The sequence below is a fragment of the Blastomyces dermatitidis genome, assembly GCF_000003525.1.
Source record: "Blastomyces dermatitidis ER-3 genomic scaffold supercont1.2, whole genome shotgun sequence".
NCBI classification, from domain to species: Eukaryota; Fungi; Ascomycota; class Eurotiomycetes; order Onygenales; family Ajellomycetaceae; genus Blastomyces; species Blastomyces dermatitidis.
Genome location: NW_025544775.1, coordinates 1,011,635 through 1,083,723, shown reverse-complemented (window position 1 = coordinate 1,083,723; position 72,089 = coordinate 1,011,635). Strand labels below are relative to the sequence as shown.

The window sequence follows — 72,089 nt, the reverse complement described above, 5'->3', positions numbered from 1 at the left end:
AGAGTGACTGATGAGCAAGCTTCTATCTGAGAACTCAGTATTCACTTAACTGTTTAACTGTTTCTCTATTTCTTACACATCATTATGTGTTCAAATATCTCTTGATAAATAATTATTTTTAATGAGAAAACAATAAATATTTTTATAGTGTAAGAGATCTACACTAAATAGATTGATATAATATTGATAGGTCTTATATAACAAAGATAAAAATGTTAGAGAAGAAAAGAAAGAGAAAGTGTGAGAATCAGTGATCAAGATGAATATTTATATGTGTATGTGATGGTGTACGCGGTGGAGCTTCAGAGTGGAAGAATATACGCGTGTTTGTAGTGACTGAGGATCAGTGATCAAGAATGGCTGAGAATCAGAGCATACATGTTTGTAGCGGCTGAAGATTAGTGATTGAGAATGGCCGCGAATCAGGGCATACATGGTCAAGAATGAAGCAGTTGAAATCTGTGAAGTGTAATAGAATAGTCTATATAATTAATCAGACACAGTCTGTTATATTAGTCTCTCTCTTTCAGAAGCAGTTCTTATCAGTCAAGAGCTGCTGTTTCAGATAACACAGAACTTAAAGTTCAGATCAGTTAATCATAGCTGACTCATTTCATGAGATATTACTGACTGCAGCTGTGAGATCTCTTATTGAGAATATTCTCAATCTCTCACTCAAGCTCATTATCTTCTTCTATGATGTCTGATAACTGTCAGTCAGAAGTCAGTTGAGAAGGAAATGAATTAATAGCAGCATAGCAGAGTAAGCTTATGTAGAATACATTATAAATCTCTAATAATATGTCAAGATAGTAGTTATAACTATCTAGAACTTCTATTACTTTATATCTGATATCACAGTAATCTAGCATATGAGATGAATGTGTGATTTGTATATTCTTAAGATTCAATTATATCAGATCTTCAATTTTATATTGTTCAGTGAGATCTCAGTGAATATTAATTTAATTCTCTTAATCTTATTTTACAGTTGTCATGAAGATCTCTGCTCAATCACAGACATCTCAGAGCTTTATTACTATATTATCAGTGATCTGAATCAGACTGCAGAGGTTCAGTGTGAACTGTGTGATCTCTAGAAGATTCAACATCTTCATGTGATAATCATGTGTAAGAAAGAACAGACTTACATCTATTAAAACAGTATCTTATTCATTGATAGCACTCTCTGTGTGTAGAAGCAGATCATGTCAATCATCTTATAAGTGATTGCAGAACTTATAAAGATAGTTCTTTTCAGTCTGAATTATTCATTCTGATATACTATCAGTCTCAGAGTGATAGACAGTTGACAGATAGAATGTAATCTTGAGAACTTGACAGATTCTTATTCAGAGAGTGCTCATAAATTAACAGCTCTGATTTAATACTATTAATCTCAGTAACTCATATATCTGATAGAATGTACTTTATAAGAAGACTTCAGTAACTTGTTTAATATTCATCTTATTATAAGATTTCAATATTATATCTTTACTTAGTTAGTCAATGATGATCAGAATGTTTCTATAATTCTTACTCTCAGATAAATTAACAGTGAAGTCAATTACTACATCTTATCAGATTCTATCAGAAATATCATGTAATTTCAGTAGATCTTTTCTACAGTTTTTTCATAAGATAATAGAAGAATAGTGATTATAGTTTCAGATGAAGTATCTGATACTATTTAATATCTCAGATTAATAGAACTCTCAGAAGATTATTTCATACAGTTATTCACAGTCTGAATAATTAGTTATATATGAATCATGCATCTCTTGTATTATCTGAGTGTGTAAGAATTCAGAGTGAGAGACTCAGTATCATTTGTGAAATTATAGAGTATTATTATCATTGATTAAATATTCTGAAATATCAGTTCTTACACATAATTCTGAAGAAAATCAGAGTACTTCTTATCATACTGCTTCAGTGAGTGTTTAAAGAAGTTCATTGATTTGAGCTACTGTATGTTATAGCTCATCTAATGTAAGTTCAGAAGAAGTTAAAATATCAGTAATAGTTCTAATTGAAGAAGTATGTATGATGCTGTGAGCTGTTTCATTCTGATCAACTAGTATCTTCAGATTCAAGAGCTGATGCTCTCAGTTCATTCAGTGAGTATCTGTTATATCAGATGATATATCTTACTCTTATTATAAGAGAATATCTGTCATTGAGTTCTGACTGTCAGAATGATAGTGTATTATAAAATGAAAGCAGCTTAAGAACTCAGATCATTATATCTGTTATTCAGTGAGTTTATAGATAGTTGTAAAGTATTTGAGATTCTTATAATCTGTAACTATCTCAAATTTGAAGACACTTCAGAGTTAAGAGTCTCATTCTTCTAAACAGTATATAATTATGAGAAGTTTCTTATCATAGATCTTATAATTGTATTCAGTGAGACTTAGTTTCTTAAACATGAAGATATATAATTGTAGAATATCTTCATTATTATATTATAATATTAGTTCTTCTATTACATAGTCAAAGGAATCAGCTTTAATAACTATCTTACAATCAGAATCAAATATTATTAGCAGAGAGATATTAATAAATATCTTCTTTATCTGTGTAAATGCAGCTTCAGTATTCACTGATCATTAAAATACTGAGTTCTTCTTAGTGAGTTCTGTAAGTGATCTCATAATATCTGAGAAGTTTTGTATAAATTACTGATAGAAGTTAATGAATTCAATGAAGCTTTATATATCTTTCACAGTATATAAAGCTTCTCATTCAAGAATGACAGAGATCTTCTCAGAATTCATTTAAATTCTCTTATCAGCTTCTATGATGAAATCTAAGTATTTAGTACTCTTAACTTTGAAATTATACTTATCAATATTAATTAATAGTTGTGCTTCTTATAGTTGTTATAATACTCTTTATATATGCTCTTGATACTCTTTTCTGAATTCATCACTGAAGATGAGAATGTCATCTAAATAAGCAGATACAAACTTATTAAGAAAATCTCAGAGTGCTCAGTTGATATTATTATTATTCTTCTTCAATTATATATGTATGCAGTCAGAGACTATGACATGTACCTGAGAACTTTTAGTTCTCAGGGTTTTTCCTATATCTGTAAAGTTAACTATTATACATTCATCAATTTCAGATATGCAAAATCAGAAAATTTCAGCTCAGAATACAAAAACTGTTTATAAATTGCAGTGTTTTAACATCTTCTAATACTTTGAAATCATTTGACAATATCATGACAAAGGAAAAGAGAACACAGTCTTAAAGATAGACATATTAAATAGATAGATAGAAAGGAATTGAAAGAAAAAGACAAAGTAAAGAGAGACTGTAACAAAACAAATTATTAAAAGATAGTATATAACTGTTTTAACAGACTATATCTGATTGATTTCCTCCTCTTCATATTCAGATAATTCTGAATTTAGCCATTTTCTTGTAGCTGCTTGAGTGTCTGATAGAAAGTCTATTAAGTATTTAATTCCTGTCTCAGTTGAGAATAAGAATCTCATATTTAATTGATTTAGATCATACTTCTCTTTCAATCTGACTTTGAGACTATTATATAATGCACAGTGCATTACAATATGCTCAGAATTCTTATTTACATTGCAGAATAAGCATTCTATTAAGTCAAATCTATCATCAAATCTTTGTATATAAGATTTGAAATAGTCATGTCCTAGTTTCAGCTGTATTATAGATGAGAATATTTTCTTTTTACATTTAATTGAACAAGATTTTCACTTGGGTGTTGTTTCAAATCTTGAATAATATATACTCTTCTTTTATTTCTGTCAGCTTTCATTTCACTTGTCTAAACAAGATTCTTTTATTTTTCTCTTTATAAAAGATCAGAATATAATTTTTTGAATAGATCTGCTTAATTCTGCACTATTTTTTACAGCTGAATCAGTTAATTCATTATCATAAATATTCATATGAGCAGAAACTCAGTGCAGATGAATTATCAGCTTTGATATTCTTCTCTTTTAAATTTTCAAAACAGAGTTTAAGATCAGTTCAAGATTCATTTGATTATTATAAATCTGACTATTTCTAAGTCTTTTTAAAGCAGCTTGACTATCAGAGAATATTTATATCTCTTTCAAACAATTTCCTCTTTTATAAGATTTTATTTCAATGAGTTTGAAAGCTTTACTATTATAAATAGTTCAGCATCAAAGACTTCAGATTCACAGTCTAGATTTCAGAAATCTGAGATAAAATTGATATTATCTTCAGTATAAGCAATGTCTGTATCTAATCTATTCAAATTCTCATTTTTTGAGCTATCTGAATAAATCAGAATAGAGTCTTTTATATTAATTATAGAAATTCTCTTCAAATACTGTTCATATTCTTTCTCTTTTAATAGTTCACTTATTTATAAGTCTATAAGAGATTCAAGCTTTTCTCTTCAGAGAGATAACTTCTCATGATGACAGAAACAAAAGAAGAGTATACATTATTCAAGATTTGAAACAGAACTCAAGTGGAAATCTTGTTCAATTAAATGTAAAAAGAAAATATTCTCATCTATAATTAGACTGACCGTGTGACCGTGTCTGGGACCAGGACCAGATTTTTTGATAGTCTCATTATCAATTCGACTGATCCCATTACACGGTTTTAACATTAGATAGTAGTTTCATACTGTCTCAGTGGGACTTACTGTCTACTCTTGTCACATTTTCCAAATGAGATCATGATTTCCACTTCTCAATTTAAATTATTTTTATTGCTTTAAATGACTTTAAATCTCATTTGAGCATTACCAAAAAGCGTTACTTTTTAAAAAATTAAAAATAGTCTAAAAAAAACCTTAAAATGTCTAAAAATAGTAACTTTATGCCAAGAATGGGACTAAATGAGACCAAATGAGACCACTTTCTCATTGTTTTCAAGTCATGGTTTCATTTTAAGATCTGATAGATAGTCACTTTACCTGTTTTTTTGATAGCCAGTCCCAGCGGGATTCACGCCAAGAAATGTATGAGACCAGACCAAATGGGACCAAACATGAAATTCATGGTCCCGGCGGCCAGTCTATCTATAATACAGCTGAAACTAGAACATGGCTATTTCAAATCTTATATACAAAGATTTGATGATAGATTTGACTCAATAGAATGCTCATTCTGCAATACAAATGAGAATTCTGAGCATATTGTAATACACTGTGCATTATACAATAGTCTCAGAGTCAGATTGAAAGAGAAGTATGATCTAAATCAATTAAATATGAGATTCTTATTCTCAACTGAGACAGGAATTAAATACTTAATAGACTTTCTATCAGAAACTCAAGCAGTTATAAGAAAATGACTAAATTCAGAATTATCTGAATATGAAGAGGAGGAAATCAATCAGATATAGTCTGTTGAAACAGCTATACACTCTCTTTTAATAATTTGTTTTATTATAGTCTCTCTTTACTTTATCTTTTTCTTTATCTTTTCCTTTCAATTTCTTTCTATCTATCTATTTAATGTGTCTATCTTTGAGACTGTGTTCTTTTTCTCTTTTCCTTTGTCATGATATTGTCAAATGGTTTCAAAGTATCAAAAGATGTTAAAACACTGTAATTTGTAAACAGTTTTTGTATTCTGAGCTGGAATTTTCTGATTTTGCATATCTGAAATTGATGAATGTATAATAGTTAACTTTACAGACATAGAAAAAACCCTGAGAACTAAAAGTTCTCAGGTAGATGTCATAGTCTCTGACTGCATACATCTATAATTGAAGAATAATAATAATAATAATAATAATAACTTCTCATGATCAACTTTTTCAATATTTAAAGAAGAAAATTTATTTTTAATCAGACAGTATAGTCTATACAGTTGAGAAGACATTTTCTTTAAAGAATTATTTTCATTTCAATTAAGAAATCTATTTCAATTCAGTTCATTTTCAGAGTTAATTAATGAAAATGAAGAAGAGACTCTTTCTCTGATTATATAATTTAAGCTTATCTTTATAACTCTCAGAATATAGTTCATACAGGTCTTTTCAAATCTAATAGTAGAAGAAGAAATTGAAGCTTTAATTTTCATTGCTTTAATAGAAGATGATTTGAATACTCTCAGAATTTTTCTCAAGACTCTGTTTTGCAGACTTTGAAAGAGTTCAGTGAAATTCTCTTGATTATTTTATTAAACTTGAACTTCATAATCAGCTACTAATGTAATACAGGCTATATATAACTGTCTCATAGCCTGAAAGAATAGACCTCTCTCTGTATTTGATAGTCTGATTATATTGTTTAATAGTCTTTCTGCCTTGACAGTTCTTTGTTGAATGTGATATTTAAAAATCAACTTGAAGTTTAATCATACTTCTAATCATTTGACATTTATACTGAGTTTAATCTCTCTATTTAAAAGAGTTAGAGATAGTTCTTTCTCATTGAATCTAGAAAAGAAATGAATCAACTCAGTTTTATTCATATTAAATTAAATTTAATTAATATCTACTCTAATAAAGATTTTCTTTGCAGCTTCTTCAATCACTTTTAAATTCTCTTTAATAGTTTTTAAGCTGTAGACTAGATCAATATTATTCATATAACTCAAAGATCACACTATTCTCATATTTCTATTTTTGAATAGATATACAGTGTATATTACAAATAAAATGTGTGAGATTGAAGATTCTTATGATACTTCTATTTTTATCTCAGTCTTGTCTTATTTCATTTTATCAAAGAAAAGTTGTATAATTCTTTTAGATATAAAACAGTTAACTCATTTTATTAGTGAAAGTAACAGTTTTAATATCTTCAATGTCTGAATTAACTTTGACTTTGAAATATAATCAAATGCTTCTTTTATATCAATAAAAACTGCAGTTGAGACCAGATTCTCATGCTTTGCTATTTGAATATCATGAATAACTGAGAGAACAGTATCAATTACAGAACACTGTTTTCTATCTCTTATTTATTGACTGAATAAAAGAGAATCACTGATAGAGCTTATAAAAGATAGTTGAGTAGCTATTATCTTTTCTAAAACTCTTTCTAGATAGTTCAATAGAGATATTACTCTATATGACTTAAGAATTGAAGTTTTTCTATTAGATTTTATAAGAATCACTTCAATGACTTCTCTTCAGCATTCAGAATAATATTCATTTTTCAAGAGATTGAAAAAGAGTTTAAAATATTCATTCTTTAAGTAGAAGTATATATTTTGAATAATTAAGTAATTAATTGAATCAGGCCCTGCAGCAGTCTTAACTGAACTTGAGAAGATAGCTGACTCTAATTCATCTTGAGTAAGATTAGGCCATTCTCAGTTATTTTCATTAATATAGTTAAGAAGTGATATATTCTCTTTCTCTGAATCTGAATCTGATGAGTTTTGAAAGAGAGTTCTTATAAAAGCTTGATATTTTTTCTTAAAAGAGTTTGCTGTATATGATTCATTCTGAAACTCATATTCTAAGATTGAAAGTTTTGCTACACTTCTTGTTTTAGTATAGTTAAAAGCTTTAAAAACTTCTTTTTCTTATACTTCTTCAAGAAATTTATTTCAGTAGTCTGTTTTAGCTTTTTTAATATCTGAAAAATATTCATTTCTGACAGCTTTGAACTCTTTATCAGAAATTATATCATTCTTTCAATCTCTTCTAGCAGTAGTCAATTGTTTTCTTTTAGATATAATATTCTCATTTTATTAAGATTTTGAATACTCAGAAGACTTTCTCTTTGAAATATTATCTTTAACACTTACTAGAATAATAAATGTAATGAGCTTCACTCTATTCTCAAGCATTTCATTTGAGATATCTTGATCAGGATTTTAAAACAGCTTACTCTGTCTTTCAGATTTTAACAGTTTTATACTTTCTTTAACTGTCTTTCAGTCAGCTTTTTCAAAGTTAAACTGATTAGAGAGAAGAGGATTTTCACTTATTTATTTCTCAATCAGTTTAATATTAAATTGAATAATCTCATGATCTGATTCTGATATCTCATTTGAATCAATAAATCAGTTTACAAGTCTTTTTTCTATTAGATTTTATAATATGAAGATTAGATCTATAATAGATTTCTGTTTCATATCTTTTCTAAAGAATGTTTGTTGATCAGACTTATTAACTAAATCTATTAAATATTCAAAGATTTATTCAATCAGGTTATCAGCTCTTACTGCTCTTTTATATTCTGAATTTCATCAGAGATGATGTGCATAGACTGGCCGCTGGGACCATGAATTTCACATTTGATCTCATTTGGTCTGGTTTCATACATTTCTTGGCGTGAGTCCCACCAGAACCAAGCCTCAAAAAAATCTGAAAATGAACCATTTCTGAGAGAAATAGTGTGAAAAATGACCAGATTTAATTCAAGAACAGTGAAATGAGAGTAATTTTTCAGAATAAACTGTGAAAGATGATCATTCTTTCAAAATCAGAATGAGACTGAGACTGAAGATTAAAATCAGTCTCATTCAGTTCATTCAGTGATTACTTATATAATCAGAATTTGGTAACAATTATTAATAACACTCATGAAACAACTAAATACATTCTTGTGCAAGTTTATTCTTCACTTTCTCATGAAAACTACACTTCTCTGATATACTGTGATCAGAGGTATTAAACTGTCTGATAATTTCATGTTTTACAATCATGAGTTTCTTGATTGTTTCTTCTTGTAATTGTCTTCAGTGATAGTGATAAATATCTCAACTTGAGTTAAACTTTCACTTCATTCTCACCTCTGTCAATGAAATTGTCAGAATATCATATATCATCAGTGTAATAGTTGAATATGTACTCTCAACAATTTTTTATAACTCTAGAATTGATTTGATGTGTAAATTTATCAGATTATCTTGAAGATAGTGATCAAATTCAGTTTTATAAGCATGTAGTTTTACCTGATTTTCAGTTGCAATCAATGTATACAAGTTCTGTTTCAAAGTTAGTATTATAGTTTTATATGATATGAAGTGTTATCAAAGATTGTTACTTATTAGAGAATTGTATTTCACTGTCTTCACATCTCAAACATCTGCTCATTCAAATCTCTGATAGTTGGCATTGTAGTAGTCTCAGACTAATTTGACATATGAGTCTCATTTCTTCTCTGTTCAATCTTGAGAAGTGTAGATGTTAACTTAACAGAAGAAATCTAGTAGAGCTGCTACAGCATAGTACTCTGCAAAAGATTGTTTCATTTTGCTGTAGTAATATGCCAGTTTATTCCTTACAGTAACAATAGCCTGCACTATAGTATTATCTCAGACTGAATTTCTTTTTGAGTGATTCAACTGCTTCTCAAGATAAGTAAATAAACTGTTATACACTCATCAGACTGACTGCAGCATTGGTGTACAAGTGATTGAGACTGTCTTTATTATCTTATAAAACTGAAACAGTAAATCAATCACATATTTCAACTAAGTTCACTTTATATCAGAAAGTTTCAATATCTGAATCTTTTTCTGATTAGAGTGTTGCACTCAATGATTAATTATCTGATGCAATTGAAGAGTCTGAACAGTTATCTTATATATTGAACTTCATCATATTCTAACATTCTGTATCATATTCAGTGATATAACTGATTTGTTTATTTATTGAATATCATGAAATCATTATTGTTATTTAGAAGAGATACAAATCACATTAGCAATGTTTCAAATCTATGATATTTAAATTATTAGTCAATCTATTCAAAATTAACAGTAGTATTATCAAAAAGTGTTATCAAAAAGCAATATTAAAAAGTGTTATCAAAAAACATTATCTTTTATAAAGTGAATACAAAAGTTACTTGAGTAATCACTTTCATCTCATTCTCATTTCAAGAATCAGTCATCTCATTATTCTTCATCTCAATGTTAAGATTCTTTATCAGTGTTTACATCACAAGTTGAATCACATGAGCAATGCAGAGAATATGACCTTGTTTATCATTTCAGAAATGCAAAGTCAATTTTTACTTCAAGCTCTTCATCATAGTGTAGTTATTCACAGTATTATCAGTTGTAATTGTAAGAAGACTGAGACTAATATCTCAATAGTCATTTTTAATCACAGTTATTAATATCTCTGTCATATAATTCTCAGTATGACTACTGATCAATGATTCAAATTCAATTAATGTCTCTTAATAAGTTCAGTTCTCATCAATGTAATAACATATAACTCTAATAAATGCAAGATTGTTTGTAGTAGTTCATGTATTCACTGTGAGAGACACTCTTCAATGATTCTTCAACTATGATTCTAGATATTGCATATTAACTTTGTAGTATATCTCAAGGTTAAATTGAAGACAGAATCAATGTGAAATATGAAGATTTGAATTAAGTATTTAAAGAAGTGTTCAGAATTCAGAGTTTTCAATTGATTGATGAGAAAGATTCAGAGATATACATATACAAAGTAATTATTCACAGAAGTTATCAGATAAGAGTTGTGAAATCAGAGTACTGATATAAGATTATTTTCACATGATTTTCTTCAAATTAGAAAGTTAATGTTATTAAAAATCATTATCTGATAGAGTAACTTATCAGCTCAGTAGTAATTTTCTGATTATTTTTCTTTTATTATCTGCATTCTGATAACTTCAGATGTCAGAAAATTTCTTCAGAATTATAATCAGTTTATGATGAATGTTTCTGAATAAAGTTACAGTGATTATAGCAGAGAGATGACTCTTCAGTAATCTGCAATGCAATCTGTTGATAATTATTCCATAGTTCATCTCAATATTTGTGTTGAGTTTTTCATAAATTTCATGACCTGAAATCAGATGTGAAGAATGAAGTGATTATTCATTATAATTGAAAGAGAGCATTCTGTATTGAATTGTAAATAATATAGACTTTGTAATTCACAGTGATTTCTTAAAGAGTTTATAAATCTTCAATAGAAGTAAAAGAAGTGAAAGAAGTGAATTCAGAAGATATAATAATAATTTAAGAAAGATGATAATTTATTTTCAATAACTGATCACTGATGTGTGTAAGAAGAATTAATATAAGAGAAAATAATCTTATTTCTTAGCTTAGTTATAATTTTAGTACTAACTCAGATTGAATATTATCAATGTATAAAAGTAAATAAACAATCTTGATTAATCTCTGTTATATTTCTTGAAATATATTAATATTGTAAAAGAGAGTGTTACTAAATTACATTATCAGATAATATTATTAAAAATATATTAATATTATGAATATCAATGTTGAAAAAATGTTGATACTTATATATTATAGTGATTTGTGAATCATGATAGTTAAATATATATATATATATATATATTGTTTCTGACTTGATTACAACTTGTACAATAATTTTTAAAAACTCAAAATTAATTTCAATTATTAATAATTATGAACTTACAATTAACTAATATAAAAAGAAAAAAACTTTTTCTACTCATCATCTTTCTTCTCTTTCTCATTCTTCTTATCATTCTTCATAATTCACTTCTCATTCTTCTTCTTCTTCTTCTTCTTCTCATCTGAGATGATAATCATTTCAAAATCTCTCTCTGCTGTCTTCTCAGAGAAGAGTTTTCACTGCTTCCTCTCAGTCAGGTTAATCTGTGCCTTAAAATCCCGCATTTTCTAGTCTGCTGTCTCGGGTTTCATCTCAGTGACAAGCAGATTGACATGCTCAGAGAGCAGAGCTGTCTTCTTAATATTCTGAATCATAAAGCACATTCAAGATCTGAACAAGGCCTCAATTCCCTTCTTCTCTATCAGCTTCTGCTAATCAATTAGAGAACAGAAGTGTTATCAAAAATTATTATCTCTCAATAAATAAAAAACTTATCAGTTTTAACTTCTTTATCTTCTATTTTAATATCTTCTTAATCTTCTTCTATCACTGCTTATTTACAGTAACACTCTTCTTCTCTCTCTCTCTCTTCATCTTAGTCTTAAATTATTCTCAGAACTTCTTCTGATCTCACTGCTGCTGCATGAGACTCTTCACTGTCTTCTTCTTCAATCTCTCACAGGCAGTGTCATCTGCATTATTCCTATACTTAGTTCAGTCTAAATCTATCAGAAGTGTTACTTAAAATTGTTATCATTCTACTCTCTTACAGAGTCTCTTCAAGGCATTATAATATGTCTTATAATCTGTCTCTTCTTACTTGAATATCTTCTTCTTCTCTTTCTTCAATCTGTGACAGCACTCATGTGTCTTAGTAGTCCGCAGGACTGCAGAATATTTGAAGAAGAATGACATGATTAATTTCAGTGAGTGTTAAAGAGAGGTGAAGGCAGAAGAGACAGTCAGAAATGATATGATAATAATGATAATGATAATGATGATGATGATGATGATGATAATGATAATAGTAGTGATGATAGTGACAATAGTGATAATAATAATAATGATAATGATAATGATGATGATGATGATGATGAAAGAAAGAGTGCATTGAAATATATTACTGACTTATCAAATATAAAGAGACTTAAAGAAAATATTAACAGCTTTCAGCAATGTACAGAAACAGCTACAGTGTTGTATAGCAATATTATCTTCATTCAATGCATGCACTGTTGATATTCTTTGTATACAGTTATCATATAATCTGTATCAGAGATACATGCAGAAAACAGATCTTTGTTACTAGAATAAATGATTGCAACAATTCTCTGTTTTTATATTATAAAGATAAGTTATCCTCATTTCTTTCTTCTCTCTTTTCTCTTATTCAATCAATCACTAATTTCAAGCTGATATGAAAACTATTAAAACACTCTCAGAAATCCTCAAATTGAAGAGTATAGACTAATCAAATTTCAAATGCAGAAGAAATCAAATTATCTCCTATCTTCTACAGATTCAATTACTCACTCTCTCTCAAATAAAACAGCAGTCACATCCCTCTTCCCCCCCCTCAATCAAACAAAACATGGCCCGTGAAAAGCAAGTATCACATCAGGCCATAATGATCAACACAGCTTCAGCATGCAGGGCTGTATATACACAGCACATGCTGAACTGAGAGACTGCATGAGTTGCAAACCAGCAGCAGCATCTCAGAGAGAGCTGTGCAGTGTGAAAAAGCTGCAACTCTCAGCTATGTGTGCAGAGAGTGAATCACTGTAGTAAGTGTATATGTATTGAAGTAACACTTTTTAATAATACTCAGTCTCTGATATGATGAAAATAGAGTCTCTCTATGAGATTCATTTCTATCAGAAGTCTGAAAATCTTATATTTCTCAAGGCCATCTTCACATGTCTTGTTCATGAAATCAATGAGAGAAATCATCAATTTCAGCATTCTGTTCTTAATGTCATTCAAGTAACAGCAGAGTTCACCCTGATCACACTTTTTAAGTGTATATTTTCTAATTATTCACATTTATATAGATATATACTGATTATTTGTTAGATGATGTTAAGACAATGACTTATCACAGCTGTGTTACTCTCACTGTGAGAGATACACAGTTAATAATGAATATTGTAAAGACTCTGAGAAGTGAGTATTTTGAGAATGCTGCAGCTCTGTAATCTTGATTTTTTTTTATTTTTATTTTTTGTTTTTTTCTTTTTCTTTTCTTTTTTTTTTATTTTTCTTTCTCTTTCTATCTCTTTTTTTCTTTCTCTTCTTTTTTTCTTTCTCTTTTTTTGTTTTTTTTTTTTTTTGTTTTGATTTTTTCTTGTTATTTTATTTTTTATTTTTTTGTTATTTTTTGTATAGTACATTTTTTTTTTAATTAAAATGATATTGATTATGATCTGTGTTCAGAAAAGTAATAATATTTAATAACACTCTCTGTTGAATTTTCAACAAATGAGCACTATATTATAATATTATGTAAGTGAGAAATGATTTCATAGTCTCATTTAATGCCATTTTCAATAATGAGATCAGAATGAAAATGTGACTAAGAATTCAAACATATTCTTTATCTGAAACTAGATTTTTATTTGAAAAGTGAATCTGAGATCTTTAATATTTGAAATAACAGGATTTGAGATCAATGTAATGAATACAAATCATGATCAGAAGTAATGCTTTTAGGCAATGTGACAACTGTAAAGTTTGATTCTGGTCTCAGACACGGTCACACGGTCAGTCTAGATGTGCATTAAAATCTTCTATAATTATACAGTTTCTTGATAAAGTTATGTTCAGAAATTCTCTATTAATTATTCAGATATTATTATTTTTCTTCAATGACTTTTTATTATAGATATTTATAAACTGTATAGTATCAAACTTATTCTCTTTATCTATAATATCACTCATCAGAATATCAGGGTCAGACATAATATCAAATCTTAGATTAAATTGATATCTTGATTTCTTTCTTCTATAGATCATTACTCTTGACTTTATCTCAGACTTTTGAGATAAAAAGCAGTAGTAGCTTAAATGAGAAATGACATATTTTTACTCAGCATCAAAATTCAGCTCCTGAAGCAGTATAAAATCAACTTTTTATTCAAATACAATTTAAAGATAAGAATAAATGCAATTTGAGTTTCTACTTACATTATTTTAAATAAATGTGATTTTTGAAGAGTTTTTAAACTTTTTTTATTGTTTTTATTGTATATTCATACTAAAAGAGAGTAGAGTAGAATCTAATTACTATTATCAGATAGTAGATTATAATTATTCTGAAAAGTAGAAATCTCAACTGCTTGCATTATATCTAGTTTATCATCAGAGTTATTTCTCAATTCTCTAATCTTAATAGAAGTTTGAGAATTCAAATTCTGTTTACATTTAGCTGAAGAATTGAAGTTTGAAGATTTAGATAGTTAAGAGTTTCTTCTTTTTAAGCTTACAGTTGTGAGTTTACTGACTTAACTATTCTCTTCAGTTCTAGATTTGCTTTGAGCTTCATCTTTTCTTCAGTTCTTTTGAGTTCTTGAAGTAAATATACATTCTTTTGAGCTAGATGCATGTTTTTCTTTACAATTAAAGCATTTAAGTGAAGTATATTAATATATTTCATCTCTTTTTGAGCATGTTTCACATTTATGCTCACTAGTTTTATAATCTCTGATATAGAATGCACATTTTGAGTCTCTGAAATAAAAGATTGCAAAGTGTTCATATCTTTGACAGTTTGAACACTGTGTTTGAGCTTTGAGATTCATTCTTGAGTCTTTGTATTCATGAACTCTCATTTTCAAATCTGCTACTCTTACTTCAGAGATCTTTGACTGTTCATAGACTGACCGTGTGACCGTGTCTGAGACCAGGACTAGATTTTTTGATAGTCTCATTATCAATTCGACTGATCCCATTACACGGTTTTAACATTAGATAGTAGTCCCATACTGTCTCAGTGAGACTTACTGTCTACTCTTGTCACATTTTTCAAATGAGACCATGATTTCCACTTCTCAATTTAAATTATTTTTATTGCTTTAAATGACTTTAAATCTCATTTGAGCATTACCAAAAAGCGTTACTTTTTAAAAAATTAAAAATAGTCTAAAAAAACCTTAAAATGTCTAAAAATAGTAACTTTATGCCAAGAATGGAACTAAATGGGACCAAATGGGACCACTTTCTCATTATTTTCAAGTCATGATTTCATTTTAAGATCTGATAGATAGTCACTTTACCTGTTTTTTTCATAGTCAGTCCCAGCGGGATTCACGCCAAGAAATGTATGAGACCAGACCAAATGGGATCAAATGTGAAATTCATGGTCCCGGCAGCCAGTTTAACTGTTCAAGTGTTCTTGTATATACTAAAACAGAGACATTTCTTCTACTTTATCTGAACTCAATTGAATTTAGTTATACAGACTCTTTTCTCAGTTGAATAGAGTTATATTCTTCTAATTCATTTTTGAGAAGTAGTATTTCTTCTTCACAGTCAAAAATTTCAACTGAAATATTATGAAGAATAAATTTATCTCACTTTTCATCTCTCTCAGATAGAATTATTGTATTTAACAAAGATTCTACTACTGATTTTCAGAGATTCTCATTCTGAATAAGAAATTCTGCACTGAATTCAGACATTGTAGTCAGAATGATAGAGTTTTCAAAGAAGAATGACTCAATTGAAGCTATAACTGATTTTTAAACTTTAATATCAGTTATTAACTGAGAAAAGAACTGCTGATTAATTTTATTTCTGATTCTGAAAATAAGATTTGAGTTTAGCTTGTTTCTTTACAAGATATTCTGATTTGAGATTTTGAGAATAAGTCTTCTATTTCTGAAGATTTGAAAGTTTTTCTTCTTTTGTATTTTTTTCTTCACTTTTCTATCAATAGAAGTATGAGTATTATTCTTCTCAGTTTTCTCAGGATTTTGAGCATATTTTAAGATAGTAGATTTAGAGATAGCAGATTCAGCTGCTTGAGTATATATTTTCTTCTGATTCAAAGAAGAAGAAAAAGTAGAAAAGAAGAAAGATAAGTAAGATAAGAAGTCAGTGATTATACTAGAAATTTTCAATATTTTTTAAACTGTGTTTGAAATTCTAAGTTTGAACTTGATCATCTTCTGTAGTTATCTAGTCTGAGTGTGAAGAATTAACAGAACTTCTTTATTTATCTCACTCAGATACTACTTTTCAAGAATCTTACTTACTTTTTCAAGTTTCTGTATTTCAAGAACTTGTTGTTTCTCTATTTCTTCTTTCTTTCTTCTCTTCAGAATTTCAATCTCTGGAATAGTATTTGAGAAAGCATCTTTTTTCATATCAACTGAGTGTATTTTTGAACTCATTATTCTCACTTAATGAAAAGTTGATCAGACTGTTTCAATTAAAATATGTATTGAACTCTTTTAAAAAGTTGATCAGACTGTTTCAAAAGAAGAATAAAAGACTTTTGTGTATAAAACATCTGATTTCTTTCACACTAGTTCAGTAACTAGATTAGATTTTTGAAGAGAATCTAATAAACTAAAATTGATTTTTAAGATAAATTAATAAAATCTTTACAATCTCTTTCTTAAAATACAGTGAGAAAAAGTATAATATTAATTAATAATAAATCAGATAATATTACAGTTTTTAAGAGAAAAACTGATAAAAAATAAATTAATTTTTTGCAGAGAAATTGATTAAAACTATTTAATTTTATTCTAAATCATTCAATTCTTCTCATACAACAAGTATACAACTCAAATCAGTTAATAAAGAGTGTAAAAAAGAATTAAGTATTAATAAAAGCTCTTCAGTCACTGAAAAAGTAATTCTTACTTAAAAGAATATGAAATTATGATAGAAAACAGCTCTGTTTTTAATTCTTTATAAGAATATTATATAATATTCAGAGAAAAACATCTTACTTTTTTAAGAGAAGTAAAAAACTATTTCTAAGATCTTTTTTTTTTTACATTAACTACTGTAGAAGAATGAGATAGAAACTGCTAAGATATATACTACTATATACTTTCTATCAAGACTTTTCCTCTTCAGAGTCTTGATATTATAGAGAATATAAGTCTATTTCTATATAATAATATAAATATTATCAGTGAGATGTAGAGGAACTGATTATTTATATCTTAAAATAGAAGACTTTATCAATGATTATATTAATATAGAGTTAATTCTTAAATTTAATAGAAATCTAGTATTGCTGTTCTCAATTTCTTGCAGAATCTATTGAATATTGAGATATTAAAACTAGATTTAATATATCTCACTATGCAGAGATTAAAGGCTCAGTCAGATCTTGAAATATACTGATTTTATAGTTGTTATATCTGCTGATTATGTATTAAATACAGTTACTGAGGTATCTTTTTGTACTTTTCTGCTGAGGATGAGCCAGATTGAGAGGAGTGGTACAAGGGTGAGACTTGGTATTAATGTCTAGATACACTGAAGACAGACTGCAGAGATTGCACTTCAGAAGTGATCATTAATTATATGCTTGATATTATCACTGAGATATCTTTTTGTATTTTTCTGCTGAGAATGGGCCAGATTAGAAAGGGCGGTACGAGGGTGAGACTTGATGTTAGTGTTTTGAAACATCAAAGATGGACAGGGTTTTCACAGAGGTCACTCCTCAGATATCTTCACAACTACAGATCAGGGATCTTCTAAAATTGAGAAGATTGGTGCATATGGCTAGGTCTCTTCACCTTACAATTTGTATGGCAATTTGGCCCGGGGTTGTGGTGTGATAGGGGAGAATGGGGGATAATCCCACACAGCAGTTTCAAACAATGTCTGGTTCACATTTGGCTGGATAACTCCACCACCACACGGGGTATGCGGTAGGCGATGGGGTCAAAATGCTCATATGATCGAGGGCTTTTCGATGGATCTATCGGCGGGTTCTTATTCGAAAAATCGAGCGAGTTCGTGGTGAAGCGGTTGTGTATAGTAGAGCTGTTATAGTATGACTCAGTTGATATACTTCTGAAATATACTGAGAGTGATAGTCAGTTTAAAGAGTGTGACTATTTATTCAAAGAGATTATAATGTGTTTAAAATGCTGTAAGTCATTCATCTTCTTCAGTAATACAAATCTTATGAAACACAGTGATGATATCTAGCTTTGTAAATCATTGAGCTTGTCTAATACATGCTAGGGTTTCATTGATAAGAGATAAGAGATAATAATCTTTCTTTATCAATCTATTCAGATTACAGTAGTTCATACAGAATCAGAGTTCTTCATCTGACTTCTTTGCAAAGAGAATAGAAGCTGCAGTGAAAGAGTTACTAATATATATGAATTTCTTATTCAACAGATTATTGAGTGTCTTTCAAAGAAGAAGGAGTTCATCTTGAGACATATTATAAAGAGAGTCTCATAGTAACTCAGAGTTCTCATCATTCTTCTTTTCTAACTTGATACTGTGATTCACTTCTGAGCCTTGTAAAGAAGATATATTTATAATGTTATCTTGTCAAAAGATATCTAGATATTCATGATATTATTGAGAGAGTTTTGTGCAAGAATCTGTTATTATAGTATAGAATAACTTTTCTAAGATCTTTTTAATATTAGTCAGACTGATGAAATAGATTAATATATAATTCTACTATCAGTGAACTTATTAGTGACTCTGTCAGTGATTTTGATAATGACTTCTTTTTCAGAGTATTTTATAAGTATTGACAGAGATCTGTGTAAGATTCATAGTCTTGTGAATATTATCTTCATGAATTCTATTATTATTAGAGAATATCAAGCTTCTGTTTCAAGCATTCAGTAAGATGTCTTATTCAGATAGTCAGACAAGTTCTAATATAAGATTATAATTAAAATTATCAACTTCATATGCATAGACATTTTCACATTGATATTCTCTCACATCTATGTTTAGTTTCATTATATAATAGATACAAACATCTTTCAGATCATCAAATTCTGTGAGAAGTCAGAATTTTAATAAAGAGATACACTGAAGATTATAATATTTTATAACTGAAGATTTTATCATTGTATAGTGATATAGATCACTGTCTATCATAGCTTTCATATTATACATATTATCAATCACAGTAGATACAAGAATCACATTCATTGTTATTTTCTCTTTAAATTATTGTTATTCAATCTCTTCAAGCTTCTGTTTACAAATTTGAATAGAAGTTAATCTTTTCCCTGTTTCACTGAGACATTCTTATAGTTATCTTCAGAATCTTTCTTCACTGCAATATGATTGATGCAGACAGACACTGATTCATTCTTTAAGTGAGAATATATATAGGCTAATCAGCAGTTAAAAGCAATGTATTCTGATCAGTTACAGTTGATGCACACTTTATATTGACATTAATCAGTGACTTCTTCAGAAGTGATCTCAGAGACTCAGAAGCCTGTTCAAACAGCAGAAACTCTTGCTTATATATAGATATTTGAATCTATTCAGTTCATGACATCTGTATCATTGCTGTTCTTTAGCACAGATGTATGAGTTGCTGAGATGTAACATCTTCTACTACTATTCTGTATACTCTTGAGCTTGATAAGACAGTTATTCAATGTCTGAAGCTATGTGCAGAAGTCTTTATAAGTGAAGTCTTTATTTACACTTATAAGAGTCTGTAAGAGTTTAAAAGTCAATGTCTTCTTAAGCATGCTAATCTTTATTCAATTCTTTCAAGATTGATTATCTGCTTCTAGAATCTTGATGTTGAAGTCAGAAATAAATGTTGTAAGAGAAGTATTTCTCTATCAAACACTCTGTAATCAATCTAATACTTTCTGTTACATAACAGTGTCTCAGAACAGAATATCAAGATATTTCATAATATTATCAGGCATTTGCAATGCTGGTTCACATGCTTTCATTCATGAATGAAACTTCTGTTTCACACAATTCTTCAATCATTCATTAATATATCAATCTTGATTGATTAGTAAACTGATAGCATCTTCATCTACACTCAGTTTTGCAAGCATTTTCATTCTTCATGATGAGTAGAGAGTGAGATCAGAAGTATGAAAATATATAAAAGTATCTAAGTGTTCTTTCAGTGCTTTTGTACTTGATTTTGTAGATGTTGAAATTGCATGAGTTTCTTGTTGTGATAATCATTGAATCTCTTCATATTAACATTGTTGAGTTGCATGCATATCAGCTATTTATTATCATTATAGTTTCAACATTACTCAGAGTCACTGTGATATTATCTCTATACTTGTGCTTGAGAGTTCTTTCATATTATTATTAGACATAATTATATCATTTTATCAGATGTATAATATCTGTGAAATCTGAAGAAGTGTAATCATATTCTTATATATCTGAGTATCAGAACTCTCAGATCTTTCACTGATATTCTCTTATAAAATCTTACTCTCTTTATAAGATCTTGTTACAGAGTCAGAGTGACTGATGAGTAAGCTTCTATCTAAAAACTCAGTATCTGCTTAACTATTTAACTGTTTCTCTATTTCTTACATGTTATTACATGTTTAAATATCTCTCAATAAATAATCATTTCTAGTGAGAAGATGATGTATGAATAATAATTTCTAATAAGAAGACAATGAACATTTTTCTAGTATAAGAGACCTATACTGAATAGATTGATATGATATTAATAGATCTTATATAACAAAGAGAAAAATGTTAGAGAAGAAAAGAAAGAGAAAGTATAGAAATCAGTGATTAGAGCAGATATTTATACATGTATATAATAATATACACAGTGAAGCTTCAGAGTAGAAGAATCTATAGACATTTATAATAGCTGAGAATCAGTAATTGAGAATGACTGAGAATCAGAGTGTACATGTTCAAGAGTGAAGTGAAAGAATCTATGAAGTGAAGCAGAAGAATCTATAAAGTGTAACAGAATAGTCTATATAATTGATTAGACACAGTCTGTCACAAGTCTCTTTATAAATATTATTATTCAGCTCTTGTTTCAGAGCTCTATTTTCACAGATTTCAATTTATATTATAATTTTATAAAGTACTGTAAGTAATCTTTATCAGATTTCTTATATCTTTTTCTAATATTAATAATTATAATTTCAATATTCTCTGTTTAACTTATAGAGTCTCTTAACTTATTCTTTAAATAGATTTTAAAAACTGATTAGTAAGATCTCTTATAATTATTCTCTAAATAATTCAGTTAATTCTTAACTATTATTATTATTATTATTCTTTCATTATACTCATATACAAGCGGAGCTTATGATGAGTCCTTGCATAATGTTAAATACAGGCTAAGTGTTGATTATACAGAAGGAAATACAGGTGTTGAGATTCATGTCAAGATAACAAGAATATAGGAAATACAAAGAAGTGACAATTAGATACATGCAATAATAACTTCTCAGCCCAGGAACATAGAGCAATTTTATTGAAGTGATTTGTACATCTCTGTATTTATTAGAAACCTGAGATGCTTGAGTTTCGGATTTAATGTATTCTCTGCGGGTTTCGAACCCACACGCCTTGGTTTCCCACGTCAAGGCACTACCGGGTGGCCGCATTAACCATTCAGCCACCGGGGCAGTTAATTCTTAACTTTAATATAGTAAAGATTTATTTTTATATAAATAATAATCTCTTTATCTTTTATATTACACAGTCTAACTTATAAGTTAATTTCAAAGATAACTTATAAAAGCTTTTATAAATTATAATTTAATAGATAGTTTTAAGTAATTACAGCTTAAGAAAGTTTCTTTTCAGTTTATAAGTATCTCTGAAGATTATATTTAGAGACTCAGTTTAACAGTGTTTATAGATAGTAAGTATTTCTTATAAAAAAAATAACTTAATTCTGTAGAAAATGCTCAAGAATATTCTTCACTGAGATTGATTTATTTATAAGTTTAATGAGTTTCTCTATTATAGATATAAAGAATAATATTTTATAAGTAATTAATAAGTTCTCTAAGACTTCTTTTATAGAAGTTATTTATGATTTAGATAGCTATTTCTGAGTGTTTACAGTAGAGTTTATAGAGATTGAAGTATATAAGTTTCTAGTTCTTTCAGTTATAATAGATGATTTCTGACTGACAGAGCTTGAAATATAAGAATAAATACTTATAGATAATTATTCAGATATTTACAGCTTAATATAATATATACTATTAGCTACTAGAAGTATTTATAATAAAAAGATAAATATAGAGATTAAATATATAATAGTATTTAATTTAAGTTATAAATAGTAATTATAAACTTCAGTCTATATAGTTATATATAGTCAAGAGTCACTAACTCTATTAATTACACAAGAGATAGAAATAGTAGTAAAGAATCTGTAAGAAGCGGAATTTCTTACATATAATTTCTTAAGCTGTTGAAGTTTTAAAAGAAAAAGAATATATTTATTTCATTTAATAACAAATTTTTATTTTGAAGTAAAAAATTCAGAATATGAATTGCCTATTATAAAATAACATTAAATAAATACATTAATACATGTTAACAATATATAGAACAGCAAAAGAACAAATAAAAGTATAAAAATTATCTCAAATTTAACTTAATTTTCAGAAAAGTGAAAAAAAATTACCTTCTACCTTATTACATAAACAAAAATATATATCTAAATTGCAAAAAAAAAAATAAAATAAAAAATAAAAGAAGGGGTAATTATAACAAGACAGTAAGAAAAGAAGAAAAGAAAAAAAAACAGAGTAAAAAACTCATCTCTCTCACTTTACTTCTTTCTACTCTCTGTCCCCTTCTTAATCTTCTTCTCCCGTTTACTTTCGATTTCCTGATTGTATATCTCCCTAGCAGACTCACCAGCCTTGCGCTTCAGAGGCTTTGATGACTTGATGCTCACTGTTGGAATACTGCCGTTCTTGCTGACAGAGGTGCGCACCTGTTTTTCTGCGTCTTCCCAGGCAGCGGCTCCATTGGAGATTTCGTACCTAAACGACAAGAAAAGAGGGCTGGTTAGTTATATCAGGGTAAATTGATCTTGAAATGAATAAAGTAGGGGAAAAGTTAATATGAAAACTTACTGGTCCAGTGGTAACGCGTCGATAAGGGCTCTTTGCTTTTCCCTCAGCTCTTTGTTGACCTCCTGTCCACCCTCTCGTAGCTCCTCATCAAGGCCAACTTCTAAAGGCCGGAATCGATCATCAATGATTTCATCGTCATGTACTCCAGTGGCATCCTTAGGAGCAACGCCAATATCTGCAGGCGGCAGTGTCTCGGCTACAGCGCCTTCGACAAGAGTCCTAAAATGGGAAGAAACTTTCCGTATAATCTTTATGAACATAGCCATCAGCTGCGAAGCGGCTACTTTGATTTCCTTCTCGAGATCGTCAAAGGACTTTCGCTGCAGGCCAATAGCTAGCAGGATTGATTTTTGGACGCCGGAAAGCTTCACGCCGCCGCTCAGACGACCGGAGAAATAAAAGTCTGCGATCGTGGGAACCATGTCGAGGATAACGTGATAATCGAGTAGATTGTTTGCATAGCTGTCTAGACGCTTTAGGTCAAAGGGCGAAAATGCGGCGTCCAAATCTGCCTTCGTTAGAGTGGAAGGTTTGAAGGATGGGGCGGATTTTGAAACTGCATTGGCAGATTCGCCGATGCTGAGCGATAGAACGGATGGGAAGTCGCGGAATTGGTACGATAGCAGGGCATGAAAACGTTTGTGGAAGTCACGCGCGTAGGCTCCAAGCCAGCTTGTGTCGTTACTCCCTGTGGATAGGGTGCGGAGCATGACACAGGAGTGTTCGCCGGTTAGGTCATTGGGGGTTTGTCGGAGATACACTGGAGCGAAGCGGGAACGTTTCCAAAACTTGTGAAGCGGAGGGGTCAGACCATAACTAACACCAAGGTAGTCAAGAGCGTCGGGGCGCCGCTCGTTAAGTCTTGCAAAGAGGGGTGGCATGGAATGTATATCTCGGATACGAATATTATCATCCAGAAGGCTTGAATTTGCCAATTCTTCGTCTGTTACTCTAACCAATTCGTCGGATGGGTAATTATCTTCCTCTGATAGGTTTGCAAACTTTCCCTCGAAGAAATCAGTAAGGAGCTCGAGGGCACGCGAGCCGTATCCCATGCCCAGGTAATCTGGATTCGTAGCTATCCGCACGATTCTCGCCCCTGAAAGTCCCGCAAATTCCTCGTCTTGGAATTGTTGACTAACAAGCCAAGGTATTAAATCTCCTCCAGCTCGTTGTCCACGGCTGAGACCATGCAAAACGCTCTGCTTGCTTATCCGACCTTCTAAAGCCACTTGGATTACGCAGAGTGGTTCTGGAACTTTGTTGGGATAAGTAGGCGGGACCAGCACAAATAGTTGATGCGCGGGCGCGTCGCTCATGAGCTGAAGATCATTTGGCGAATTTTTATAGTGGCTAGCGACGTACAGGGCCATCATCTGCTGCAAAAGCTTTTCGGGGAGCGGGTGGAACGAGAACAGGACGTCACGGTTAACGTGAAGAAGTTCGCATTGAGATGGGTGAGGACATCCCTGAGTATTCGCTTTGGACTTGGGGAGGGTTGCATCAAGGCAGAGAAGTTTATTCATCCACTTTTCCACGAAATCTCCAGGCGCGTATCGAATCGGTTCTGAAAGAGTGATTTCTCGCAGTGACCGGCCGCCTGAGAAATTTTTCTCTCCATGCTTCACGGACTTTCCTGCCGCCCGGTCAACGATGTCGGTATCATCCCCACTCTTAGCTCCACCTCTCGATTGCTCTCGAAGCTGTTGGATTAATTTCAAAGATAGGGATCTGCCTGTGCCTTCATATCCGTTGATGGTGGACGCCATGAATACCAAATATGGGCCCATTAACTTTCGTACTAGCGGCAGCGGTATGGCAGCCGCCTCATCAATTACCAGAAGTTCTGCCTGTCCAAGCGCAAAGGCATCTTGGGGCTGGATGTACTGGATTGTTTGCCTGTGTTGGCGGTGGACGTTAACGCGCACAATGGCTTTATTGAAATCCGGGTTCGTTGATTGAAGAATTGTATAATCAACATGATCCAAGTAACCCAGCGCATCAAACCCCTTGAAGACAAATTCAAACAGAGTTTTCAAATTCTCCGGGCTTGGAGAGGTAATGAATATATTGCTATAGCCGTATGCGATGGCTGCAGCGATGGCAACACCAAGAGCAGCAGATTTTCCACGGCCACGGGCAGCAGTCAGGGTGACAGTATTTCGCAGGGTCTTTTCTGCGATGGCATCAACAAATGTGAGGAGAGCTTTCGCCTGGTCTACCGTCTTCGCCAAAGTGACTAAGGACCCTACAGGTTGTGTATCTGCCAGTTTATCCTTGATCTCCTTTAGTTCCTTTTTCGTTGGGTCGGTAGACTCGTCGCTTGGGTCAGCTGGAGGGAGCGGTTCCACGTATTTGCCGCCAGAAATTGGAAGGACATTAAGCTCATCATCTATTACCAAGCAAGATTTGCAGCTTCCAAGTGAAAGGATAAAACGTTCGTTAAACCGTGCCACAACATCGTCATGGGCTTCAGTTCGGTATCTGGAATGGACATCCATCGAGAGGGTGTACAGCTGTTTTAAGCTCTTCATTCCCTTCAACAACAGTATGACAAGTCCCCCACCTTCAACTGTTTCAATAGTCCGCGCCAATAAATTAGGCGTAAGTGCCTCAAAGTCCTGCAGCACACACATCCCATAGGTATTTCCCAAAATTTTGTCTGTCTCCTTGTAATAAACATAGCGAATTTGCTGTAGGGTTACGAACAGTTCGAAAGGGTCCTCTGTATTTGGGTCTCGTATCCCTCTCTTGATTTCTTTCTTGATCTTTGCCTCGCGCTTCTTTCGGTGGCTAGTGAATCCAAGCAGATCCTTCTTATATGCCCATAGAACCGACTTGTTTTGTTTAACGTCGACGCTCGACATTATATGGTGGAGGTGGACGATGACATCTTTGGCGCGGTCTCCAACGACCACGAAAAAGCTTCTCTTCTTCTCCTGTATTCCATTTCGAATCAAGGAGGTAATCCTGGAATCGATTGCTTTCCGTGGCATGGCTCCGACGGAACAAAACGTGAGGGCGCTGGCGCTGGCGCTTTGGAGGAGGGGAACGCAGGGCGGCCGAACTTGCTTGCTTGAAGTCACGCAAATTTCAATTCATTGGTGGGACAATCTGGCACCAGGAATCCACAACACACAAGCAAATAACCCAACGCTGTGTGAAGCTATTTTGTTAGTCAAAGACAGCTATTAGTTATTACATTACGCTGTAGTTCTCCCTTCCCCACATTGATATCGCATACCAAAAAAAAAAAAAAAGAAATAAAAAATAAAAATAAAAATAAAAATTGGCGGCCGGGTAAAATTACTCCTTTTATAAACTTCCCAAGAAGGGAAGGTTATGCCGAGGGTCACGGGTCTTACCCAAAAAGGAAGTGAGCAACAGAAAATAAGCAATCGAGATCAGCCAATTAGAGCATTGCAATAACAACCTTAAATATATCCATAGAGTTAACTTTATCCAAACCGATCAGCCCTAAACTTTTGATCAACAAGGATGAATCAATAAATCAATATTACGCTGTAGATGAGGACGAACATGAAAAGGTTCTCAAGAAATAGTAAATTTCTTCTAGTTGAATAATTGGGCTTCTCCAGGCTTCTTGTCCGTGTTGAGCGCCAAAAGAGTCGCATGGGTAGCATTCTCGTATAACTAGACATTAACTATATAGGGGGTCCTGGGTGCAATATTTAATGAATAACTAGCTAGTTACCCCTCGCAGTGGGCAGTTCGTAAGCCAGTTCGTTCTCTGATAGTGAGCTACAAATCACCAAGGCGGAGGTTCTACCGAGTTCAATTCGTAATAATATGAATAGCATCGCGAGTTCTCGATATTTCAAGGCTATCTACTCTGTAAATACAGACCAGCAACTCAAAAACCTCCATGTCCGCCCGTGGTCGGGCTCTATACTATACTCTATACGCCGCTAACACGAGACTAGTTGTGCTGGATCTTGCCTGGCTGATCAATTCTCATTGCGTGAGCTGAGACACTCGTTTTGAGATTTTTCAGCGATAGTTATTTAGGGTATTATAGTTATTATTAATATAACTCGAAACCTTCTGGATTTAAACTCCCGTCACCGTCCATCTCCCCATCTCCCCGGAGTTTTGGCTTTGCGAATTGTCTATGGTTCGGACACTATCCTTCTGAATATCCAGCCAGAGTTCTGAGCTTTCCATAAATACGAATCGAGATCCTCTCAGCTTACCTACCTCCCACCAAAACTCCAAATCACCCCCAAATACCTTATTTATGGCGATTCGCATCAGCCGAGCCTGCGTGGGATAACTGGATCGCCATATTACAGCGGACATGCTCTAGGGGTTTGATTGGCCCCCCGTTTCCAGGATTTGTCGCCTTTGCTATAACTGTGGAGTTGTTTCTTGGACTAGGAGAACTGCGAGCACCGAGGGGGGGGGAAGTTCCGTCAAGTTCATTGAGATATACTAGGTTTTACTAGAGTCAAACGTGTGGTATTTCTTATTGCACGTTTTGCGCTCCATCGCGGATCAGGCCTAGGAATGGACACTATCTCCCGTGGGACGATCAAGTACACTGCATCAACGTACGGCCCCTGGTTCCTAGAGAGAGAGGATAGGGGGGCAAAATGAAATGCGCACAATTCTAACGTCGCTATAGTGTATTTATCATCAGCGTCTCATTATTGAAGCTCTCCGCAGAGTCCTCCCTCGTTTTTGGTATGTTCTCTTCTACTACTATTTCGATCGCAGTGGGATCCCCAATAGTTGACAGATGCTAAAAAGTAAGGGGATGACGAACATTAGACCGGCCTGCGCATACTGCTGCAATTACCTCCGCATTATCCGGCCTCTTCCTCCTGGTATTCGGCCTTTTTGTCACTTCTCCTTCGCGACACCCCGACGCCGACGAGCACGATGATTCGATCCCGCTTTCAGACTCTCTCCCACATTCCCCATCCGATACCTCCAAGGCTATAGAGAAGCTGCGCAAACTCACAAGCGCACAAACACGGAAAGCATCGCGTATAACCTGGCTGGCTATATGTGCGTTGGCTTTGCGCATTGAAGTGTCACGTCACATCGTGCATAATGCGGAATGTTTGAAACCGGCCTCTTTTGTAAGCTACAATGCCAATTTTCATTTTGAACATAACCTATATATATCTATTTTTTTCCCAAAGGCTGACAATAATGTCTTCGCTGGTTGTAGGCCTTGACTCCTCTTCTCCTTTCGATATACGGATATTGGGCCAATAGACGAGCCAATCGCATTAATAACACCCAAGGCTTTGACGACAATGCGAAACGATCACTGGCGTCTACCTTTCCGATTCTATTATTAATCACCTCCGCTTTCCTCACTTCCTCCATGAGCAATGGCTGGAAATCTACTTATATCTGCCCCTTGACCGGTGCCTCTGCGTTGTTTACGGCTTTATTGCAAATTCTTGGTTTAGTGTTGGATACCGTTATACTCATTGCATTCTCGGAACTCGGCCGCCAGCGCACTCGTCGCAGTGATGGACGGAGGGTACAAACTACTGTGCTCTGGGGCTTCGTGCTGATTGTAAGTAAGCACCTTTAGGGGGATGTAGTGTACAAGATGTCATCTGATCTAACTTCTACTTCGATGGGTCAGGGTGTATCAGTAATATGGCTACTTGCTGCATTTCCGATATATTTGATCCTGCCTAAACAAAGGGAGTGGTTACTCCAGTTCTCCCTCCCGTACATTGGCAGCGTTATGAAGCTGAGCCTCCTTTTTACATGCGCCTGTGTCTCAGCTTCATATATTGTGAGTTCTGTTTCGAAAACATTTCTCTGGACGCCTTCATTGCTAACTTGACTCCAAAGGTAACGCAAATTAGAATTCTGGGAATATCTTTCCTTTTCTCATTCACATTTGTTTGTATATCGCAATTATCCCATCTGTGGACCGCATTCCAAGCTTTTCCTGTTATCCCAGTGTTTACTGCTGGCTTTTCCATCATTTTGCTGCATGTTTCGGGATATTGGTACTGGCGTTCCAGTACAGCCACCGACCAGGATAGAAAAAAACAATGGCAGCCCCGAAGCTGGATACGATTGGTATTTTTGGCTTTGATTGGTTTATCCTTCGTGCTACTCGTAACAGCGAAGAACGAAACCCCGCGCCATCCGATTGACACTCTTATATCTCGAGCTAAAACAAATTTTGGCCAATGGGTGGCCAGCGCGAAATCGAGCCAAAACCTTCAAGAAGCTGTAGCTGAATATCAGCGACGTTACAAACAGCATCCGCCACCGTACGCAACTTCACCTAGTTTTCTATTATGTATCTCGAATTCTTTACTAACCTAGATTATAGTGGTTTCGATCTATGGTATAAGTATGCGACTGAGAGGTCTTCCGCAGTGATTGATGATTATGACCAAATCTACGAAGACCTTCTCCCTTTCCGCGCATTAAGCCCTCGAACGCTACGTGAGTTGACTAATGCCATGGCATCCCACCCTTCGAACGATATGGCTACTGTGAGCGTTCGTGGTGGAACTACCCAAATACAAGAAAGCATTGTACCAACACACAGATGGATGGTTGAAGGGGTAGCGAAAATGATCAACCCTTTCTCACAATTCCTGCCCGACATGGACCTAGCTTTCAATTTGAATGATGAATGCCGAGTCGCTGTTCCTTGGGAGAAAATCAACGCTCTCCACGGTTCTGCCAAAAGCCACATCCGCCAGGGCACTGATAAACTGATTGGGTCCTGGTCCGAGAATCGCGCCTCAACTTGGGAACTCAGCGAATCTGCAAAGAAGGGAGCAGATCAGCTTTTTACAGACGCTTCCTTTCAACAAGTATATGATCTCGTTGGGCGCTCTGTATGTCCCCCTTCATCGATGGCGAAAACGTCATTCGTTTGGGACAAACGAAACGTTTGTTTGAACTGTGCCAGGCCACATTCCCTCGAACAGTTCTTAAGCGACTGGACGCTGGCCTCTGATATTTGCCACCAACCTGATCTGGCCTATCTGAGCGGATTTTACCTCTCCCCTTCCGCTTTTAGAGTATCCAAATCACTCTTACCAGTTTTCAGCCAGAGCAAAGTATCCGGTTTTAACGACATCCTCTATCCGAGCTCGTGGAACTATATAGACAAAGTCATATATAGACCCACAGACGAACATCCAGATGCGCCTTACTCCGAAAAGCAGTCCACCCTTTTCTGGCGCGGTACCACATCCGAAGGATATAGCTCTTCCGGCCAATGGAAGGGCATGACCCGCCAACGCATTGTCCATCTCGCCAACAACCACACCTCAAACTCCGTCTCAATCCTCCTCCCTTCCCCTTCCTCTTCCACATCAAAAAGAAACTCAACCTCCTACACATATACCAACATGCCCGCCTCCGAGATCCCCGAAGCCCTCGACCTACAAACCTCCATCTACCTCGCAGGCCAAATAACCCGTTGCAGTTTATCAGATTGCGTTTCCCAAAAGAAAGAATTCAGCCTGGGCCCTTCAACCGATTTCCAAGAACATTGGAAATACCGGTTCCTAATGGATGCCGACGGGGCTGGGTTTAGCGGTCGTTTCCTCCCGTTTCTGCAGAGTAGGAGTCTCCCGTTCCGCACGGGCCTGTTTCGCCAGTGGCTGGATAGCCGGCTTACCGCGTGGCACCATTTCGTCCCTATCGATATTAGACTGCACGGCCTGTGGAGCACCCTGGCATACTTCTCTGGCGCGAGGGAGGCTGTGCTGCCGGACTCTAATGCTGCTGGGCCTATTCCGGATGCCAATAAGGATAATAAGAGAAATGGTGATGGTGATGGTAATGGGAATAAAGCTGGCGGCGAGACAAAGCAAAAACCACCACCCAGCCGGACGATGTGGGCGAGGAGGAATAGTGAGAACAACAATGCTAAAAAGGACCACAAGAACAAGAACAACAACGATAATAATAATAAGCAGAAGATATTGATGGAACCACACACGCGCGAAGGAGAGTTTATAGCCGAAGAGGGCCGGAAGTGGGCAGAGAAGGCGCTTCGGAAGGAAGATATGGAAATCTACATGTTCCGGCTGCTGCTGGAATGGGGCCGGTTGACAGATGATAAGAGGGACCAGCTGGGTTTCCAGGTAGGATAAGGGTGATGATAATACTGTGCAATACAGCAGTCGCTACTTTTTATATAGACCGACTTCTATCTTTTTGTCCATTTTCTTCTTATTTACTTTTTTTTTTCGGTTGTTGCGGTAAACCAGGCTTCCGTTAGCATGCGCGGGAAAGAGTCGAGGTGTGTATAGGGCGCGCGGGCGCAAAAACCTGGATTGGATCTTGCTTTACTTTAATTATATACCTCAAGATTATTGCAATGTACATGTACAAACATTTAACGAGTTATTTCATGTGCTTGTTTCACCTTGACAATATTAAGATTGGTGATTATAATTTATGAAGAGCGCAGTAATAGTAATAGCACATACAGACAACAAAGCTAATGTGAGGCTCAAAATGTAGGGATCGGCGTTCCCGATTATCAAAACGGGTGAGAGAAATTGAAGGGTCCAAATCAGAATACTTAGAACGTAGGTCTATGATTAGGATAGACAAAGGGAGATGAGATGTGTGACTGAATGTCAAATTTCTATGGGCTGTCTGTTCTGTATATATATGTATATATATCCGTAGCCACCTTCGTAAACAAAAACTACTAGCAAAGAATCGCAGGGTATTTAACAGATTCAAGCCCATAAACTTCTCATCTAAAATTATATAAGGTAATAATAATAAAAGAGGGCCTTTTTGGCTGTGCTTATCCTGCGTGCGTTGTATTCAGTTTCGGATTTTCCCCCAATAATAAAAATTGATCGGGCCATCCAAAGTGGTGTTTCCACTTCGTCCGTTCCCATTTCACCCAAATAAGCATTTTCACCCAAGCAAAGCCGGCAAAGAAAAATAGGAAGAATATAATTAGATTAACAGAAGTAGAAACATTATCAAACACATCATCAACACTCCCTAAAAAAGAAAGGAGACCAAAGCGAGGCCTGGCCCCTGATTGCTCGTCCAAGAGAGCACGAACAATGAAGGAAAAACGAATATCACACCCAAGTAAAAATTCCAACAGAGCTATTACAAAAGGGAGTCAAGAGGCGCATTCTATTTTACCTATCAATGATGAGCTGCAGCAGCGTGCTCGTTGATATGCTGTCGTCGCTTCAGTACTTGTCATTTGTGGGGTATCCCGCTGGTTCTGTGGGATAAGCAGCTGGCTCTGTCTCATCCTCAGCTGACTCTGTCTGGATAGCTTCCTTGTAACTCTCAGGAGCAGTCACTACGATCGCGATTGTCGTTTTGGTCGTATAGGTTATGCAGCTCTGCGTTGGTGGTGGCGTGCAGGATGAGACGTCAGTCGGGTCAACGGAAGCGGTCCCAGTAGGATATTCGCTAGGTGCGGATGCCGATGGCAAAGATTCTGAGTAAGTAGCACTGGGAACAGTGGGTTCGTCAGACGATGGAACAGGATAATCGGTAGGCACAGGCGAAGATTCTGAGTAGGTAGCACTGGGGACAGTGGGTTCATCAGATGATGGAACAGGATAGTCGGTAGGCACAGGAGAGTCAGTAGACGCAAACGAAGACTTGGGGTAGGAAGAGCTGGATGCGGTAGGCTCAGCGGTCGATGGTTGAGGATATTCGCTAGGCGTGGACGCGGATTGCGAAGGTTCCGGGGCAGTAGAGCTGGAGACAGAAGGCTCATATGTCGATGACGTGGTCATAGTCGTAGTCGGGGCCTCAGTTGACGACGAAGACGTCGATGATGTTGAGGATGTAGTGGTGCTAGTTGACGTATCGCCTTGCTTGTTCTGGAAAACTTTCATGTAGTTGATGGACCAGAAGGCTTCACTGAATGCCCAAGGGTTGTTCTTGACATAGTCTTCGCAAGTCCTGCCTCCCGCAGCGCACCCGTTCTCGTTCCAGGTAGCCTTGGCCCAGTCACCACAGAAGGCGGTATTGAAGATCTGCAGGCATGAAAAAGAATTTGGTTAGTTCAGAACTACATGAAGACCCCAATTTGAATGGATGGCAGTTGGGAGGTTGGGGGGGTTATTTACAATTCGCTGTTCCTGGAAGAATTTGTCAAATTCACAACCCGTGAAGTGTGCAATTGGTCTGGGCCAGGTCGACGGATCTGGGTTCTCGTCATTGATATTGGAGGGAATTTGGTAGCGCGGGAAGAACCAGACACTGATGGAATCGCTAGTCCATTCAGTCGCATATACACCTCCGCCAATACTGTTGAATGCAGTTCCGTAGCTAGTTGCGCTAGGGGCCCTGAACAAGCATCCTTGGTTGCTTGGTTGATTTGGAGAGTATACATCACAGTCCTTGGTGACGAGTATCCCACTATATTTATTATTGTCTTCCACTTTGCAGCCTGCTGTGGTGTGCAATGCAACCACGTTCTTGTTTTGTTTGTTGACACCCTCGATGATATCGAATTCGCCATCATCAGGCCATGTGGCCCCCGTTGCCCAGCTATATGGTGGTCAGAGTACTGGGGACTAGAAAAAGATCGCGAGGGGGATGGACATCGACGCGTTGGGATGGACTAGGACTTACAACGCGGGCCAGGTTCCACAGATATTACCGGGCATGTGAGAGATATCAGCCACAATCAGGCCGTGTTTGTATGATTTCTTCGTCTCCAGCCGAACACTCTCACGGCCACGACCCCTTGCAACATTCTGATGGTCAACTCCGAGATAGACAAAATCGTTATTATTTGAAGCAAGCCCGTCCCTCAGTGCTTTGGATTTATCAACGTAAGTAACATATGCATTACTTGGGTCCGGTCCCTGTTGATAGTTAGTTGGGAACACCAGAGGTCGCACCCCATTCATTGCGCGAGGAGTGAATAGGGTCTTACGTCAAAGAAAGCGAAGTCGTCAAAGAAGTTCGAGGGTTGATAATCATCTTGGAGTACGTAGGCGCCAGTACTCAGCTTGGCCAGAGCGGCAAGCAACGCGAGCTTGGTAGCCCTCATTTTGTTGTTGTGGTTGATGTTGCTCAAGGAATGATGTCGACTCTAGTCTTCACGTGGAACGTTTTATAACTTCGAAATGGTGAAGAGATGCAAACCTCTTCACAGGAAAAGAGCGTAATTATGCAAAACACAATAGTCAAGGAATGGAATAGTTGCAATACCTGCAACATAAAAAGGATGCGCAGAAGGAATGTGTTTGACTGAAAAGAAGAAACCAGCAACGAAAGGGAACAGAAAAAGATTAACTTGCGAGAAGTTTCTAGGGGTCATCATCATCTTGTTATAAAATCAGCTTTGGCCCTGACCCTGACAGCAAACAGCCCAGTGTTCCTGAATTAGTCCATGTAGCGGCGCCAGTGGAGGTCAATGTAGCGGTACAGTCCAGTAGTTGGGTGAATCCAACTACCTAGCGTGGGACGTAAGACATCCAGAGCCATACGCTGCGTAGCTATCAAGAGCCACAGCCTCCACGTCTTGGGAGTGAGCGCCCGTACGAGATGTGGTCGACAAGGAGCCATTACGAGCCATTATCCAGTCGTAGTCAGGAAAATTTTGCCTCGGGGGGGCTGGATGTGACAATTCCCCAAGCATCAGGAGAACCCCTCATCACGCCCTGTTGAATACGCAACTGGATATCTGGAACAAAGATCAACAACCAAAGGGCCACGCTCTGTTTGGAAACATGTTGCTGCTTCTTGAAACTGCAGCCCACTTTTCCACCTTGCGGATGTTTTTGTAAGTGGTTAAAAAAGTGAGCACGGAAGCGCCGGTCGAAACGAGTCCGACTTGGCGGCGTTGCGTCGGTCTGGAATAAATCAGGAACTCCAATCAGCGAGGGTTGGTAACTTCCGAAGCGAAACGGCGCCAGGCTAACGAGGATCCTTGGACGCCAGTTGTCAAGCAGAAACGAGCGCCCGAAGATATCACGATTCAACGACCGAACCACAGCACCAGGATTCATCCACCACCACCAAAGAGGCTACAGTTCAATTGCTGCCTTTTCACCCGTCATCATGCTCTCCGTCGCTACTCTCTCTAATACCGATTGATTCCTGATCGAGAAAGATGAGGACGAAATAAAGTTGAGGCTCCTCCGCAGTTTGCGTTTAAGGTTTGCTTAGTCACCCCCTGATTCGCACCACCTGCACACCCACCCACCTGCACTGCACAGTGCACAACATCCGGAGATTTTGTTCCGAGGCTGACTATCGGGCTCTGGGCACGAGTTTGGCAGGGCCTAGACTGCGACAGAAGTTGGCTGCAAGTAAGCCTGGACCGCTATGCGTAAACCATCCTCGTTCTCCTTTGTCCCCCTTTTTCGGGAAGAATCACAAGGAGCGCCACTAAGAACGACTTGCACCGGGCAAAAGATCCTGAAGGAGGTGTTACACCTTACACAGCTACTAAAACTATTCGTCCTACATGGGGAAACGTGACATTAATATACGCGCCTCCACAGTGAAGCCCCTGTTCCGGTACCAGGCGGAAACAAACAACATGACCGTCAGCAAGAAGAAAGACTCCTTAGGACTTTAGAACGCTTGGCCCAACAATGGCAAATTTGCGAAGCAGTTAGCGACTTTTAGCTTTACCAACTGGCAAACAACTTAACTGGCACTCGGTGCTAATAAAAAAATCTCTAGTTTTCAGCCGCATCGAAGGGTCGCGCTGGGAGCAAAATGGAGGAAATGCGCCACAGGATCTTTCCCGCCTCGCCGATTGGATGGGAAATGGAAATTTATCCGTGCTTAGCCTAACTTCCACAACTCACCCACCCTCCCGCATGCGAGAGGACAGGGGGTGCAGATACCTGGCCCAGAAAGGAAGTCAACTCAAGGGAGCGTTGCTCAGCCATTGTTTTCAAATCACGAAGGTAGTTGAAGCATAATGTATTTTAGAATTAATATGGTTAGAACCCCGGCAAGTGGTATGCAAGTCGACGATCACTTCGACGAGAACATGAATGGTATGAAGAAAACGTATACACTATACACGTGACACTCGTATATGCTCCGTATATACTCCGTATATGTAGCTAAGGCATGACGAACCAGAATGTCATTCCATATAAAATCATGAAATCCTTTCTAGTAAACAGGCGTAATTCACGACAAGATGAAACAGGGACGAAACAAGAGAAAGGAATGGAAAAGCACAAGATGCAATTGTGGGATATATGGGCAAAGCTAGGAGAACAGGTGGGGTTGGGTCGAGGTGAACAGAGTCGAGGTGAACAGAGAGGAGGTGAACAGAGAGGAGTGGCTGGAGCCAAACTGGAGCGATATATATAGAGGCAGGTAGTCAGGGCGGAATTTAAAAGCAAAGTGCAAAGAGACATTCGTTCCTCTCACGGTGTCACCCGTGTTCGGTGCAGATCAGACACGGCAAGTCCGACCCATCGCCCAGATGACTGGGTGTAGATTGGCCATGGAAGCCTCGTTTCTCTGCCTCGTTCACCAGGCATGGTCGGTGATATAGATGCCGACAGCCAAACACGATTAGGGGTCCAACGTCCTGTCCAGGACCGAGTAGCTGGGGTTCCTGCGGCCCGAAGGGATGTGTGAGTTTTCCACTAACATCCACCTGTGTCGTCAGGTTCGTATTTTGGCTCGATGTGTGTACATTCGCATCGTCTCGTAACATTGGTTCCTTGCCCTTTCCGTACGAATGTAGATTCGTATTTCCAGCCATGTCGAGCTGTCTTGCTTGTCCGCGCTTCGCATCAACGTCTTGTTTATTTTGCCACGCTTCCCAAATCCAGGCCCCTGATCCGGGCCCCCATACTCGCTGTCGACAAACTTCACAGACCTGCCCTCGCGGTCTCCACCCTCGTTGACGGAGTTTGGTAATTTCGTTCACATGCACAAAAAGGTCCTTGTCCAGCATTGAATTGGCGAGGGAAAGTAGAGATTCCTCATAAGCGTATGCAGAAAATATTGATGCGATTACAGAACGAAGCTCTGAAAGAGAAGGTGAAGCAGCAGCTACCCGTGTGAGGAAAGCTCGCAGAATACGCAAAAAGGAGAGATCAGTTCTTTCACCAGGTCTATCGCCGGATTTTGTGGTGCTCGTCAACAGAGCAGTAAATACTTGCTGAACAAGAACCCGAAAAGAGGAGGAAATCTCCCCGATTTTAGTGCTATCAGTCTTTTCCCTTAGGGTATCCCTCTCGAAGCCTGGCGAAACTTCCCTCAGCAAAGGCGACATATTGCGAGCTATACGGACGATCGCTTCAATAAGATCAAGCCAGAGATTCTCTTCGAATGATAACGGTAGCTGGAAGACTGCCGCGCCCCTTTTGTTGAATTTGTTCCCTCCACGAGATTTTCTAGACGCTTTCGACTGCTGTAGACAGACCCATATTCCAACACGAGTATATTTATCCAAGGACTGGATAAGATCAACGACCGCTTCTTCCATGCTTGCTGAATCAGGGCTTTCATCTGCATTCTGTAATAATCCTGACAGACCGGCCTCAAGCGTCCCGATGTGTTTGATTAGCCGGTCCATTGCAGCACGCACCTCCCCTTGACGGGCTAGTAGGATTATTGCAGCATCGATAGCCCCACTACTTTCCATCGAAGGAAGTACCGTATCGAGTTTGAGATCTCCAATCTTCAGGATATCTACAAAATCCGTGACATGCGAAGGGTTATATTGACACATTAGTTGAACATAGCGTTCAACAAGGTGAGTTCCAAACTTCGCTGCAAGTTCAGTCTCGCCCGGCCGTTTCCACTCCGGTTCGAATAGGGTGTTGAGATATAAATATTGCCGTGGAGAATCATCTTCTAGGACGCGGAGAAACTCTATATGCAAATCGGGGGCTGTGTCTTGAACAGTTTGAGCAGCTTTTTCCGCATCAATATCGACGATTTTTGCAGCGCGGTCCTTAACTACGGCATGCACATCGCGACGCTGCTTCTTGCTCAGTTTCGAGCTTGGGCGAAGGCAATCACGGATGCAGCCGAAAATTGACTGCTGATCTTCTGGATCTTCAAGATAAGTTAACAGAAGATCCGAAAATTGCTTCTCTGCTTTATAAGTAGACTTTAAAACTCGGTAGAATTGGGCTCTCTTTAACAAGGGAATTAAGGCCTGGATATCGGGCGGGCGATATATTGATAGTAGGTATTCTGCGCTGAGCTGGCAGTCGCCTATCATTTCCGGATTAGGATAGTGACATAACCTCACAAGCACTTGTTGGAGGGTTGATCCTGATAGCAGAGTATACTGAGGGTATTTCGGTAGATTTCGGGCAATAAACATATCAAGATAGATAGTCTCCTCTGGGCCAAAGTTGGAAGATTCCATAATTTCGAGTAAAATACTGATTAAGTATTGGCGGTTAATAGATAGGCCATGTGCCGTGGAATCACCAGAAGCTAGTATTATCGCGCCATTACTTGCTTGATCAGTGGCGTCATTTAAGAAGCTATCCTCAAAGGCTTCGTTAAGCATACTCATAAAACTAGGCGTATCGAATTCAAGGATTTTTCGAAGGTCGGGAAAGGAGTCCTGGGAGGCGGGCTTTTTTGAACTTGAAGTCATAGAAGTTCCCGAGAAAAGAAAATCATAAATCCCAGCTTTTGCCTTGGAAGCTTCGAGATCAGGCATGTCTTCTCCGGTGGGGTATATTCTGCCGGTCAACACATACGACAGATAGGGGAACATTTTCATCGCATGTGAGTGGTCCCTTGCTTCGATATCCGCATTTCCATTGACATTAGGACCCCTGTGTCCGTGAATCATATGGATAAGCTCAATTAGGGGACCAACGTAATCACCAAACGTACGAGTCCACACATATATGAATGCGTCGTATAAATTATATTTCTTGCACAACGATGTAACTTGATCAATATCAATGGTCGATGTATCAAGTAAACAAATTATTTCTTCCAGCCGAGTAGCGGTATGGTTCGTTATATAGTGGGTGATCAATGATTTCACTGCGGTAGGAGGTAGGATTCGAACGCTCCCCTGCACGATGTAGGGCTCAAGGATGTCCAAAAATATACCTTCCGAACCACACTCTTCATACCAGTTATAAACTTCGTTAAATAGAAATTCGTAATCAGACAGGGCGTCGCAAGCTGCAATACAGGAATCAGCAAGTTCCTCGAGCTGACTTGGCTGGAGGCGCTCGTTGGGTGCTTCCTGGTTTCTACCAAATGCGTATCTAACGGATGCTGACATCATTTCTAGCAGCTTCTCTTGTACTAATTGATGGCGCAAATCATCCTCTTCTGGGAGCCCCACGGTGAGCTTCTCAGTATCGCCTCTATAGTAAGACGTTGCAAGTCGAATAGCACCTATGAAGTCGCCACTTTGCATGAGAGCTAGTAACCTGTCAGCCCAATTGGATAGGCTGCCGACTGACATATCATTGACGCCTAGTAGAAATAGTCGTCCTTTATATGCTCTAAAGCTCATGTAGAAAGCATCCGCAATTACTCCATGCATCGATTCGTCTTCCTCATCCAGCTGCTCAACCAGAGAATGAAGTTGCTTCGAAAATATATCCACATGATAGATGTGCTTATGTATGAGGTCGAAGGAGTCCGTCATTCGCAAAGTGTTGTCCTCCAATATTAGCAGTTGCTGAGTTATTGTCATCACCGCAAGCACGGAACGACTTATCCACTGTACAGCAACAATCGCTTCTTCAGCTCTCCATCTACTTCGCGGTTTAAATTCGAAACCGGGAGGTTTGTCCTTGTCCGCAGGTTCAGTTGATTTCACTTCCGAGACCTCCAACACTGTAAGTACGTTCGACCAACAATAGACTAATTTGGTCTTCGAGGCTTCAGAATCTTTCCCCTTCAGCTTTATGGCTGGAAACCAAGCAAGCGCAGCTGTAAGAGCACTGTGGGCAGCAACCTCCTTCGGCCTAGCAGCTTTATACTGAGTTTGAGCAATGGGGGTCGTTGATACAATCACGAGAAGATACGGCGTGAGCATTGCAACCAGGCCTATTGAGTCCGTTGCTTTTTCAACATTACCTAGGGGTAAGGGAGAAAATGCCAGTACGGAACTTGGTTTTCGAGGTCGGCCGCCGACAACTACCGTATCGGGGTAACGTCCTAAAATACGTGTGGTTCGCACAACTCGGCCAACTGCTCCCATACCTCTACTTGCAAGATGTGAAAATGCCATACCGTGGTCATCAGCGGAGACTAGCGCAGTGTGTCTTGTTCCCAGAAAACCCATGTGAATAATCGCTACCCCTGATCTATGGCCGTCGGATCGCTTGGAGCCCAGCTGGCCGGCCGATATTGGTGGGATGTGTAGAAATGGGAGCGCGGGCTTCGAAATCTCCCACGTAAAGATATGGCCACTACCATGGCCAACCGCGATTGTAGTGTGGTCAGCGGAGATAGCAAGCGCAGTAACAGGACCAGACTCAACAGCTAAATGCGAAGTCAGTTTGCGCGATCGTTTAAGATGTAGGCGTTAAAAGAAAATACCTTTTGTTCCAGGCCCAATGATCGCCTTAAGATTCTGCTGGTAGTCAAACACCATTACCATACCCTTGGCTGTCCCAATGACAATGGCAGTGGAAATTGCAGTACACGTAGGTTGGCCAAAGTTCCGCTTGCCTACTTCCGAAAATGCCTGACCAGTAAGTTTCCTAAGCTTCGTCCATCGAACTACTTCCCACGGTGCTGCAGGGCTTTCTGGTAAATCTGGCGTGCTGGGAGGGATATGACTAGTTGATGAGTTTCGCGAATGATGACCAATTAATGACGGGGATCGTGGCCGCAAGGCGCCCGGAAGCGAAACCGAAAGACGGGATTGAAATCTTCGATCGAACGGCCGATGAGGGCTGGGGCTCAAGTTGGATGGGGAACCACGGAGGCCAAAAGCACTACTTCTTGAAGATAGAATCGAACCCTATGAATGTTAATTCCTGGTCTGGGGACAGAAGTTCCGCAAATAAGGTCAAAAATCAACGTACTTGGACAGAGGGAGAGTCATCTGGTATTGACCCAGAATCATCGCCGCTCCCGATTCCCCTGATTCGCAGATGTTGATGTATCGATGACGTCTCGCCAGATCCGTTTTGAAGCGCAGAATCCGACTCCACCGCCGTAAGATCACGACTATCGGCCACGGACAGCGGGTTATCATCGAGAAACACATCCTGGCCAGGCTCTATTTCATATTGCTCCCGCATACCCTCGTTATCGGCCTCCCCATCCGGTGCTACAGGGAGCTGTTCATGGTCGTTATTCTCCAACTGTGGTTCATCCTCTCGAGCCCCATCATCACTCCCCTCAATCCTGGAGCTCATGGGTCGGGTTGTCGAAAGACCATCGCTTCCAGCCTTTATGGTTTCAGAAATCCTACCAGGCTTAGAACGGGAAGTGGAATCGTTGCGGGTTATCGCCAATCTAATAAGGAGCTTCCGGGAAATTAGCAGTGCGCTGTGCGATCGAGTTCGTCCGTGGCAGGGGTCCAACTAGGCAACTGGGTGTAGCTGGGCAGTGTGGGCAGTGATACGGTTCGTGTAGCCTCTCGTATAGTTCGGAAACAAGAGGAGTCCCGTTTAGAATGCAACTAGAGTCATTCAAAGAAGCCGAAGCAATCTCCACACCGATAGTAAACCGATAGAGCGTTCGTCGTGAGAATGGTTGGTCGCTCGGTCCTAGCGGAGATGCGTCCGGTGTTTATTATTGTGTGGCGGACGTATTTAAATATCTAGCTTGAAGTTTCCAGTCAGCAGCAAATCACTCAGCGGCAACAAAACCAACTCCCCGTCAGCGCTCATTCCGCTCTCCCGCAAAACCTACCACATCTCTGAATTAGAGATTATGCGTTGGATTACAACTCAAATTTTGGGCTATCAGGGAGATAACACTCGAAATCAAACCCTGAGGGTCTTCAATGCCAAGCACCCACGCTATTGTAAGCATTTTCCCTGCAAACCTAAGGGCCTGAGCTCGATCAATGGATGCTTCAATGTACATGTACATACTATCCAGATTCCTCATAGCTTGATGCTCGATATAGCCTGTTGAAAATATGTGTCGGGCACCACTTGGACCACTTGGACCACTTGGACCCCAGGGTCTATCTCGTTCTGTGCACATCACTCCCTCCAACGATCCCAAGGATACTTCAGCTAGCTATCCTAGTCTACATCTCGAACTCATGCGCTGGCGGTTCGTGACCGCCTCGAGATCGAGGCTAAGTAATTTATACAGTATATTGGGAAAAGCTGGTCTTAGGAAACATTGACAATATCCGCACTGTCCATGATGTTAAACCCGCCTCGGTCGGATGGGATCTGATATGATATCAGGGTGGCCTATATATCTATGAGCTTAAGGGACACGCAGTCCCAACACAGCTGCTGCCGCCGCTGTTGGATGCGGCGGATAAAAAGTGTGTCGTTGTTCGTGCTGAAGGAGCGACAATCCTCGCAGTATTATTCCCTTTCCCTACCATGACAATTGCTGGACCATGGGCTCCTTCCTAGCCATGGTGTGCACATGTCTATCATCTATCTATCTCCTCAGAAGATAGTGCTCTATGTTTGATCTGGTACGTTATGGATGCCTACAGCTATAGCGTCTATATATGATAGCTATACATAGCCTTCATATATACATTTCGCACACTCGTTTTCACCTACAGCTACTTCCACTGAAATTGCCAGCGGAGGTTTCTTTACAGGACACATCCCAGCAGAGAAACTGTGGATATTAGAACGCTCGCTAAATACCCGCTACCGTATCCTGCAAAAATGCTCATACTCTTTCATGCGCTACTGACGCTCTTTCTGCCACTAGGCGTATTCGCCCAAACTGAATGCAATGGACGCGCGGATTATTGTGACCGTCGCTACTCAGAATTATCGTTTGTCGGGGCTCATAACTCACCGTTTGTGGGCTTCCTCCCGCAGCACAACCAGGAGATATCAGTAGTCAGCCAATTAAACCTGGGTGTACGGTATTTGCAGGGCCAAACTCACCTGAATGCGAGAGGCAAATTGCGCATGTGTCACACTTCGTGCTTTCTAGAAAACGCAGGCGGCCTCGATACATTTCTTCGCAAGGTGAAGGGTTGGCTCGATGACAATCCGGACGAAGTGGTCACGCTCCTCATTACCAACGGAGACAGGTTGGACATCTCCCGATTTGACGAATCGTTCAGGAATAGTGGCATTGTGCCATATGCCTTTGTTCCCTCGTCATCTCCGCATAAACTTCCCCTGGATGAATGGCCAACTTTACAACAGATGATACAATCTGACAAACGCCTTGTCGTATTCTTAGGTTTGTATTGGTTGTGTCTCATTACACCTCGGTACTACTTTGGGTGAAAAAACATCAGGGTGCTAATTTGCTCGTGGGTGGTTTAATAGATTATGGGGCCGATATGAGGAGGGTGCCTTACATTCTCGACGAATTCTCATACTATTGGGAAACGCCCTTCGACACCACCGATCCGCTCTTTTTGCAGTGCAAAATTGATCGCCCACCTAACGCGAACCCGGACGATAGGATGTATATCGTGAACCACTATCTGGATATAGAAAAGGTCGGCGTTTTGTTTCCTGACCGGTTGTCAGCACCAAGAACCAACGCTCCGACTGGGAAAGGAAGTATCGGGGCGCAAGTTGAGCTGTGCACATCAATCCACGGTCACAAGCCTAACGTCGTTCTTGTTGACTTTCTCAATCAAGGTGATGTACTTCGAGCGCAGGATATGATGAATATAGTTTAGGGTATCCCGTGGTTGTCGGTTGTCTTGGTTGATTCTTATGTTTCTCCTATACTGTTCCGTGTCTGGTGGATCGGATATCCATCGATTTGCAGTGGTAAAAGTTACTTTCGGCTTCGGAGCCTCGTTGCAAATGTTTGGGTTAACAGGAGATATCGGTCTAGGCATTCTTCCAAGGTTATTCTGAGTTGTCCCTTTCCGGTCCTTATCCATATTATTAGTTAAAAAATGCTAGCTCCGCGTTTGACATGCTGGCCGGTTGCCTCAAAGGAATAGCCCATGTAAATTCATCACACCCTTAGGGATGTACTCCTTGTGCGGCGAGCCATTCATATTTGGCTACCCTAAAAGCACTCCTTGGTACCCAAATCATGCTTGGTATACAACTCTTCAGCCCATTATAAATGCATCTGGAACTCAATAAAACTGGCATAACTCTTCAAACTAGACGGCCAGCTTGGTTGGAGAAATTTAAAGAGAAAGTTAGCAACCAAGCACTCCAATCCCCGATCAGAAAACCCCGTAAACTAAAATCAATGTTGTGCCCAACGGACAGAAACCAATGGTGCTGTACTGCTTTGCTTGAATGATTAATCGCTTCCAATGCAACAGCTCGCAAACGCAATCATGGCTCTGCGTTTCTGACCAACGCCGCGTCATTGCAGCAAGCAAGCAATTGATTGGTTATATTATCGTGGGTTTGACATGGTCTGCACTAGGTGCGGCCAAATTGATTTTAAATGGGTTTTTAACGTAACGATTTCACCACGACCTCGCGCACTTAATCACACGATATGATATAAAACTTTATTTAATAGCCTCTGAAGTTATATGATTACCAATGAGGAAGTCTATGTTGGGGTGCTATTTTAATTGGTGTTCTACTCTATACAAACGGCCTCCCCTCCAACACTGGCGCGAATGGATCTCTTGCCGCATCCCTCAAGGTAACGAAGTATTTAACCCCCTGCCAGTTGCCCTTGTCTCAGGATGCTGAACTTGGCTGTAGGCGGCCCGAAGCAGCTGCCTGAGATAAAGGTCCGGGCTTCCGGAAGGGATAAAATAAGGTAATATCAATAATAAAGGATGAACCATCCACTTCTCTTCGTGCCTGAGTTTGTTTATTTTAGGGAGATGGAAGTGACTGGGAAGAAGTGTTAGGCGCGGCTATATTTTCATATTTTCATATTTTCGGGCTGATTGGAGAGCTTCCTAATTCATCCTTCTCCTCCTCTCACATTCTTCACGATAAATACATATACACATCCAATCATACACCATTCGTTGTTCCAGATGATACGTCACGATGGAGAGGCTCATCATCCACTAGGTGCCGGATCATATTATTATTTCAAGAAGCACCTGATCAAATATCTGAACGACCAATGCTCCCGCCCAACTATCGCTGTCCACATTGGCGCCCAGTCAAACTGAAGTCCACACATCGGCAATATAACCACCTTCGCTGTGGGATTCACCGTTGCTACTACCCTACAGAAGAAATTGAAGCGTGAAGTGAGGGCCAAATTCGTGCAGGTTGATAGCGCTCCGTCTCCGGGGCAGGAGAATAGATATCAATGGAATTGTATATCAAAAGAGTCTCCGGCACACGGGTGATTTTGAGGCAACAAAAACGCCCTTTGTGAAGATGCTAGACCGGCTGTCGGATATCTCTGGCTCTCAAATGTTGCATTTCCCGTACTCCGCACTATCGTGGCCCAGCATGAAGTTCTCGGTCCGCATATTGTCCCCAGATAGAGACAAGCTGGTTATTCGAGCATCATGTCCGCCAGGGCAAGCACGGCGTTTGCTTATCTCAGCGGGCTCAGACCCATCGCCAGAGGAATAGATTTGGTAACTTAGTTTTGATCAATTTGGTTTAGCTTATTGTCTATTTGGGATTAGCTTTGGAGAATTCTTCTGTAGGATAGTTGAAGGTTGTATTGATAGATCTACAAAGAGCTTAATATAGTGGTTGGTCACGTGATCTAGGGAGATCGCCACAGCCAATTGGAGCCGCAACGGCCGTAACGGCCAACATCTTCTGCGCAGCGTCTGAGCCGGCTGAGATAACTAAGCGCTTGCCATTGGATGTTGGAGCTACTACACAAGCCCTAACCCACGTGACCCACAGACATATATTTCCTTACCGGAAAAACGTAGGCTTATTATACAACCGGGTTATGGTTGTTCCGCTGTGCCAGTCGCCGACACTGTCGCCGAACCATAAAATATAATATAATGATGAATTAGCTGTGAAATCACTGTAAATAAGTTATGAATAGAACAAAATCATCATTGTATTAGCAATATTACTGATTTCTATCTATATAATTACTAATTCTAAAAAACATCTCATTCACTGAAATCATTCTCTATTGAAAATCTGTCATATCTCTCTGTAATTTCTCTCAGATTCTCTGAATTATCTCTATATCATTATCATCATTTCCTGTTATATTCATATCAATATTTATTTCAGAGAACTTGTAAATTGATATTAAAGTTTATAAAGAGTCAGTATTAATAATCATTCACTATTTAAAAGAGAGAGTTTTAGAGAAATTAAGAGCTGTGTATTTACTTATCTATATATATCATTATTAACTTCTGTATAAATCTGAAAATCATTTCATTAATTCTAACTTACTTTTTCACTGAGAATATTGAGAGTTCTAATACTGCTCATAGCCAGAGAATCAACTGAAGTCAGAAGATTGAAGAAGAAAGAGAGAGAAGAATCAATAACAGTAGCAGAGATATTAGTAAGAGAGATGAAAAGAGAATTATTATTATTATCAAATTTCTTATCACTGTTACTACTGTCACTGACTATAACTGAATTCTCATTAAAATGATCTGTAAGTCTCTGAATATACTTCATTATTTTATACATCTCAATGATAATATAACTAGCTTTGATATTAATATTATTTATCAAATTTATAAGATTCTTCATCACTGATTTTTATTCTTTAATATAACTAACTATCATTCTCAAAAGCTTGTAATACACTTTAAGCTTGATAGTTTCAATATTAAGTTTTATCTTTTTAATCATGATTTTCTTCTTTTCTGTAATAACTTTTTTCTTTTCAATTTCTAATTTTACTCTTTCAATATTTAACTTAATCTTCTCAATCTTGATTTTAGCTTTTTCAGCAGTATTAATAATAATATTCAGAACTTTCAGAGTAATAGTAACACTCTTTATATATTAAGCTTTTACTTTCTGTTAGTGAGTTTTAACTTTCTTAATCTATTTCAAAAGATTCTTCACTGATTTTAATATAGCTTTCTTTATTATTTTCTTAAAATCATTTAATATAGAAAGATAAAAGTTATGAATTCAGATCAGATTATTAACTTATTCTTTTAATTCTTTAGAGATAATTATACATCTCTTTTTCTCATAATTGTAATTTATATAAGACTTTGAGCTTTTCTTCATCTTATTATAAGCAGTATTCAAATAACAGGAAAAAATATACTTAATACAGTGCTTATATATTATTCATTTACTAGACTGCTTTGTCAGAGTATTCAGACAGCTGCTTGCTTTCTTCTCTTAAGTCTTTACAGCAGTGATATAGATATACTTAAGAGTATTACTTATTATTTTAATACTGCTGCTATTATTGTTATTACTGTGATTAATACTGATATAATAAATTACTAATATTCTTAGTATACTACACAGACAAGATATCTTGATTAGAACTTTTCTAGTTAAAAGCTTTCTATTATAACTGACAGAATACTAACTGAGCTGAGAAATAAAGAAGAGCAGAATGAGCTGAGTGAGCTGAGAATAATCTTTACAGTGTATTATTATTGTAAGAAGAAGAAAGAAGAAAAGAAGAAAAAGAAAAATATGAGTCTTTATATATATTATTAATTCATCTTTGCAGATTATCATGTAATGAATGCAAATGCTTTTATTTTTCATTTCTGAGTGTAATTAATATATCTGATAAATTTCATTCATATCTTAATACTTTTTGCACAGACTATTATCAATTGAATTACAGCTATTTTAAATACAAAATCATTTCTATTAACTAGAAACAAGTGTTCAATGCACTGTCAGAAATATATTTACAGAATTCAAGATAAATAAGAAGATTTTCTGATACAGTGAAATCAGTAATTCTGCTGCAGCTATAACTATAATTAAATATAAGATAGATAATATAACAACTTTTATCAGTGAATATTAAGACAGATGTATTCTAATAATATATAATAAAGTATATATTAACTAATTTATATTTAAAATGTATAGAAAACTAAATATATTGAAATAGAAATAGATTATATCAGAAATCTTTACATTATCTGTCTTTTACTGAAAGTATCTCTGAAAATTTAATCTTTTTTCATATCTTCTTCTATACATCTTTCACTGCATATCTCTTTTTAACTGTTAGAGTATTCTGAATTGTCTCTGTAAAGTTATCTCTGATAATTTTCTAATATTCAGAAACATCACTTATCAGATCTTAAAATATCAGAATATTTTACTATTATATTATAACTGCAGTGAAATTTTCATTCATATCAGTATTATTAAACATTTTGACCTGAGTTGTCAGATTAATATATATCTCTGTTTTTAAAATCAGTTTCTAGTTTTCAGAATAATTTGAATTATGCTAACTTATATTTCATATATCATTGTTCTCACTCAGAGAATCAGTCAAAGTCAATAACTTCTCACATCTAATAAAAAATCAGAAAGAACTTTTCAGCAGTGAATAACTTATAGAAGTAATTAAAAATAATTATTTCTTTATAATAATTATACAAGCTGATTATCTCTGAACTTGCTCTGCTCTTTATCTTTTTCTATTGAATATGATTCTATATTGAAATTAAGTTAGTTAACTTGATTATAAAAGTTTAGATTTTTCTAAGATTCTCTGCTGAATTCTTATCAGAGATTTATAATCTCTTATCAAGAATTTATTATATTTCACTGAAAAGTTGCTATTTTACTAAATTTAAATACTTATCTTTATTTTCTTTAATGATCTTGATTTCCAGGTCTTGACTGTGTTCAGCATTGTTATTCTGCTGAATGAGAATATATATAATATTTTATTATCAGTTTTGATTATTTTTACAACTATCTGATCAAGATTTTTCTTTGTGAAGAACAGAAAATATATTCATTTAATCTCTAGCTGCAGACACTGCTCTGTCAGATGAATCTTCTTCTTATATATTTTAGTATCAGAGTGTCTAGTTCTCTGACATCTTCTTAATGAATTACTTATCAGTGAGAAGTTTGAGTTCTTCTTACTATTCTTCTTATCTATTGAGCATTCTTCATTGATGTCATTATATATCTGCTATGATTAAGAAATGTTAATATTGAATTTTCTTTGAAATCAGTGAATTGTCTCATTAAACCTACTAGATGAGAAAGTTCAGAAAGATCTAGCATATCAGAGTCAATAAGAGTATTCATTTTTGAAATTAGATTGAAATTCTAGTCAATGAATGATACTGATTTTAAAAGCTTGCAGAAATATAATCTTGAAATAAAGAAAACAGTTTGATTATTAATATTAATTTAATGTAGATTGTAGATTGTCACTGATTATAACTCTTATTAATATACTTCTTTTCAGTAATTCAATCTTATCTCTTTATTTTATTAAGATCACTCACTCACTTCAATTATATCTTTTCAACTACATAACTTATTTCTATAAATCATATCAGAAAGTAAAATGTCATATCTGTTTAATTAAAATTTAAAACACTATCTGCTATCTGTCTCTAGACAAGAATTCAGAGATGATTAATCAGAATTTTAATCTCAGAGCTCTCTTTTCTCAGAAACTGTAAATGAGAATTTCACTAACAGTGATTTAGATAATGATGTTTCTGATGAAGAAGTATTGCTATTCTCAGTACATTTATCACTTTTAATATCTTACTTATTATTATAAAAACTAACATTGTCTAAAGACAGAGTTATATAACAAGAATATCACTGATAATGTTGAGTATATAGAGTGACTTTTGAAAGCAGATGCTGAGAAGAATATCTCAGAAAATATCTCAGAAAATGATGATTAAGAAGATTCTGATAAGTCAGTTATCAAAGATATTACTATGAAAGATACTGCTATCAAAGATATTATTACTATCTCTCATTCTACTGATGAATTTGTTGATTCTGATTCAGTAATTGACATAGCTTATAAACACAGTAACTTTGAAATGAATTCATTTATTTTAACAATAAGACTCTGAGCTGAAGAGTCAGATATTTTCTGAAAAAACTATCAATCACTGCTGTAAATCCTGCATTTATTGAAGAATATATCACTGATAAGTCTGCTTCTCAAAGACCTATCAACTCTGAAAAAGTAATACAGAGTATAATTTTCAATTTTATCAGTTAAGAAAATGTCAATTTCAATAGTATCATTAATATAAATATTAACTCTGAGTTCTGCTCAGAAAAATCTCACTGTATTCTTCATGAGATCACTCTACTTTTAAAATTCAATTTCATTAATATCTGCTCTTCTCAAATTCTCAAATTTTCAGTAACAGATGTATATAGAAATGATGAAACTTGTTAATAATTTCACTGAGTTATGATAATCTCACAGTTGAGAAGACTCTGTTAAATATTATTTCAGTAACTTCATATAATATTTATTAATAAATAAACCTCTTTTTTCTTCTGATTTTATTCAGTATCAGTGTGAGAATTTCAAATGCTACTGTAAATCAGAGTTGAATGATATATCTTATATTAAAAGAGTACATTTTATTGAACATGATCATTAATATTCAGACATGAGAATGAGACCTTATATAATAGTTCTAAAAGTTCAAGAAGTGATTCATCATACTTCTTAGATAGTATAAAGATTATCATTTTTGAATCTGTCATTTATCTCATTTGAATTAATCACAATGAAAGATGAGATGAAATATATCTTAATTACTCAGATTCTGAATTAACTTGATATTTATATAAATACAATGTTTGAATTGAATTTCAATCTACTGATAAAATATAAGAATAAAGATCAGTATTTTCTTCACTGAGTTATAAGAATCAAGACTGAAGCTGTTGAGATATAATTATATTATAAATCTTCATTAATTCAGACTGAGTTGAAAATTGCTGTATATAAATAAGACATTTTGAAAAGCATATTTTACTCTGATATACAAGTTATTTCTCTATTATATTAATTGTTCATTGATGAATTTGATTTATATCAGAATATATATCAAAGCTTGATAAGTTTTTATATGATTTTTACACTGAGTGCTGTTAAGCACTCAAAGTAAAACAATATTTTTATTCTAATTTTTAATTCTTATAGTATTAATTTCTCTGATACTATTACTGTATTATTACATAACTTATCTACATTGAATTATAAGAGAATTATAATGAATATCAGTGAAGAAAAGATAAGAGTGATTATATCTTATATGACATTTCTTAAAGATATATTACAGTAAAATAGTAATACAGAGATTAAAGAATTAACTGTAAGAAGATCTTATTAAAACTGTTTTATCAATAATAAGAATTAGCTGAATTTGAACTATAATTTATATAATAACAGCTGATTTCATCATTATATACAGTATCTTCAGACTAAACTAGATAATTTGCTGAATTTCACACACAGAGATTAAATATATCAAGAGCAGAGTATGACAGTGCAGACAGTATCTCTTTTTTAAATATATTTAAGTTTGAATTTAATCTCATTTTTTTCTTCAGATTCATATTATAGTGAGTTTACTGAAATATCAGAGATTTCATACTTATTACTGATCTGTTCTATTCTATTACTGTATAATTAGTAAGAATACTTTTAAATATTGCAGACATTTTTCTTTTCTCACAGTTAAAATTATTTCCAGTTATTAATCACTCATCTCAAGAAGTATCAGCTTTAAGAACATACTCAAGCTTTAATTATTATATCTCTTATCTTACAGTGTGAGCTCAGAGAGAGATGACTCAGTTTAGTAATTAAGCAGATTATTTCTGCAGTATTTTCAGTACAAAGTTAAAATCAATTATCTATTGATTTTATTATTCAGATATATACAGTTATTGTAAGAAGTAATAGTCTATTAATATTTCAATCTTCAAGAGAAAATGATTCTGAAGTGATCTGTCAAATCATACTTATAGCTTATTAATAGTTATAGTTTCTTATTAAAGCTGTGATAAGAGTAGCAGTAATATTTGAATTATTCTAAGCTGATTCAGTTGTTAATCATCAATCATTCTCTGCTTTAACTATAAGTATAGTTACTACATATATCAGCAGCAGTGATTATATCAAAAAAGTAAAGCTTATATAGTATATAAAGAATTGACTGAATATATATATTAGCTTATACTATATTAAGCTGATTAAAGAATACACTGTATTTAACAATTATAATATTCTTATTATTATTATTATTATTCTCTCATTATACTCATATGCAAGCGGAGCTTATGATGAGTCCTTGCATGATGTTAAATACAGGTCAAGTGTTAGTTATACAGGAGGAAATACAGGTGTTGAGACCATGCCAAGATAACAAGAACATAGAAAATACAAAGGAGTGACAATTAAATACATGCGATAATAACTTCTCAGCCCAGGAACATAGAGCAATTTTATTGAAGCAATTTGTACACCTCTGTATTTATTAGAAACCTGAGGTGCTTAGGTTCTGAATTTAATGTATCCTCTGCGGGTTTCAAACCCACACGCCCTGGTTTCCCACGCCAAGGCGCTACTGAGTGGCCGCATTAATCATTCGGTCACTGAGGCAATTATAATATTCTGATAGAAGAGAATAAGTATCAAGACTATAAGAATCTAGTACAGTGAATAAATTATTAAGATATAAAAAAAACACTGCTCTTACAGAAGAGTTTTCAGTGAATCTTATAACTAATATTAAGAGATTTCTTTGACAGCTCTGACATGTATCTGATATAGAAGATTCAGAATTTATATGTATATTACTCAGTACTTTTCAATAATTTACTGAGAATAAATGAAGAAGCTGAAGATAAGAATGATAATTTACTGAACTACTCTATTAAGTTAATGTTAATAAAAGATTATATTACTTCAAAGATTTTTAATTATCTATTATTAAATAAAATATCAGAGAAAGTTAATATATAATTTATAAATCTCTTTAAGCTTGAATTACTTTATTTATTTCTCAATAATCTATAAGAATTTTATAACATCAATTGAAATAAGCTCTTAGTTTTAAAACTAGATCACTGTCTAATTCTTTTCTATAATAAGTTAATATTCTCAGTTCAGTATATCTCTTCAACTAATTAATTAATCAGTTATTAACTTATTAATATATAAATCAGAGAGTATATTCATTAAATCTCTCTTATAAAGAGAAATATTTTTCAATATTAGAGAGCTAATCTTAACTGAATTATAACTATCTTTATTCATGAAATAAGAAGAATTAAGTAGATTTTCTTTATACTTACTTCTCTATATTATGTTAGACAGAATCATCTACTGAATCTGTTAATTTTATAAGAGAATTTCAATAGTTATACTATTATCAGACTTTCAGCAGTTTATAAGATAGTATTATATAACATTTTAATACTGAATACTGATGAAAATGATGATTATTTAATGTATGAATCTCAGACAATAAGATATTTATATTACACTTGAGATATCTCATTTCTTTAGATAGTAATTTAATTTATATAAAGTAGTTAACTAGTCTAGCTGAATAGTATATAAGTATTGATTTCACTGATAGAACAGTATATCATGACTAGACTGACCGTGTGACCGTGTCTGAGACCAGGACCAAACTTTACAGTTGTCATGTTGCCTAAAAGCATTACTTCTGATCATGGTTTGTGTTTATCACATTGATCTCAAATCATGTTATTTCAAATATTAAAGATTTCAGATTCACTTTTCAAATAAAAATCTAGTCTTAGATAAAGAATATGTTTAAATTCTTAGTCACATTTTCATTCTGATCTTATTATTGAGAATGGTATTAAATGAGATCATGAAATCACTTCTCACTTACATAATATCATAACATAGTGCTCATTTGTTGAAAATTTAACAGAGAGTGTTATCAAATATTATTACTTTTCTGAACACAGATCATAATTTATATAATTTTAATTATAAAAAAAATATAAAATACAAAAAAAAAACAAAAAACAAAAAACAAAACAAAAATAAGAAAAAAAAAAAAAAGAAAAGAAAAAGAAAAAAATAAAAAATAAAAAAAAAAAAAAAATCAAGATCACAGAGCTGCAGCATCTCTAAAATACTCACTTCTCAGAGTCTTCACAATGTTTATTATCAACTGTGTATCTCTCACAGTGAGAATAACATGACTGTGATGAGTCATTATCTTAACATCATCTAATAAATAATCAGTATATATCTGTATAAATGTGAATATTTAGAAAACATACACTTAAAAAGTGTGGCCAGGGTGAACTCTGCTGTCACTTGAATGACATCAAGAACAGAATGCTGAAATCAATGATTTCTCTCATTGATTTCATAGACAAGACAGATGAAGATAATCTTGAAGAATATAAGATTCTCTGACTTCTGATAAAAACAGATCTCATGAAGAGACTCTATTTTCATGATATCAGAGACTGAGTGTTATCAAAAAGTGTTACTTTCATACAATGCATATGCACTTACTGCAACAATTCACTCTCTGTGCATGTGACTGAGAGTTACAGCTTTCTCACACTGCATAACTCTCTCTGAGATGCTGGCACTGGTTTGCAACTCACACAGTCTCTCAGTCTAGCATGCACTGCATGTATGCAGTTCTGTGTGCTGAGGCTGTGTTGATTATTATGGCCTGATGTGGTACTTGCTTTTCGCGGGCCATGTTTTATTTGAGAGAGAGAGAGATGACATGACTGTGGTTTTATTGAAGAGAGATGAATAATTAGTAATATTGAATATAATTTAGTTCTTCTGCATTTAAAATTTGATTAGTCTATACTCTTCAATTTGAGAGTTTCTAAGAGTGTTTTAATAGTTTTCATACTGGCTTGAACTTAGTGATGAGTTGAAGAAGAAGAGAAAAGAGAGAAGAAAGAAATGAGAATAACTTATCTTTATAATATGAAAATAGAGAATCACTGCAATTATTCTTTCTAGTAATAAAGATCTGTTTTCTGCATGTATCTCTGATATAGATTATATAATAACTATATACAAAGAATATCAACACTGTATGCATTGAATGAAGATGATGTTGCTATGCAACACTGTAGCTGTTTCTATATATCTCTGAAAGCTGTTAATATTTTCTTTGTCTCTTTATATTTAATAAGTCAGTAATATATTTCAATGCACTTTCTCTTTTATCATTATCATCATTATTATTATCATTATCATTAACATCATCACTATTATCACTATCATTATCATTATCATCATTATCATCATCATTATCATTATCATCATTATATTATTCCTGGCCGTCTCTTCTGTCTTCATCTCTCTTTAATACTTACTGAAATCAATCATGTCATCTCTCTTCAAATATTCTGTGGTTCTGCGGACTATCAAGGCGCGTGAGCACTGTCACAGATTGAAGAAAGAGAAGAAGAAGATGTTCAAGCAAGAAGAGACAGATTGTAAGGTATGTTATAATGCCTTGAAGAGGCTCTGTAAGAGAGTAGAATGATAATGATTTTAAGTAATACTTCTGATAGATTTAGACTGAACTAAGTATAGGAATAATGTGAATGATACTGTCTGTGAGAGATTGAAGAAGAAGACAGTGAAGAGTCTTATACAGCAGTGATAAGATCAGAAGAAGTTCTGAGAATGATTTGAGTTCAAGATGAAGAGAGAAAGAGAGAAGAAGAGTATTACTGTAAATAAGTAGCAGCAGAAGAAGATTGAGAAGATATTGAAGTAGAAGATAAAGAAGTCAAAACTGATAAGTTTTTTACTTATTGAGAGATAATGATTTTTGATAACACTTCTGTTCTCTAATTGATTAGCAGGAGCTGACAGAGAAGAAGAGAATTGAGGCCTTATTCAGGTCTTGAATGCACTTCATAATTCAGAACATTGAGAAGACAGCTCTGCTCTCTGAGCATGTCAATCTGCTTGCTGCTGGGATGAAACCTGAGACAGCAGACTAGAAAATGTGGGATTTTAAGGCACAGATTAACCTGGCTGAGAGGGAGCAGCAGAAACTCTTCTCTGAGAAGGCAGTGAAGAGAGATTTTGAGATGATTATCACCTCAGATGAGAAGGAGAAGAAGAAGAAGAAGAAGAATGAGAAGTAAATTGTGAAGAATGATAAGAAGAATGAGAAAGAGAAGAAGTAGATTTTTTTCTTTTTATATTAGTTAGTTGTAAGTTTAAGTTTTTAATTATTAATAATTAAAATTGATTTTGAGTTTTCAAAAATTATTGTACAAGTTGTAATCAAGTCAGAAATGATATATATATATATATATATTTAACTATCATGATTCACAAATCACTATAATGTATAAGTATCAACATTTTTTCAACATTGATATTCACAATATTAATATATTTTTAATGATATCATCTGATAATACAATTTGATAACACTCTCTTTTACAATATTAATATATTTCAAGAAATATGATAGAGATTAATCAAGATTGTTTATTTACTTTTATACATCAATGATATTCAATCTGAGTTAGTACTAAAATTATAACTAAGCTAAGAAATAAGATTATTTTCTCTTATATTAATTCTTCTTACACACATCAGTGATCAGTTATTGAAAATAAATTATTATCTTTCTTAAATTATTATTATGTCTTCTGAATTCACTTCTTTCACTTCTTTTACTTCTACTGAAGATTCACAAACTCTTCAAGAAATCACTGTGAATCACAAAGTCTATGTTGTTTACAATTCAACACAGAATACTCTCTTTCAATCATGATGAATAATCACTTTATTCTTCACATCTGATTCCAGGCCACAAAATTTATGGAAAACTCAACACAAACATTGAGATGAACTATGGAATAATTATCAACAGATTGCATTGCAGATTACTGAAGAGTCATCTCTCTGCTGCAATCACTGCAACTTCATTCAGAAACATTCATCATGAACTGATCATAACTCTGAAGAAATTTCTTGACATCTGAAGTCATCAGAATGCAGACAATAAAAGGAAAATAATCAGAAAATTACTACTGAGCTGATAAGTTGCTCTATCAGATAATAATTTTTGATAACACTAACTTTCTAATTTGAAGAAAATCATGTGAAAACAATCACATATCAGTACTCTGATTTCACAACTCTCATCTGATAACTTCTGTGAACAATTACTTTGTATATGTATATCTCTGAATCTTTCTCTTCAATTAATTGAAAACCCCGAATTCTGAACACTTCTTCAAATGCTTAATTCAAATCTTCATATTTCACATCAATTCTGTCTTCAGTTCAATCTTGAGACACACTACAAAGTCAATATATAACATCTAGAATCAGAGTTGAAGAATCATTGAAGAGTGTCTCTCACTGTGAATGCATGAACTAGTACAAACAATCTTGCATTTATGAGAGTTACATGTTATTATATTGATGAGAACTGAACTTATCAAGAGACATTAATTGAATTTGAATCATTGATCAGTAGTCATACTGAGAATTATATAACAGAGATATTAATGACTGTGATTAAAAATGACTATTGAGATATTAGTCTCAGTCTTCTTGCAATTATAACTGACAATGCTACAAATAACTACACTATGATGAAGAGCTTGAAGCAAAAATTGGCTTTGCATTTCTGAAATGATAAACAAGGTCATATTCCCTGCATTGCTCATGTGGTTCAACTTATGATGCAAATACTGATAAAGAATCTTAACATTGAGATGAAGAATAATGAGATGACTGGTTCTTGAAATGAGAATGAGATGAAAGTGATTACTCAAGTAACTTTTACATTCACTTTACAAAAGATAATGTTTTTTGATAACACTTTTTAATATTGCTTTTTGATAACACTTTTTGATAATACTACTGTTAATTTTGAATAGATTGACTAATAATTTAAATATTATAGATTTGAAACATTGCTAATGTGATTTGTATCTCTTCTAAATAATAATAATGATTTCATGATATTTAACAAACAAACAAATCAGTCACATCACTGAATATAATACAGAATATTAGAACACAGTGAAGTTCAACATATAAGATGACTATTCAGACTCTTTGATTGCATCAGATAATTGATCATTGAGTGCAACACTCTGATTGAGAAAAGATTCAGATATTGAAACTTTCTGATATGAAGTGAACTCAGTTGAAATATGTGATTGATTTACTGTTTCAGTTTTATAAGACAACAAAGACAGTCTTAATCACTCATACATCAATGCTGCAGTCAGTCTGATGAGTGTATAACAGTTTATTTACTCATCTTGAGAAGCAGTTGAATCACTCAAAAAGAAATTCAGTCTGAGATGATGCTATAGTGCAGGCTATTATTGCTGCAAGGGATAAACTGATATATTACTACAGCAAAACTGAACAATCTTTTACAGAGTACTATGCTATAGCAGCTCTACTAGATCTCTTCTGTCAAGTTAATATCTACACTTCTCAAGATTGAACAGAGAAGGAATAAGACTTGTATATTAAATTAACCTGAGACTACTACAATGTTAACTATCAGAGATTTGAATGAGCAGATGTTTAAGATGTGAAGACAGTGAAATACAATTCTCTAGTAAGTAACAATCTTTGATAATACTTCATATTTCATAGAATTATAATACTAACTTTGAAACAGAACTTACATACATTGATTGCAACTGAAAATCAGGCAAAACTACATGCTTGTAAAACTGAATTTGACTGTTATCTTCAAGATGATCTGACAAATTTACACATCAAATCAATTCTAGAGTTATGAAAAATTGTTGAGAGTATATATTCAACTGTTGCACTGATGATGCATGATATTCTGACAATTTCATTGATAGAGGTGAGAATGAAGTGAAAGTTCAACTCAAGTCAAGATATTTATCACTATTATCAGGGATAATTACAAGGAGAAACAATCAAGAAACTCATGATTGTAAAACATGAAATTATCAGACAGTTTAATATCTCTGATCACAGTATATTAGAGAAGTGTAGTTTTCATGAGAAAGTGAAGAATAAACTTGTACAAGAATGTATTTAATTGTTTCATGAGTGTTATCAATAATTGTTATCAAATTCTGATTATATAAGCAATCACTGAATGAACTGAATGAGACTGATTTTGATCTTCAGTCTCAGTTCTATTCTGATTTTGAAAGAATGATCATCTTTCACAGTTTATTCTGAGAAATTACTCTCATTTCACTGTTCTTGAATTAAATCTGGTCATTTTTCACATCATTTCTCTCAGAAATAATTCATTTTCAGATTTTTTTGAGACTTGGTTCTGGTGGGACTCACATCAAGAAATGTATGAAACCAGATCAAATGAAATCAAATGTGAAATTCATGATCTCACTGATCAGTCTAATCATGACTCACAGTATCTCAGTAGTATCTTGATAATGACATCTGCTGATTATATAGTGATTGAGCTGTTCTCTGATAATGTCAAGAAGTTCTGTGTCATTTTAATACTATCTTGACATTTAATATTCAGCAACATGTCACTGAATATAATGGTGAAACATGTGTTACAATCAGTGACATGTAACACAGGTGAAATAGTGAATTCACAGTGTAATTACTGTAAATTAACTCTATGTTCTTCTCATATAATTAGCTTTCACTAGCTACTAGTTAGATAACAACAATCAATCATGTTCAATCTCTCTCACAGGTTATGAAGTCTGAACACTTCTACAAAGTGTTATAATCATACAATAATTATACAATAAGCTTTTTAAATAGCTGCTTCTTTCATTCAAATACCTCATATCAAATGTCTGTTAATATGAGATTAATCAATCATGAAGAGATCTCAGAGAATCAGATAGCTAAATTCTTTTCAACATTAATAACTGTGTGAAGATAATAAGAATAATCAAGTTCAAGATAATTCTTCAGAATGTGAAGATATGACAGACTGTAATAAAGCTGTCATTCTGAGACAGTATATTACTCAGTTGAATGAATGACAAGAATATTAAAAATTCTGATAATGATGCTCAATAACAATGTTAATAATAATACTAATATTGAAAATGCTGTGGATCTGGAGGTCAGATTTCACAAGATTATAATCATAATCAAAATCATAACTCTGTGATATCAATGATATCATGAATATAATCATAACTCATGATGTTAATAATGTCACAGATATAATCATAACTATAATCATCAATATCAACATCAAAATGATGGAGATACTGATAATCATGATACTGATAATCATGATACTGATAACCATAATACCCGGGCTGTTGAATGCTCATATGATAACCCAGGATAAAGATGATACCTCATGATAACCATGATAACTCACGATAACCAGGCCACCGAGTGTGCCTATATGATAATCATGATAACTCACGATAACCAGGCCACCAAGTGTGCCTATATGATAACCATGATAACTCATGATAACCAGGCCACCAAGTGTGCCTATATGATAACCACGATAACAATAACAATAAAATGACAAAAATATGAGAAATGAGACCCCGCAGTGTTCAGATGACTGGGGGGGTAATACAGATACAGAAAGGACAGATTTGAGCATTTTTTCTTGCATATTCGCGTGTATTTGCATGTATGGAGCTAGTCCTTATGAGAAAACTAGACTCTACTTTGTGTAATTAATTATTATTGCAGATTTGAATGATTTGGGCACTTTTGACTGTGTGGGTTAACTGGCCTGCGTAGCATGGGGGGGTGTTGGAGCTACTACACAAGCCCTAACCCACGTGACCCACAGACATATATTTAGCTTTCACTAGCTACTAGTTAGATAACAACAACCAACCACGTTCAACCTCTCTCACATTGGAGCACATCACGTGATATAGCCTCCTGTTCCAAGGTTGAGACCTCCTCTTCAGATCTATCGAATTCAAGACGGCTCTGCGCAGTCTAATACGTTCAGATCTGCAGTCAAGATCCAGACAAGTCCTGGATCATGTGTACCGGATCGGACTACGCAGGATCCTACCAAGTACAGTTTACTTGGCGGCTCCTCGAGTGTCCTGGAAATGCTCCGATTATTTGTTTATTCTCCCCTAGTTCTGGACTCGTCCGGAGGTAAGCTCTCGAAGAGCTTGTACGTCAGGAAAGGTGATATAAGTATTTATGCGATGCTGGTCGTAGGTACATTTTGGATGCGGACACGTTTATGAATACCGAAGGCGCGGCGCACTTAATGTACTCTGGGAGGAAGTCCGCGGTTGGATGGAGGAGCCAAAAAAGCTCTTTAGGAACTATTCCATTGATTATATCGATAAGCAACCGCTATCTCGGAGGATGCAGCTAGTCGAAGCGACCAATTAAGCTTAGCGACGTATTAGATATTAATTCGATCCATATCCTTCATTAAAATGCATGCGTGACGTGTTTAAAACGTACTTGTCTCTATCCTGTGACGAATTCAACAAACATCGGATTGGGACATGGTTGATCCGGCCATCAGCCCATAAAGTCCATTAATCCTCTAGCCTTGGCCTTTCACGCCCGAATAGCTGAATAATCTGGTGATTTTAGGAGCTGGGCGCTTCTTTGGATTCCTCCGGGAGAACATAGTCCTTCATCTCTCCTTCCACAGGGGTCTCTTGCGGCGCCCTCGAGATTATATGCTCCTGTGTGTCCATCGGACAGCTCTCCAGGAGCGCGAGGGGTACACAACAATACTTCTGCGGCGGACCCTTTAGTAGGCCATTCGAGATAGCCAGCTTCAGACTGATGGGTTGCTTCAGCCTCCACAGATCCAGGATTTCGTAGGCGTATTTCGAGACCTTTTTGCCCGCATTGAAGTCTGCATTGCCAATTCCGCCATCCTCCGGGACTTGGCAGGGCACCTTGCCGCGAGAGATGTGTGCGACATACTCAATGCGCGAGATGGGGCGGGTGGGTGGTGTAGAACCAGACAGATGCGGCGACCGCTCAACGGCAAGAGGTAGCGGCGGTACTCGTGGTTCTTGGCGCGGGTCGCGATGATATCTATGTGTTCGGGCTTAATGCTCATGAATACGTCTTTATTTCCCGTCCTGATGGTTTGGTCTTTGCACTGTGGTGGCTTCTCTTTTCTTCTCCGTTATCGGAGGCAACCCGCGCGCGACGAGAAATTTCTGATAGAGCTGTTGTGGAGATGAGGCTTTGATATTTAGGTAATTAACTGGGATAGGATGGATGGGGACACATCAACAACCTTCAACCACCAAGAATATCAAATATCCAGACAGGTCCGGGATAACTATCTCAAATCGAAATGGAAATCCAACCAGCTCCGTGAATAGATGAGAAGTGCGCACGGAGGACTCTGCCCACCCAATCCAACGTTGATGATGATTCGTTTCTCAGTGCAGGGGACAGCCAATTATTGCCGTGTGCTTCACCACCTGCACCGCCTGAGATAACTCCCACCAACCAACACCCTGAAACTGTCCACGCCGTTCCAAATAACCCTGGCGTGGGCCGACTTAGAGCTCATGGTAGGATGAAGAGGCCGCGAACTCGGGATCTCTAACAGGATGGCAATATCAAGCAGACACACCGCACATGCTCTTTGCATTCACCTATTAACGTAGCTGTGAGCAGTCTTCAGACGGGGCCAGCAGTGAACAATCAAGTTAGTTACACATAGTTACTCCGTTCTGTAGTTACATTATTACCTAGTGAGTTACTAGTAAGTTGACTGGCTAACAAAGAAAAATGAGCCGTGGGTTCTTTTTCTTCCCGCTTTCTTTTCTTTTCTTTATTTCTTTTGTTCTGCCCCGCCAGATCTCCCTCTACAGAACGTGGGCTTGCATTAGGGAGGTTCACGCTGTACGCCGCGTGGGAGAAAGTTCGGTTGGTTTAAGTTAAGCCTCTGCTAGTGGAAGCTTCGCGGTGGTGGGCACAAATAAGAAGATCAAGATCTCCGAGATCTAACCAAGTTAGATTAGTGTTCTTAGTTTCAAACTGCTACTTAGGGCCTGTTCGGTGCGTCCGTGTGTACTCGTTCTTTTTGTACGGATCTCCACTTTTTTTAAAAAGTACAGCCTCAATATCATGACTGTTCAGTGGACAGAGTGTCTGTACTAATAATACAGCTGCTTTTTACAAAGTACAGATGAAAATGACCAGATGTTCAGTGGATTGAGCAGCTGTACTTGTATCTCTTGTCAAGATCTTATGAACAAGCAGTATTTAACTTCAACAGTGTGTGATAGTGTAGAATAGCACTTTTAGAGATAATATAGTGTAGAATAGTGTTCATAGTGAAGATAGTTAACTAATATTAATTAGAAGAAAGCTTATAAAAATATGTTCTTTTTGAACTGACTCTGAACTTCATTTAAAAAGAACACATTTTTATGAGCTTTCTTTCTTTATCTCAGAGCAGTGAAATAGTGTGATGACATAACACTGACTTGCTACTAATAATTGATAAATACACTATTTTTAATGAGATTCACTATTGCATTCAAAAAGTACAGACACACTGAACAGGCTCTTAGCTTGTTATTTAGTTAAAAGTTTTTTCATTATCTAGAAACATTCAGTAATAATATCTATAGAAGAGCATACAATCAAGTTAAGCAGATAAATTTGATTTCTAAATCTCTCTCTACTTATTATAGCTAGACTGATTATGTGACTGTGTCTGAGACCAGGACCAGATTTTTTGATAGTCTTATTATCAATTTAACTAATCTTATTACACAGTTTTAACATTAGATAGTAGTTCTATACTGTTTCAGTGAGACTTACTGTCAACTCTTATTATATTTTCTAAATAAGATCATGATTTTCACTTCTCAATTTAAATTATTTTTATTACTTTAAATGACTTTAAATCTTATTTAAGTATTATTAAAAAGCATTACTTTTTAAAAAATTAAAAATAGTTTAAAAAAAACCTTAAAATGTTTAAAAATAGTAACTTTATATCAAGAATAAGATTAAATAAGATTAAATGAGATTATTTTCTCATTTTTTTCAAGTTATGATTTCATTTTAAAATCTGATATATAGTCACTTTGCATGTTTTTTTAATAACTAGTCTCAGTAGAATTCATGCTAAGAAATGTATGAGATCAGATTAAATGAGATTAAATGTGAAATTTATAATTCTAGTAATCAGTCTAATTATAGCAGACTTAGATTCTCTATTCTACTTAATTATAGTAAATTTAAGTAAATTCAGTATAATATCAAGACTATTTCAGTAAGATTATATACTTAGAAATAGACTGACTATGTGATCATGTCTGAGATCAGAATCAGAATTTTTGATAGTTTCATTATCAATTCAACAGATCTTATTACACAGTTCTAATATTAGATAGTAGGCTCAAGAATGTTCTTCACTGAGATTGATTTGTTTATAAGTTCTGAGAGTTCCTCTGTCACAGATGCAGAGAATGATGTTTTATAAGTAATTAATAAGTTCTCTGAAACTTCTTTCATGAGAGTTATTCATGATTCAGATGACTGCTTCTGAGTGTCTGCAGTAGAGTTCACAGAGATTGAAGCATGTAAGTTTCTAGTTCTTTCAGTCATAATGAGTGATTGCTGACTGACTGAGCTTGAAATGTAAGAATAAGTGCTTACAGATGATTATTCAGATGTTTGTAGCTTGATGTGATATGTACTGTTAACTACTAGAAGTATTCACAGTAGAAAGATAAAATGTAGAGGTCAAATGTATAATAGCATTCAAGCTGAGTTGTAAATAGTATTCATGAACTCCAGTCTATATAGTTGTGTGTAGTCAAGGGCCGCTAGCCCTATTGATTATGTGAGAGATAGAAATAGAGGTAAAGAATTCGCGAGGAGCGGGATTTCTTACAGTTATAAGAGAAGTATTTCTCTGTTAGACACTCTGTAATTAATCTAATACTTTCTATTGTATGACAGTGTCTCAGAACAGAATATCAAGATATTTAATAATATTATCAGATATTTATAACACTGATTCATATACTTTCATTTATAAATGAAACTTCTGTTTTATGTGATTCTTTAATTATTCATTAATATATCAATCTTAATTAATTAATGAACTGATGACATCTTCATCTACACTCAGTTTCATAAGTATCTTCATTCTTCATAATAAGTAGAGAGTAAACTGACTGTGTAACTATGTCTGAGATCAGAACTAGATTTTTTAATAGTCTTATTATCAATTTAACTGATCTCATTACACAGTTTTAACATTAGATAGTAGTTTTATACTGTCTCAGTGAGACTTACTGTCTACTCTTATAACATTTTTCAAATGAGATTATGATTTTCACTTCTTAATTTAAATTATTTTTATTGCTTTAAATAACTTTAAATCTTATTTGAGTGTTATCAAAAAGTGTTACTTTTTAAAAAATTAAAAATAGTCTAAAAAAAACCTTAAAATGTCTAAAAATAGTAACTTTATGCTAAGAATGAGACTAAATGAAATCAAATGAAATCACTTTCTCATTTTTTTCAAGTCATGATTTCATTTTGAGATCTGATATATAGTCACTTTGCATGTTTATTTAATAATTAGTTTCACTGAGATTCATGTCAAGAAATGTATGAGACCAGATTAAATGAGATTAAATGTGAAATTCATGATCTCAGCAGTCAGTCTACTCAGAAATAGACTGGTCACTGAGATTATGAATTTCATGTTTGATTTCATTTAATCTGATTTCATACATTTCTTAGCATGAATTCTGCTGAGACTGGCTATCAAAAAAACAGATAAAGTGACTATATATCAGATCTTAAAATGAAACCATGACTTGAAAAAAATGAGAAAGTAGTCTCATTTAATTCCATTTAGTTTCATTCTTAGCATAAAGTTACTATTTTTAGACATTTTAAGGTTTTTTTTAGACTATTTTTAATTTTTTAAAAAGTAACACTTTTTAATAATGCTTAAATGAGATTTAAAGTCATTTAAAGCAATAAAAATAATTTAAATTGAGAAGTGAAAATCATGATCTTATTTGAAAAATGTAATAAGAGTAGACAGTAAGTTTCACTGAGACAGTATGAAACTACTATCTAATGTTAAAACTGTGTAATGAGATCAGTCAAATTGATAATAAGATTATCAAAAAATCTGATCCTGGTCTCAGACACGGTCACACGGTCAGTCTACTCAGAAACAATTCTAAACAGTCTGAGAAGAAATAATTTATATTTTAGAAGATTTTAAAAATTTTCAAAAATTAATATTTTACTCAATTTCAAATTTCAATTATTATACATCTTTGAGATTTCTGAATAATCAAAGATTGTAGTTAAAGAGAGAAAGAATAAAAATATATATAATTTTTATATTAAAAGAATCAATATTTAACACTTTTTTCTTCTTGAAATCAAGAAAATTTCGTATTTTAAAAAAGAGTGTTTTAACTTTTTAATATAACTTATATAAAATTCTACAGCTACTTTCTTAAAATATATTAAGATAAGTTTTCTAGTTACTATATAATTATTAAATTGCACTATTTGAAGAGCTGATAAACTCAAATCTTAGTGTATTATAAACAGATATAAGTAGACTGACTGTATAACTGTGTCTGAAATCAGAATCAGAATATTTAATAATCTTATTATTAATTCAACTGATCTTATTACACTGTTTTAATATTAAATAGTAGTTTTATACTGTCTCAGTGAGACTTACTGTCTACTCTTATTACATTTTTCAAATAAGATCATGATTTTTACTTCTTAATTTAAATTATTTTTATTGCTTTAAATAACTTTAAATCTTATTTATATATTATTAAAAAGTATTACTTTTTAAAAAATTTAAAATAGTCTAAAGAAAACCTTAAAATGTCTAAAAATAGTAACTTTATATTAAGAATGAAACTAAATGAGATCAAATGAAATTACTTTCTTAATTTTTCTAAGTCATGATTCTATTTTAAGATCTGATATATAGTCACTTTGCATGTTTTTTTAATGATTAGTTTCAGTGTCACGCTTTCAGCCGTATCAAGACTCTGTTACAGTTTCACACAGCTCATTGCTTTTATGTGAATGATTTCATTCTGTCTGAACTAGTTTTCAATCACTCTATAATATTATTTGAATATATTATAGAAAGATCTGATTGATGAATATAAGAACTCTACTTTTATATAAGATCAGTAGATTACTCTTTCTTGACAATGATACACTGCTGAGATATCACTCTAGCTATTCTTACTCATGAAATGAAAGAAGAGTATCTGCTTATTATCTATATAGAATAGCTAGATACTGACTCTCTATTAAAAAAGTCAGTGATTTATTTTTTCTTCTACTGAAATATATACAAAGAGTTACTATATATCTTATATAATCTTCTTAGTATACTAAGTATCATATCTGTGATATTCTCATAATAACTCTGTAGTCTATAAGCTTACTATTTAAGTAAGATAGTTAAGCTCACTTATACAGTTTCTTAAATAACTATTTCTATATAATATCACTGACTAGTCATCACTTCAGTTTTATTATATTATAATTCAAATCACTTAATCTGATTATAAGTTTGAATCAGTTAAGCTCTAATAGACTGATATAATCTTATACACTTATACTGAGACTGATCTGATCTCATTCTCTGAAAGAAATACTATATTATTCTCTAGAGTATGTACATCTCTACTCTAACAGAAATCTGAGATTTCTGAATCTGCTGTATATTTTAATATAGGCTTTTCAATCACTTTATTATCACTGCAGCCTCTACACATCTACATCTATTATAAAGATAGAGAGATTAAGATCAGAGTTTCTCTAAGATATAAGAGAAATATATTATCAGAATTTCACAGCTTTATCTGTACTCTTGAACAGAAATTCTGCCTTAATCTAAATCAGTATAATACTTATGAGATATAAGTAATATACACTGTCAATCTTCTTGAAGATATCTCTGTGACTACTTAAGTTATTAAGAAGAGAGAGCTTGAGTGTACTAATACTGTAATAACTTAAGAAGAATTTAAGAACTTTTTACTGAATTAAATTGAAGATCACTGTAACTATGACTTCACAGCAGTATAGTAGTTCAACTCATTATATTAATAAGATAATGAGAATTCTTTTAATTTTAATACAAGATTTGAAGAATATTAAGAGAAATTAACTGATAATTTGAATCAATTAAAAACACAGCTTTATTATTATTATTATTATTCTTCAATTATAGATGTATGCAGTCAGAGACTATGACATCTACCTGAGAACTTTAGTTCTCAGGGTTTTTTCTATGTCTGTAAAGTTAACTATTTCTTACAAAGCTGACTTATAAGATACAGATAATAATATCACAATATCAGAGTTTATTAATTAATTATACTTAGACTGACCGTGTGACCGTGTCTGAGACCAGAATCAAACTTTACAGTTATCATGTTATCTAAAAGCATTACTTCTGATCATGATTTGTATTCATCACATTGATCTCAAATCCCGTTATTTCAAATATTAAAGATTTCAGATTCACTTTTCAAATAAAAATCTAGTCTCAGATAAAGAATATGTTTGAATTCTTAGTCACATTTTCATTCTGATCTCATTATTGAAAATGGCATTAAATGAGATCATGAAATCATTTCTCACTTACATAATATCATAACATAGTACTCATTTGTTGAAAATTCAATAGAGAGTGTTATTAAATATCATTACTTTTCTAAACACAGATCATAATCAATATCATTTTAATTAAAAAAAAAATGTAAAATACAAAAAATAATAAAAAAATAAAAAATAAAACAACAAGAAAAAATCATAATAAAAAAAAAAAAAAAGAGAAAGAAAAAAAGAAGAGAAAGAAAAAGACAGAAAGAGAAAGAAAAATTAAAAAAAAAAGAAAAAAAAAAGAAAAAAATAAAAAATAAAAATAAAAAAAAATCAAGATTACAGAGCTGCAGTATCTTCAAAATACTTACTTTTCAGAGTCTTTATAATGTTTATTACTAACTGTGTATCTCTTACAGTGAGAATAACACAGCTGCAATGAGTCATTATCTTAACATTATCTAATAAATAATCAGTATATATCTATATAAATGTGAATAATTAGAAAATATACACTTAAAAAGTGTGATCAGAGTGAACTCTGCTGTCTCTTGAATGATATCAAGAACAGAATACTGAAATCAATGATTTCTCTCATCAATTTCACAGATAAGATGTGTGAAGATGATCTTGAGAAATATAAGATTTTCTGACTTCTGATAGAAACAAATCTCATGAAGAGACTCTATTTTCATTATATCAGAGACTGAGTATTATTAAAAAGTATTACTTTAATGCATATACACTTACTACAGCAATTCATTCTCTACATATATAGCTGAGAGTTGCGGCTTTCCCACGCTGCACAGCTCTCTCTGAGATGCTGCTGCTAGTTTGCAACTCACACAGTCTCTCAGTCCAGTATACACTGCATATATACAGCTCTGTGTGCTGGGGCTGTGTTGGTCATTATAGCCTGATGTGGTACTCACTTTTCACAGGCCATGTTTCATTTGATTGAGGGAGGAGGAGGACACAACTGCTGTTTTATTTAAGAGAGAATAAGTAATTGAATCTGTAGAAGATAATTTGATTTCTTCTGTATTTAAAATTTAATTAGTCTATACTCTTCAATTTGAGGATTTCTGAGAGTGTTTTAATAGTTTTCATATCAGCTTGAAATTAGTGATTGATTGAAGAAGAGAAAAGAGAGAAGAAAGAAATGAGAATAACTTATCTTTATGATATAAAAACAGAGAATTGCTGCAATCATTTATTCTAGTAATAAAGATCTGTTTTCTGCATGTATCTCTGATACAGATTATATAATAACTGCATACAAAGAATATCAACAGTGTATACATTGAATAAAGATAATATTACTATGTAATACTGTAGCTGTTTCTGTACATCACTGAAAGCTGTTAATACTTTCTTTGAGTCTCTTTATATTTGATAAGTCAGTAATATATTTCAATGCACTCTTTCTTTCATCATTATCATCATCATCATCATCATCATTATTATCATCACTATTATTATCATCATTATCATCATCATCATCATCATTATCATCATTATCATTATTATTATTATCATATTATTTCTGACTATCTCTTCTGCCTTCACCTCTCTTTAATACTCACTGAAATCAATCATGTCATTTCTCTTCATATATTCTGCAGTTCTGCGGACCATCAAGGCGCGTGAGCATCATCACAGATTGAAGAGAGAGAAGAAGAAGATATTTAAGTGAGAGAAGACAGATTGTAAGACACATTATAATGTCTTGAAAAGGCTCTGTAAGAGAGTAGAATGATAACAATTTTAAGTAACACTTCTGATAGATTTAGACTGAACTAAGTATAGAAATAATACAGATAGCACTGTCTGTGAGAGATTGAAGAAGAAGATAGTGAAGAGTCTCATGCAGTAGCAGTGAGATCAGAAGAAGTTCTGAGAATAATTTAAGATTAAGATGAAGAGAGAGAGAGAGAAGAAGAGTATTACTGTAAATAAGCAGCAGTAGAAGAAGATTGAGAGAATGTTAAAGTGAGAGATAAAGAAGTCAAAACTGATAAGTTTTTTATTTATTAAAAGATAATAATTTTTGATAACACTTCTGTTCTCTAATTAATTAGCAGAAGCTGATAGAGAAGAAGAGAATTGAGGCCTTGTTCAGGTCTTAAATACACTTCATAATTCAGAATATTAAGAAGACAGCTCTGCTCTCTGAGCATGTCAATCTGCTTACTGCTGAGGTGAAACCTGAGACAGCAGACTAGAAAATGCAGGATTTTGAAGTACAGATTGACCTGGCTGAGAGAGAGCAGTGAGAACTCTTCTCTGAGAAGGCAGTGAAGAGAGATTTTGAGATGATTATTATCTCAGATGAGGAGAAGGAGAAGAAGAAGAAGAATGAGAAGTGAATTATAAAGAATAATAAGAAGAATAAGAAAGAGAAGAAAGATAATAAGTAGAAAAAGTTTTTTTCTTTTTATATTAGTTAGTTTAGTTATAAGTTCATAATTATTAATAATTGAAATTAATTTTGAGTTTTTAAAAATTATTGTACAAGTTGTAATCAAGTCAGGAACAATATATATATATATATATATATTTAACTATCATGATTCACAAATCACTATAATGTATAAGTATCAACATTTTTTCAACATTGATATTCATAATATTAATATATTTTTAATAATATTATCTGATAATGTAATTTAGTAACACTCTCTTTCACAATATTAATATATTTCAAGAAATATAACAGAGATTAATCAAGATTGTTTATTTACTTTTATACATCAATGATATTCAATCTGAGTTAGTACTAAAATTATAACTAAGCTAAGAAACAAGATTATTTTCTCTTATATTAATTCTTCTTACACACATCAGTGATCAGTTATTGAAAATAAATTATTATCTTTCTTAAATTATTATTATATCTTCTGAATTCACTTCTTTTACTTCTATTGAAGATTCATAAACTCTTCAAGAAATCACTGTGAATTACAAAGTCTATGTTGTTTACAATTCAACACAGAATGCTCTCTTTCAATCATGATAAATAATCACTTCATTCTTCACATCTGATTTCAGGTCATGAAATTTATGAAAAATGCAACACAAATATTGAGATGAACTATGAAATAATTATCAACAGATTGTATTGTAGATTACTGAAGAGTCATCTCTCTGCTGTAATCACTGTAA

The 72,089-nt window shown here is 34.8% G+C and overlaps 7 protein-coding genes across 7 annotated transcripts; 3 read left to right on the top strand and 4 right to left on the bottom strand.

Annotated features, from left to right (window-relative positions):
* Nucleotides 1-22,795: 22,795 nt before the first annotated feature.
* BDCG_01483 (tRNA(Met) cytidine acetyltransferase) lies at nucleotides 22,796-26,633 on the bottom strand. The gene is made up of 2 exons (XM_045416993.1): nucleotides 23,394-26,633; nucleotides 22,796-23,300 (listed from the first exon to the last, which is right to left on the bottom strand). The coding sequence occupies exons 1-2, from the start codon at nucleotides 26,387-26,389 to the stop codon at nucleotides 23,084-23,086; spliced, it is 3,213 nt and encodes a 1,070-aa protein (XP_045273929.1). The 5' UTR covers nucleotides 26,390-26,633; the 3' UTR covers nucleotides 22,796-23,083.
* Nucleotides 26,634-27,311: 678 nt separating this feature from the next.
* Nucleotides 27,312-31,942, top strand: BDCG_01482 (capsular associated protein). Its single transcript, XM_045416992.1, has 7 exons — nucleotides 27,312-27,964; nucleotides 28,039-28,097; nucleotides 28,185-28,498; nucleotides 28,591-28,947; nucleotides 29,020-29,175; nucleotides 29,235-29,665; nucleotides 29,728-31,942. Exons 1-7 carry the CDS (start codon nucleotides 27,921-27,923, stop codon nucleotides 31,511-31,513), a joined length of 3,147 nt encoding a protein of 1,048 aa, XP_045273928.1. The 5' UTR covers nucleotides 27,312-27,920; the 3' UTR covers nucleotides 31,514-31,942.
* Nucleotides 31,943-32,587: 645 nt separating this feature from the next.
* BDCG_01481 (endo-1,3(4)-beta-glucanase) lies at nucleotides 32,588-34,416 on the bottom strand (the record flags this gene model as incomplete). The annotated part of the gene is made up of 4 exons (XM_045416991.1): nucleotides 32,588-33,391; nucleotides 33,485-33,908; nucleotides 33,993-34,228; nucleotides 34,300-34,416. 4 exons carry the CDS (start codon nucleotides 34,414-34,416, stop codon nucleotides 32,588-32,590), a joined length of 1,581 nt encoding a protein of 526 aa, XP_045273927.1.
* A 2,355-nt stretch (nucleotides 34,417-36,771) lies between these two features.
* Nucleotides 36,772-41,713, bottom strand: BDCG_01480 (golgi complex component; the record flags this gene model as incomplete). The annotated part of the gene is made up of 3 exons (XM_045416990.1): nucleotides 36,772-40,829; nucleotides 40,887-41,313; nucleotides 41,378-41,713. 3 exons carry the CDS (start codon nucleotides 41,711-41,713, stop codon nucleotides 36,772-36,774), a joined length of 4,821 nt encoding a protein of 1,606 aa, XP_045273926.1.
* Nucleotides 41,714-41,913: 200 nt separating this feature from the next.
* Nucleotides 41,914-44,727, top strand: BDCG_01479 (uncharacterized protein). Its single transcript, XM_045416989.1, has 2 exons — nucleotides 41,914-43,700; nucleotides 43,790-44,727. The coding sequence occupies exons 1-2, from the start codon at nucleotides 43,169-43,171 to the stop codon at nucleotides 44,149-44,151; spliced, it is 894 nt and encodes a 297-aa protein (XP_045273925.1). The 5' UTR covers nucleotides 41,914-43,168; the 3' UTR covers nucleotides 44,152-44,727.
* Nucleotides 44,728-55,719: 10,992 nt separating this feature from the next.
* Nucleotides 55,720-56,494, top strand: BDCG_16363 (uncharacterized protein; the record flags this gene model as incomplete). The annotated part of the gene is made up of 2 exons (XM_045425605.1): nucleotides 55,720-55,836; nucleotides 56,348-56,494. 2 exons carry the CDS (start codon nucleotides 55,720-55,722, stop codon nucleotides 56,492-56,494), a joined length of 264 nt encoding a protein of 87 aa, XP_045279604.1.
* Nucleotides 56,495-61,903: 5,409 nt separating this feature from the next.
* On the bottom strand, nucleotides 61,904-62,853 carry BDCG_01477 (uncharacterized protein; the record flags this gene model as incomplete). Its single annotated transcript, XM_045416988.1, has 2 exons — nucleotides 61,904-62,363; nucleotides 62,795-62,853. 2 exons carry the CDS (start codon nucleotides 62,851-62,853, stop codon nucleotides 61,904-61,906), a joined length of 519 nt encoding a protein of 172 aa, XP_045273924.1.
* Nucleotides 62,854-72,089: the final 9,236 nt, after the last annotated feature.

Bases quoted from the DNA above. Each gene is read 5' to 3' on its own strand.
- BDCG_01482 (XM_045416992.1), top strand. From the start codon at position 27,921: ATGGACACTATCTCCCGTGGGACGATCAAGTACACTGCATCAAC. The intron at 29,176-29,234 runs GTGAGTTCTGTT...TTGACTCCAAAG, and splicing joins GTGTCTCAGCTTCATATATT to GTAACGCAAATTAGAATTCT. The intron at 29,666-29,727 runs GTACGCAACTTC...CCTAGATTATAG, and splicing joins TACAAACAGCATCCGCCACC to TGGTTTCGATCTATGGTATA.
- BDCG_01479 (XM_045416989.1), top strand. From the start codon at position 43,169: ATGCTCATACTCTTTCATGCGCTACTGACGCTCTTTCTGCCACTAGGC. The intron at 43,701-43,789 runs GTTTGTATTGGT...GTGGTTTAATAG, and splicing joins ACGCCTTGTCGTATTCTTAG to ATTATGGGGCCGATATGAGG.
- BDCG_01483 (XM_045416993.1), bottom strand. From the start codon at position 26,389: ATGCCACGGAAAGCAATCGATTCCAGGATTACCTCCTTGATTCGAAAT. The intron at 23,301-23,393 runs GTAAGTTTTCAT...CTTGTCGTTTAG, and splicing joins GACGCGTTACCACTGGACCA to GTACGAAATCTCCAATGGAG.